The 72,089-nt window shown below is 40.9% G+C and overlaps 1 long non-coding RNA gene across 1 annotated transcript; it reads right to left on the reverse strand.

Annotated features, from left to right (window-relative positions):
* Positions 1-21,081: 21,081 nt before the first annotated feature.
* Positions 21,082-31,595, reverse strand: LOC141567678 (uncharacterized). Its single transcript, XR_012490502.2, has 4 exons — positions 31,488-31,595; positions 30,858-31,050; positions 30,627-30,745; positions 21,082-23,599 (listed from the first exon to the last, which is right to left on the reverse strand). It is a non-coding gene; the product is annotated as an uncharacterized LOC141567678 (long non-coding RNA).
* Between the last annotated feature and the right edge of the window lie 40,494 nt (positions 31,596-72,089).

Here is a 72,089-nt window from a genome sequence, read left to right on the forward strand (position 1 = left end):
TCAGTGGGAGAAGAACAAGAAAAATGGGGAGAGGGATTTGCAATGGAAAAGACTAAACAGAACAAAAACAAAAACAAACAATAAACAAGAGAAAGTAGCAGGAGGAAGGGGGAGAAATGGGCCTGAGCAGTGGGGGTATGTGTGCAAATTTTGAAAAGAGTGGAAAATAAGAAACAGGACGTGAGATTATGGAGCTGTTGCATAGTGTGAGAGATGGTAAATGAGATACGCCAAGGAAAGTGGCTGAATTCATTATTTTTTGCTGCATAATAAGTTATTCCAAAATGTAGCAGCTCAAAACAATATTTATTATCTCACTGCTTCTGTGGGTCAGGAATTGGGGAGAAAGAAGCTTAGCTGAGTTATTCTGGCTCACGGTCTCATGAGGGTGCAGTTAAGATGTCAAGTGACAGGGCCAGTGTTTAAAGGTCTGTAAACTCCAGTGCCATGACTTAAGTCCCTATGTATATTGCATCACATTGGGCTCAAATGGGCCCAAACTCATTTTTAAGTGTTACAAAATCACAGGGCTGACTTCTCACCAATTCAGTGTTCCAGCTAAGACATTTTAAAACCTATGTTGCCTAATCTCCCTTCATGGGCTAGAAAGAAATCCAGGATCTCAAACTCATCCTGAACTCATGGTGGCCATTGTCTTTCTTCAACCTCAGATGGAATCAGTGGAAAATTCCTAGAACATCTTAGGTTTTGGAAGTGAAGTCTAATTTGTTCCCACACACAACCCAAAGAAAGACATCCTGATCACCACCTTTCTCTTTGTCAGTCATTACAGTAGTCGGCAAGACCATTTGCCCCACAGACGTGAAATAACACCCCCTTGGTATGTCACTGTCATGTGAACATTCCTCAGTATCGTGAGGTTTGGTCCTGAAAAGCAGTTGTCTCTGCTGCCCATGCTGTTTTAGGCTTCAGGAAGGACACATGTCTTTTAAAAAAATGTTTGTTATTTATAATTAAGAAAAGTACACAACAATGCAATAGAAAACAGAAGGGGAAATTATTTACAACCCAGTGCTCTGAGAAAATGATGATTCTTATGATACACTCATCAGACATCCCCTTGGGCCATTGTATTCTGGCCGTTTGTTAGGTCCTTGCTTGGGCTCCAGATGTTGAAGGCTTTAGCTCTCAGGATTTTCTGTGTTGCCACTGAAACCTGGCCTGTCTGCAGCTGTGACTCTGTCTTGGCTCAATTCAGAATGTCTAAGAGCTTTATGTTCTTCTCCCATCAGCCCTGCTGGAGGGCTCTGTGATGACAGGTAAATTTGTCATGTGTTCCATTGTTCTAGCACAGGCTTGTTTCTTGGTATAATGGATTGTGTTATTGTTTGCAATAATCTTCTTCCTCTCTATGAGGACATTATACATCCACACTTTGTGCCACGTGACTTCCAGGAGTGATTCCAGTAAGTGGAATATATTTATTCCAGGAGATATTCCAGTAGGTGGAATGTATTATCGGACTTGGCTATGTGACTTGCTTTGGCCAATGCAATGTGAGTGGACATGCTGTGTCCAAGCAGAAGCTTTCAATGAGATTACATAGTTTGGCTTAGCCTCTTGCTTTCTTGCCTTCTGCCATAAGGTCAGCATGTTCCAGATGGTGGCTGCTACTTCATCCTGAGTTCTGGAGTGAGAAGACATGTGGAGTAGAGCTGAGTTGAGATACAACTGACCTGTAAATCTGAGCAAAAGAAATCAACCTCGTTGTTTTAAGTCACTGAGATTTTTGGAGTTGTTTGTTACAGCAAAATACTAATACACTGGTTCTCTAGGTAAGCTGGGAAGAGTCGGTCTTCTGGATCAAACATTCCTCACTGGAGGTATCTAAACTACTTCCAGCTCTTCCCCAAACAGAGGCATAACATCACTCTGTTAGGATTCAAATTGGCATGAACTTTCATCATGTCGATGGAAAGCAATATGACATGGGGATTGCGTAGGAACCCTGCATCCTAAGTTCTGCTCTGCCACTCACCTGTGTGTGACCTCGGACCATTTGCTTAACCTCTTTGTTCCTTATTTGTCTCATTTTGGTAAAAAAGACTAGAGCTTACCATGGAGTTTCGATGTAAAGAATAAATGAAAGGTAGCTATGAAGTTTGTGGATTTTGCACTTCTACGCATTGACTGACTCTATCTGTCCAGGCTGCTATAAGAGAAGTTCACAGAATGCAAAGAACTTCTAGAACTGGAACGGGAGGCTCATTGCTGCTGGAGCTCTTGCTGCCCGTCTCTCATCCTCTCTGGTTTCTGATTGGCTTTATTTTCTCTTCTTGAAGATTAACTTTTTCCAAGACCCAGGAGTCAAAGGGCCTTCCTTGCTGTCTCCATTAACACAATCCAGGGAAGAACTCTGATGGCCCCGACTTGGGTCATGTTTCCATCCCTAAGTCAATCTCTCTGTCCAAGGGGTAGTCCCAGGCAGCTGTGCCTAGATTCACCTACCCTGTGGCCAAGGGTGGAGGCAGGGTTCACTGCTAGAAATGTGTAGAAGGCGTATCAAGACAGTAGCACCATAACCAAAGTTACCATACAAAGACCAATGTGTGATTACTGTCAGTTGGATGTGGATTGTGGTAATTGTTGGCAGCCTGAAAAGCACACAGCCTTGGCAACTGTATGACCCTCAGGAAATTTCTTAACCTCTATAAACCTTGATTTCCTCCTATAAAAATAGGGATAATAATTTCTCTCTCATAGGTTTGTTGTGATTAAATGAGATAACATATGAAAGCATATGGAACATGCTCAAAAAATACTAGTTATTATTCCCCAAGTCCTGTTACACTTGCAATGGGGCTGCCTAGGATAATGCCTTCCCTCCTTTCCCTGATGTCCCCATTTCTTACTTCGCAATGAGAAACACAGCTCTCCAGTGGAGCCAAGTGCCTCCATCAGTTGCTCACTTCATTTTCTCTCTGGAGGCAAGCCATGTAGGAAAGCTGATTATCATACGGGAGTGTCCTGAGAACGAGACTGGAATATACCAAAGAATTTGGGTGATTTTAAGAAGAGTTTCTCCGCTAGGATGCCTGAAACACTTTCACTTACAATGTCAGTGATTCTTACCCTACTTGACTTAATGAACCCTTCTGAGAATCTGATTGAAACTATGAACACTCTTCTTTGAAAGGTGCATGCACAGTGTACATGCAATTTCTGGAGGTTCATGAAACTCTAGGAAGCTCAGTCATGGGACCCCAGATTCAGAGCCCCCATACTAGATGGGGAATCTTGCCAAGGAAACTCTGATACCTCTTAACTTGGATGGTCCTTATATAGGTACCGCCAACTTTCTCCACTACCCTCTTTTCCAGGCACCCACATCTGACCAACCCTCCGCTTAGGGGACAGTGAAGTCTTGTCAGTCACAGGGCTGTTTTGTCTCTTCAGATGGATCCTTTACTTTTATTTTGATGGATGATATGTGGATTTCAAAGTCTTTCTCTCCAGGGGTATTCTTATTTCAATATTCTTGAGGGCTATCAGAATTCTTTTGCTTGTAATAAATGGAAAATCCATGTTCAAAATGGCTTAGGCAAAAAGAGGGCATGGCTTACAGAACTAAAAAGTCCAAGCCATGCCTGACATCAGCCACAGCTGCATCTAGGGGCTCCAGTGTCGCCATAGGAACTTCTTCCATGCACAAACTGTCTTTGGTTGGGGTCCATTCCTAGGTAGTGCTTTCCTCGCAGTGGCAGCATGGCTGCCAGCAGTTCCAGGCTTACACATCTTATTCACTCTCAGAAATGTAAACAAGCCCATTGCAAACCAGCTTCCCGTGGGAAAAGAGCAAACCTAAGACTATATCCGTTTCCAGTCTCCAACCAGAAAATACTCATTCACTCATCCTGTTCTGTTTGAGGTGGTGTGCTGGTTAGAGCGGACAGATTGAGACATGACTTGTAGGATACATGTGAAACAGTAAAATATGTGGCGTCATAGAATTGGGGAATAAGTGTAATGGGAGCTCAAAGGAAGGAATTGTCAATTCTGCCTGTGAAGTTTACAGAAGTCCTTTCTAAATAGGGGATGTTTGAGCTTGGTCTTAAAGCATAAGAAAAAATTAGCTAGGTAGAGAACAGGGAGAAGGGCATTCTAAGCAGAGGAAAACAGCATATGCAAAGGTGTGGGGGCTCAAAAAAGCAAAGAATATCCAGGAATCAGTGAAAATTTCATGTAGCTGGAGGTCAGTGCTTGAGTTGGAGTGTTGAGAGAGAAGATGAAATGGGACAAAGTGGCAAGGAATACAAGACCTTTTTTTTTTTTTTATCATGATAAGGAGTCTTGGTTTTACTGAGGGGCAAGGGATGGGGTATTGAAGAGATTCAAGTCCCTGATATAACCAGATGGAAGATTTGAGAAAGATTGCCCTGACTACCACATGGGAGACGGGCTGGAGGAGAAAGGCCTCGAGGCAGTAGGCATCTTCCAGGAGAAAAAGGATGAAGGCCTGAACTGAAGCAGATGGAGGAGAAATGGATTTGCAAGCTCTTTAGGAGGTAGAATTGATAGACGTGGAGACCGGATGGGTGGGGGATGAACAATGGAAGGGCCTAGGGTAATTCCCAGGTTTCTTCATTGGGAAAATGGCTGAACGAGGGTGGCCTACACTGAGACAGGGAACATGGGAGAGGCACAGGTTGAGGGGTGAGGGCAGTCTTAAACATGTGAGTGCCCTTGGGACATCAGGTTGCTGCTGTCCACATGCCAGCTGGGTCCCTACATCTGGAGCTCTGGGAGAGGTGGGCTTTAAGGGGCAGACATGAAGCTGATGGGTGTGGGTGGTGGTGGAAGCAATAATAACCTAGATAGGGCATCACCACTAGAAAGAAAATGCCCCCATGGTTATTATTAATGTTATTGTTTTCTTCTGTCCTTGCACATTCGCTTCACACTTTCAAGTTCTGGGGGAAGGAGAGTCCAATTGGCCAGTTGGGTCATGGGTCTACTCCTTGGCTTGGGGAGGGCAGGAGACTTTGATTCTCAGCCACCAAAGATGGCACAGTGTGGGCAAGGTAATTTTGCCAGAAGAAATCAAGCTGGCGTTAGCCGTTAAAAGGGGGGAATAAAATGCCATGTGACCCCCAAATGACTGATGTGCACTTATAACTCCACTGCTTATTTCAGTCTCAGTTTTCCTCCTAGTGGTTGCTGTTGAGAGGCTAAGAGAGTTATTTCATCTAAAGCCCTGGCATCTTCCATCTGCATCACAGCACTTGCTTTTTATGGTGGTTTATTTTTTTTTTATACCAATAGTTAATCCAAAACATAGTTCTTTAGGCATGGAGCCAAACTATCTCATAGGAAATATTTCAGAAAGGAGGCGTTTCCCCAAGCACTTGGTTACTTCATGTCTCAGGGTATAAGTAACTGTGATGACATCAATCACTCCTGACCAGATGTGGATAAAGGCGAGTTGGCCAGTGCCTGGAGCTGGAGCCATCAACTGGCGCCTCCTACAAAGCAGCTTCCTCACCAGTGGAGAAACTAACGTTTATATTGAGCACCCACCATGTTCGCAGCACTTTCACACATGTTCTTTTATTTAATCCTCACCTTGACCTTCAGATGTAGATGGCATTTCTTCCATCTTAAAAACAAGAAAGATGAGAGACTTGTCCAAGGACACGGAGTAGAGAGTGGCAGAGCTGAGCTGACCACCGGAGCCCATCAATCTACTAGCCAGAGGCAGAGGCAGATGCTAGGAGGCCGACTGGACCAGGAAGGGGTGTGTGTGTGTGTGTGTGTGTGTGTGTGTGTGTGCGCGCGCGCACACACACACACGCAGGTAACCAGGTGGGCCTCCCTGTGGCCTGGAGGGACCTGGAGGGGACATTAGCTGGAGAGGCAAGGGTCCCAGAGCAGGAGGATCTAGTTGTCTTCCAGGGAGAAGGGAGCCTGCTCTGTGGTGGAAGATCCCATAGCGGGATTAATAGACTGAACTCTGATCTTTTCGGAGAAGGCTGCCTCAGGAGTCTGCGAAGGATTCCCCCTTTCCCAGGGAAGCCTGACCGGATGAAACTGACAGCTTTCCGCATGGCGGAGAAGGAAGCAGTGGCGGGTTCCCAGTTAGTTTGCTCCTGAGTCTGAGTCTCAGCGAGGCACCGAGCTGTCTCAACAGTAGCTTTGGCAGCAAACAGATCGACCCAACAAAAGTAGGTCAGCATGCAGGACAGGCTTTTTCCATGGCCCAGCAGCGCTTCCTTCTTCTCCCCAGCCCTAGGCCCTCCATTTCTCATCGTGTCCTCTCTCCCTCTGCTCCCCTGCCTTTCCCCAGTTCCCTGCTCTTCTCTGCTCTTCCTGCCTCTGCGCTGCCTTGTCTGGTCTCCCTGTGCTTCCCCTTCTCTCATCCCTCCTCCTGCTCTCTCCTCTGTTCTCTCCGTCTGACACCCTCCCCTCCTTCCTCTCCCCTTTAACAGCTTGGCATAGTCACTTCTGGTATCAGTAGTTAATAATATAATCCATCTATTGTCTTTTCAAAGAGACGAGGTGCTTGCTTTTAAAGAGAAAAAAAATCCCACCGCTCAGAAATAACCATCATTAACACTGGATGAACCCTGCTCCCACTCTATTTTTATGTATATATACACATTCTTAATTATGTATTGTATTATGTATACATATACAGTTAGAGGATAGCTATAAATATTTTGTAAAAATGAGATGCGGTTTTAATTAAAATATTCAATTCAATAATTTACTTTTATTTGAATTCAGTACAAGAAAAGAAATTATAGTGAAATGGAAAGAATTGTTGAATTTTAAATTTAACGTCTTTACCATGAGAGATATAGTAAAATATTCCTTTAAGAAGGGAGAAAAGGAGGGTGACAGAAGGAGGGGGCAAGCAGGGAGAGGGGGGAAGGAGGGAGAGAGAAAGAGAGAGAGAGAGAGAGAGAGAGAGGGAATGAGAATTAAGTGGTTGGAAATTTTAAAAAGCTACATGTCTCAGGTTTTAGCTAGTATAATTAATTCTTGCTAAGAAAGATGAGAGCATTAACATTTATGTGTTTCCTCCTAACACTTATCCATTTCTTTTCTGATTTTTAAAAGTTACACTGATTATTTTTAATTTTCCAGGTTTATAACGTTCATATTCAGTTATATAATATATTTCCCATAGTTTTTTTTTTTTTTTTTTTTACTGTGGGTTTTATATTTAAATAAACTCAATGTTCATCACCAACCCTTTTTTCCATTTCTTTTACATTCTTGAATTATTTATTTAAGGTCATCTCTCAATTGTCTGGATTTCACTTTGAAGTCATTGTTTTAAGAATGACTTATGTATGGGTCCTGTATTGCTTGAACAGCATCATTGGCTAGATATAATATTCTTAAGATATACTTTCTTTCATTTAGAACTTTGTAGACATTATTCCATTGTCTTCTGGCATTGAGCACTACTATAGAATTGTTTGAGGAAAGCTACATTTTTCCCCCCTTGTAGGTATTTATTTCTTTTCCTGGATGTTGGAAGAATTTTTTTTCTTTGTCTTCATTTTTCTTTCCCCCTCCCTCTATTTATATACCTAAAGAAGTGATCACCATAAGTCCAGCAACCATCTGACACTGTGCCATGCTATCACAATATTATTGATTATAGTCCCTATGCCATATATTACATCAGGTGTGATTAGACATTTATATAATTTAAGAAGTGATAACCCTAACTAGGCTAGTACTCACCTGGCACTCTACCAGATATTACCATATTATTGATTATATTCCCTATACTTTACTTTATATCCCATTGACTATTTTGTAACTTCCAATTAGTATTTCTTAAACCCTTCACCTTTTTCACCCTTCCCCCAACCCCATCCCATCTATCACCCTGATAGATCTAGTACCCATTTGACACCATACATAGTTATTACAATATTATTGACTATATTCCTATGCTATACCCTACATCCCCATGACTACTGTGTAACAACCAATTTGTACTTCTTAATCCCTTCCCCCTTTTAAGCCCCCAACCCTCTTCCCATCTGGCAACCAGTAAAATGTTCTCTGTATGAATTTGTTTCCGTTTTGTTTGCTTATTTTTTTCTTAAGATCCCATTTATAAGTGAAATCATATGACACTTGTCTTTCGATGTCTGACTTAGTACACTCCGCACATGTTGTCGCAGATGGCAAGATTTCATTCTTTCTAATGGCTGAGTAATATACCATTGTGTATATGTACCATCTTTTCTTTATCCATTTATTCATTCAGGGACACCCAGGTTGCCTGCATAGCTTGACTATTGTAAATAATGCTGCAATGAACGTATGGATGAACACATCCCCTTGAAAAAGAGTTTTGTTTCTTCGGATAAATACCCAGATGTAGGATTACTGGGTCCTTCTTTGTCTTGTTATAGCCTTTTTTTAAAGTCTATTTTGTTTGGTATAAGTATTGCTACCCCAGCTTTTTTTTTCTTCCATTTTCATGAAATAACTTTTTCCATCCCTTTACTTCGAGTCTGTATGTGTCTTTTGATCTGAAGTAACTTTCTTGTAGGCAGCAAATGTATGGGTCTTGTTTTCTTATCTATTCAGCCACCCTATGTCTTTGGATTGGAGCATTTAATTCATTTGCATTTGAAGTAGTTGTTGATAGATATGTAGTTATTGCCATTTTATTCCTCATATTTTTGATTTTTTTTTTTCTTTTTTTCATCTTAAAGAAGTCCCTTTAAGATTCCTTATAATTCTGGTTTGGTGGTGATGAACTCCTTTAGCTTATCCTTGTCTGGGAAACTCTGCATCTGTCCTTCGATTCTAAATGATAGCTTTGCTGGGTAGAATAATCTTGGTTGTAGGTCCTTGCTTTTTATCACTTTGAGCATTTCCTGCCAATCCCTTCTGGCCTGCAAAGTTTCTGTTGAGAAACTTTGGGAGCTCCCTTGTAGGTAACTAACTGCTTTTCTTTTGCTGCTTTTATGATTCTTTCTTTGTCTTTAATCTTTGGCATTTTAATTATGATATATTTTGGTATTGACCTCTTTGGGTTCATCATATTTGGGACTCTCTGTGCTTCCTGGGCTTGCATATCCATTTCCTTTTCCAGATTAGGGAAGTTTTCCATCATTATTTCTTTAAATATGTTTTCAATTACTTGCTCTCTCTCTCCTCCTTCTGGTAACCCTATGATGCGAATGTTGGTATGCTTGATATTATCCCAGAGCCCCCTGAAACTGTCCTCATATTTTTGGATCCTTTTTTCTTTGTGCTGTTCTGTTTGGGTGTTTTCTGCTACTTTATCTTCTAAATCACTGATTCGATTCTCTGCTTCATCTAATATACTGTTGATTACCTGTAATGTATTCTTTATTTCAGTCATCGTATTTTTTATTTCTGACTGGTTTATTTAAAAAATGTTTTCTATCTCCATATTTATGTTTCCTATCTCTTTGCTGAAGTTCTCCCTGAGATCATTGAACATCCTTGTAACCAGTGTTTTGAAATCTGCATCTGATAGTTTGCTTGTCTCCATTTTGTTTACTTCTTTTTCTGGGGCTTTTTTCTGTTCTTTTATTTGGGACATGTTTCTTTGTCTTCCCGTTTTGGCTGCCTCCCAGTGTTTGTTTCTATATATTAGGTAGGGCTGCTGTGTCTCTCATTCTTAGTAGAATGGCCTTATGTAGTAGGTGTCCTATGAGGCCTAGTGGCACAATCTCCCTACCATGTTTCCCTGAAAATAAGACCTCGCCAGGCAATCAACTCTAATGCATCTTTTGGAGCAAAAATTAGTATACAACCTGGTCTTATAGTGAAATAAGACTGGGTCTGATATTAATTTTTGTTCCAAAGACACATTAAAGCTGATTGTCTGGCTAGGTCTTATTTTCGGGGAAACACGGTAGTCACTAGAGCCAGGTGCTACTGGTGTGTTCCTTGTGTGGGTTGTGTGTCCTCCTGTTATAGTTGAGACTTGGTTGCTGTTTGCATGTCAATGAGAGGAATTAACCCTCGGACTCATTGGTTGTGAGGACTGGCTGTGACTACAGTGGAGGAGCTGTGATGCAGGGGCTGAACCTATGGAGCAAGATTCACTTTAGCAGGGCTCTGGTGCTTGATCAATGTGTCCTTTGGGTGTGTTATCCTTGGAGGCGACTGGGTGATGCTCCAGCTTGTTTCGAAGCTGTCCACTGGGCATACCAGCCCCAGGGCCACCTGGGAGGGGACCCACTATAGGCCAAGTTCAGCTACAGCCCTGTGCCCTGCCCAGGACCACATGGTATAAGCCACAAAGGAATCCATAGATAGCTGCCACCGGCACTGTGCTTGGAGGTGCCTTTAGAGGCCAAGCCATGAACCAAGGCCAGCTGCCACTAGTGCCAGTCTTGGTGCTGCTCAGCCAGAGGTATGGGACATGCTGAAGTCAGATGCTGTTTGTTTGGGTTTTGTGAACCTTTCAGAGACTTTATGAAAGTCTGCAGCAAGAGCCAAGGCAGGCGGTTTGAATGAAAAAGCCACTGGATGTGCCCAAAAGTTGGGTGGGTGTGGTCTTAGGGAATCACTAGGGTGGGGCAGGTGAAAGGTGATAGCCAGTTTGATGGAGATTCAGAAATGGCATCTTCCTGTGTCTCCACATAGGGAGGGCAGAAGGGCTCCACAAAGAAACAATAGCTTTCGTTAGCAACTTCTGGGAGAAAGCTGCCTCTCTAGCCCTCATCCTGAATCCAGATACTTCAGTTCCTCCTTGTATGTCCTTGTTGCCTTTCGAGCTGCTGCCCCAGTGCTGGATCTCAGAGTGAGTGAGTTTGTTAGCAAGTAAGTCTGTGAACTGGCCCTCCAAGAGTAGTGCCTCCGAGTGTAGCTGCCCTCCATCCCACTTAGCCACAATCTCTGCTGTTTTTCACAATCAGGAATTATGGGGACTTCTCTCCCAGCACTGGAAACCTGGGCTGGGAGCCTTGTGTGGTGCTGGCACCCTTTGCTCCTCCGAGGAGAGGGGGGAACATCTGCAGCTGACATATCCCTCCTAATATTTAACAGTCACATGCCGGTGTTGAACCAGCCTGTTCCACATCTCTGCCCCTCCTACCAGTCTTGAGGTGGCTTCTTCTGTTGTCTGTAGTTGTGGGGCTTTGGTTCAGCAAAACTTCAGGTGATTCTCAGTGATGGTTGTTTTGTAGTTTAATTGTAGTTTTGATGTGGTCATGGGGGAAGACCAGCGTTTACCTACTCTGCCATCTTGACCAGAAAATCTCTCCTCTTTTTTGAGTCATACTTTCTTAGTTGAGTTCTTTGTTTTATATTCCCTCCCTCCCTCCATCCCTCCCTCCCTCCCACCCTCTCTGCCTCCCTCCCTCCCTACTTTCCATCTGTCATATTTTTTTGCAGTAAGTCTGCATAGTTTCTGTGACATTTCTTTTCATTCTGCTTACGCTGGGGCAGTTCTGACTAGACATTCTATTTGCAATTATATAGCATGAATGACTTCTTGACTCTCTTCCTACCCTATCTGAAACCAGATTGTTTCCTCTCCAAGCTATATATTGAGGACTAGGTTTTTGTGTTCCGTCCACTTATCTGTGGCCTAGGGGAATGATGGAGAGCAATCAGTCTGGAAAAAAATGCTTTCTGTTAGAATTACCTGGACTCTTTTCTGTCTACTAAATTGTGCCAAACATCCTGGATCAATGTTCAGCTCCACTCATTTGGGGGGTGTATACCCATTTCCTTGGGGCATTGGGATATCCTCGTGTTTTGTTTTCCATTCAGCATATAGGTTTGGAGCCTGCCTTTCTATTTTCTTACTTTTGTTTGTTTCCTGCTCTCTCTCTATTAATTCCCAGCAGTCCTTTCCCCTGTTTTAATATCAGAAGACTAAAAGATAAGCATTGGGGATTAACTAAAACTTTTCTGGATTTCGTTGATTTATAGGTACAATTTCTGGGGGATGAGGGTAGCTTGAGAGCTATGCCATGTTGTACTTTTTGCTTTGATCCAAAATTTCTTCTTTTCTTAATTGATCTCTCATTTGCTTATCCTTTTGATCTTCTTTGGTTGCTATTAATCTATTTTGCTTATTGTGTTAGATGTTAGGGTTGGGAAATTTCAAGATTCAATTTCAATCACATTCTTAACTTGTTAACCTGGAATTTCTGAAGCTGTGATCTTCTGTCCATGACACCCAATTGCCCAAAGGCCCACCACTTTGATTAAAAAAAAATCCTCCCTGGTCCTTGTCCATATTCATTCATTTGATTTTTCATTCACTCATTCAACAACATTTATGTCCAAGACACTGTGATAATTACACTATTTTATCACTGTTGTTTCTATATACTGTATGCCCCCATATCAAATTTATCCAATTAGTTTAACTGAATTGAGAGTATTGTCGTATCATGTAAAAACTACCCCCAAAATAGAAAATTCAACAAACCCTTTTTAAGTTGTTAAAAGGTAGCTAGGGGAATAAATTTTTATAAACATATTGTTTTTTCCATTTTAAAAACACTTCCAGCAAAGTTCACTTTAAACCAGCTCATAAACACACACACACACACACACACACACACACACACACACACAAAACAAACAAACCTGAAGTTGTTTAAAATCTTGTTATTGTTCCTTATTAATCTTCCAACTTCCTGTTAAACCATTAAGTTTTTGCTATTTCCTGGTAATTGCAACATTTTGTTTATATGTACAGTACATTATAATTTCTAACATGTTTTCACTTACTTTTTTTTTTAACTTTACACATTTTATTTACCTCAATTTACAAATTAAGGAACCAAAGCTTAGAAGGTGCTATCTTGAAATATATGGGATGTTCTTGTTTATACAGAATAAAATTTAGTTCTTGCTTATGGTGAAAAACCATTGTACATATAATTTTGTATCCTTTTTTTTAGCCTAAGACTACATTATTAATAGTTTTTAATTCTCCTCAGTGTTCCAGATGTCATTTTTAGTGGATATGTCATAATTCACAATGCAATTCTCTAGTACTGGACATTGTTAATAGTTTCTAGTTATTATTTCCTGTAATAGCTGAGAAAGTAGTAAACATGTTTGTGACATATAGCTCTTTGCTTTATTGAGTTATTTCCTTAGGATAAGTTTCCAGGGATAAAATTATCGGGAATGTTTTATAACATGTATTGCTTTCCAAAGAGGTCATCTTAATTTATAACGGCACCAACAATGAATGGGGTTCTAGTTTCACTCCAATTTGGTCCACATTACCTGTTGTTTATTTTGTGAAATTTTGCTAAATTGGGTAGGTCTAAAATGATACGTTAAGGTTGCTTTAAGGTGCATTAAAATTTAATAGCAGGGACTTTTTCTCCTTAAGCTTTTTTACCATGTGTATTGGCCCATATAAATGATCTATTTATATCTTTTACCCATCAATCTATTGGGTCTTGAAGTGTCCATATAAATCTGAGTTACCTGAAGGCTTAACATATTTAATCTAAATATTTTCCTCTTCACACTTAAATTAAAAAAAAAATTAAGGTAAAATTTACATATAGCAAAACCCAACCCTTTTAGGGATTTTGACAAATGCATACAGTTGTGTCATCACCACTACAATGAAGAACAGGTCTGTTACCCGCCCCCCCCCCCCCCAAGTCCCCTCATGGGCCTTTGTAGTGAACCTCTTCTCCCAACTCCAGACCCTGGTAACCACCAATCTGTTTTTTTGCTCCACAGTTTTGCCTTTTCCAGAAAATCATATAAATGAAACATGCACTGTGTAGCCTCTGAATCTGGCTGCTTTCCCTTAGCATAACACATTTGCAGTTCCTCATGTTGTGTTACTTCTCATTGCTGAGTTGTATTCCATTGTACGACTGTAGCACAGTTTGTCTATCCCCACTTCTGTTTAACCCTTGTATTTTTAGTTTTGTGACATCTCCCTCTCTAAAAGTTTTGACTCGTAAACATTTAAGTCTATCAGCCAATCTTTCCCTTTGCAATTGCATCTGTTGAGAAGATTTTACTTAAGCAATTTTTTTTGTGTCTAGGGGAATGCTAAAAAGCATAATCCATACATTCGTCCATTCTCCTTTCATAGACTGGCTGACATTTGTCAACACGTCCTTTTCTACCACAATGCACCAGATTCTGGGCAGCTTGGATAAAGAGGCACAATCCTGAGAGCTCTCTCGCTGTGAGCTCTCCATTTTAATGGAATTTTAATCATTAGTGGTAGCAATGAAAATGCTGAAAATGAAACATGTTCTCCTGGAGACAAGGGTGAACCCTGGCACGGCAGGGATGCAGCACCACTGAGAAGGGTAAAGAAGCCAGGTGGCACCTCACTGGTTCAGCTGTCTTGGCACACTGAGAGTAAACATTACTTTAAATTCAAGGAAGTGGTTTGTTTTTATATTGGTTGACTACTCAAGTCATCAAACATTCTCCTTGGCAACTTCTTAAAGCAGCTGATAGATTCTTTCCAATTCCTGGTCCAGGCCAATATCAGGACTGAGTTTGCATAGCTTCCTTGGAGATGTGTGGGAGAAGTAGAATGCTCATGGGACCTGATTAGTGTAAGAACCCTTGTACCCTGTGCGAAGGGGAGTATGTGACAAAGAATCCGGGGATTTCCAAATCTCTGGTCACAGCCAGCGATACATGAGACACTCTCTTCTGTTTCCCTTGGTGGATGCCTTGCTCAACAGGAACAGCGTCCTTGAGGCCCCTGGACCAATGGCTGGTGTCGCCATTAGACTATAACCTCCATGAAGGCAAGGGCGGTGTCGGGTTTTGTTACTCTCGTATGCTTAGAACATAGTGCTTGATAAGTATTTTATTAAATGGAAGGATGGGATGGATGTATGGATGATGGATGATGGATGATAGGTGGGTGGATGGATGACCTGATCAACTAAAACTTTCTGGTCCATTTCCTAAAGACACAAAGGCATATATCACATAAATCCATCCAGGAGGCTGACCATGTTCCCCTCCTGGTGCAGAGGGAATTGAGTTAGGAAGGCACACCTTGAGCTGGGGTGGAGGAGCCACCAATAAGCTTTAGGCTGTAGCATTCAAAATGCCAAAGCTCTGGATGAAAAGTAAACCCACCCCGTTCTGTGGGGGGTTCGGAAATGTCCAGATTCTGCACGAGGAGTTAAAGCCACAGGTTATGGAGGGTCTACCTATGGTTCACTTTGACCATGAAGGCTAGAAAGGCAGGGCTCAGTCTGATAGGGGATCTCTGCCAGATTCAGGGAGAGGGGAGATTCAAAGAAGCAGACACAAGACAGCTACTGGGCACAAGAAGGTGCCACTAATGGGCTGTTATTTGAGTAAAACACTGTCAAATCTTATGAGCCGGTTTCCTGTGCCTTGATGGCCACTTTTCACGTCTTTAGCCTTCCTTTCTTCCTTGTAAGATGCCTTGTAGCCACCACCAGGAGCTGACTCTTCAGCCAGCTGTGGATAATGGGGGTTGTCCTCATGGGTTGTTATTCTCAGCCTAACCTGAGTCGCACTAACTCAGCAGTGTGACCTCCTGAGTCCCAAAAGAATGCAAGACCTGGTGACATGGGTTCTGTCTCTGAGTCCCTTGGATAAGGAGATGGGGGGCATATCCTTGGGTTGGCAGATGGCGAGTATAAGACCCCAAACAGCTATATGAATCTGCTGCTTAGTTTCTGTTTGTTTATTTGGAATATTGATGCTGTGTAGACAAAACAACAAGTTTAGCTTTTTGTCTTTGTAACCATTTGCTCTAGAATTAGGGAAGGACCAGGGTCCAAAACCCAGTATCCAAGCAGAGAAACAGCTAACTACCAATTAGGAGAAGTTTGATAGGGAGAAGTTTGACAGGGACAGATACTATGCAGGGAACCTGAAAACCATCCATCCACAAATGCCAGAAACACAACCTGTGCGTACGTTCACCCCAGCTGGAGATCCCACAGAAACTGAGAGCTCCGTATCTCAAACATCGAACTCATCCCCTTCCCTAGTGTCCTCTCTCTTAGTGACTAATCCCATGGATAGATCTACTTGTTTATGTGGAAACCCATCAGGCACCTTCACCTTCTCTCTTCCCCTCACCCCCATATGCAGTTACTCACCAAGTCCTGATCATTCTATCTCCTAAATGTCTCTCCAGCCTGTCCCTTCTCTCCTTCTCCTCTCTACTGTCCGCCAGCATCTCTAGCCAGGGCTGGTGAGTGAAGGATTCTCCTAACTGGTCTCCCTGCCTTCGGTATCACCTCCCCTCCTTACCCCTCATCCAATCACACCATGGGCTGCAGACACTCTGCATTCTCTCAGGGTAAAGGTGCTTCACACAATCTCGCCTTGGTGAGTTACTCTGGCTTTATTTTTATTTTTTTAAATGTTATTGGGGAATATTGGGGGACAGTGTGTTTCTCCAAGGCCCATCAGCTCCAAGTCGTTGTCCTTCAATCTAGTTGTGGAGGGTGCAGCTCAGCTCCAAGTCCAGTCACCGTTTTTCAATCTTAGTTTCAGGGGGCACAGCCCACCATCCCATGTGGGAATCGAACAGGTAACCCTGTTGTTCAGAGCTCTCACTCTAACCAACTGAGCTATCCGGCTGCCCCTATTCTGGCGTTATGTACTGGCTTTCCCTTCCTTGCAATCTAGGCTCCAGCCATATGAACTTTTTATGATCTATCTATCTATTTATTTTGAGATCTTTCTTTCTTTCTTTCTTTCTTTCTTTCTTTCTTTCTTTCTTTCTTTCTTTCTCTCTCTCTCTCTCTCTCTCTCTCTCTCTCTCTCTCTCTCTTTCTCCTTCCTTCCTTCCTTCCTTCCTTCCTTCCTTCCTTCCTTCCTTCCTTCCTTCCTTCCTTCCTTCCTTCCTTCCTTCCTTCCTTCCTTCCTTCCTTCCTTCCTTCCTTTCTTTCTTTCTTTCTTTCTTTCTTTCTTTCTTTCTTTCTTTCTTTCCCATATGAACCTTTTAGTTCCTCCAATGTGTGGGCCACTCTCTGCATGTCCCCTCCAACCCAGCCCCCACACCTTATTCCCATTTCCTGGCTAATTCCTATCTATTCATTAAGTCTAGTTATATATCTGTCCTTGGTCCGTAGGGTTGGAGGCCTTCCCCAACCTGGCAGAGTTGGGGGTCTTCTCATGTGTCCCTATAGTGCCCTCTATATTTCCCATCATGGCAGTATCAGGCTGTATCATAATTGCCTGTTCATTGTTGTAGCTTCATTGCCAAGTACAGAGCCTGGCACATAGTAGCTGCTTAATAAATGCTTTGTAATGAATGAATGAACAAAAACAAGAGAGAGATTGGGTTGGTACCAAATGAGCACATTAAGACCTCATAGGTTACTAGTATGTATCAATGAGAAATTATGACTTTCCGGGTAATGATAGTGGTTATTTCTACTCCCATCCCTCCAGCCCCTTCTTTGCCATCCCTTCTCTACCCCCTCCTCCTCCTCCTTTGTCTTTGGGCTTATGGATTTTCTAAACTTTCTACAATGCCTATTTATTCAAAATATATTCCCATTGCCTAGCACAGTGCCTGGCACACAGTATTCACCCAATAGAGATGTGTGAAATGGACAAATACCTCAGAGAGGTCGGCTGAGAGCTGGGTTCTAGGGCTGGCCTAGAGCCCCAGATGACTACATTTCCAATGAGTGCCTGCGTTTAGTTACCCTTTGCTCTCCTCTAGTGTTGCAAATACTGATTGCGTACTTCAGCCTTGACCCCTCTGTGCTAAAGGGCATTACAGAAGCACTGGAGTTCCTCGTCGAGGGCGGAGGGCATTAAGCGGGAAACAACGCCCCCTAGCGGCCACTGTGCTGGTGGCCGTGACAGATCCCAAAAGGAAGACCGGTCTGGGAAGAAGAGTTTAGAGGTTCAGCTGCCCCTTCCCATGTGGAGATTCACTGAGAATCCCATTCGTTCATTCATCCGTTCATTTTCCAGTTCCACCCTTGGAGAGTCTGGGTTTTATTGGTATAAGTGAAGGGTGTTTTTGATTACAATTGGCAATATAGGGAAAGACCCTGTCACACAAATGTGCTTATAAAGGACTGTTGTGTCATGTATAAATGTTGCAATTATTAAAAACGTGACTTATGGATAGCTATCATTAGGTGAATTGACTTAGAGCAGCTGTGACTTACCTTTGGTTTATAACTTCCATTAATAAAAATTACACCCTGACCTCATTGCTAAGTCTTCTCCTTATAATACACTCCTCTCTGGCCCAGTGGCCTCTTTGCTAGTTTTCAAACCCATGCAGAATGTCCCTGTCTAAAGGCCTTTGTGCTTGTTCTCTGCCTCAGGTACTCTCGCCAAGGCTTTTCACAGCTCACCTCCTCATCTCCTTCAGATGTTTGCTTAAAAAATATCTCCATGAGGCTTTCTCTGACCATCCTATTGAAAATTGCAATTTCCTGCCAACACGGCCTCCATCCTCTCTCCAAAAAACCGGCTCCTTTCAATGTCATGTAGTAATAATTATTATTCTCCACGAATTGTCTGACTGCTTCCGCCAGACTTTAAACTCTAGGAGGACAGAAATTTTTGTTTGCTCTCTTCACTGCTGGATCCCTAGCTCCTAGTGCAGTGCCTGGGGCATAGTACATGCTCAATAAATACTATTAAATGAATGAACAAAGAACTTGATGAATAACCACTCTTTATCCTGAGCATTTAACAAATAGTTTTGATAATCAACACCAGCAGCCTATGAGATATTTTTCTTTTTATGTCTGTTTTATAGAAGAGGACATTGGGAATGGGGAGGTCAAATAGTTTGCCTGGGGGAACACAGCTACTACCTGGCAGAGTTTGGAATAGAGAGCAAATGTGTTTGACCTCAAGATCAATGTGCTGTTCAGTCCTGCTTTCTCTCCTGTTGATTCAAACACCCTAGAGACCCAGCTCTACTCCTTGGCCAGGTGAGGATAGGTAGGGTCATAGAGGAACAGCTATACAATTCCAAGGTCAGGAACTATGGTCTGGGCAGAAAGCATCAGAGAGGCTGGCTGTTTAGCCCAAGGGAGCCTGTGCAAGGTTTGGGTGAGATACCAATGGATTATTCTCTATGTCATCCCACAGAGTCTGCAAACCAGAAGAAATGGACAGGAATTTCAGGCTAGCCCTGCCTGTAGCAGCCTGGCCTGCAGGAGTTGGGAAGAACAATCCCCCCAAGATTACACACTGATCAAATTTCCCCCAAACACTTTGTTCCTGAAATAGTAGAATTCAAGGAATTCCACGTCTCATATTGACAATCATGATTATAGGCTATATGATGATAAACCTGGGAAGTCTGTTTGAATATAAGACTTTCTCTCTCTCTCTCTCTCTCTCTCTCTCTCTCACATAATACAAGACATTTTAAATGAAGTGCCTGCTGTATGACTGCCCCATGCCAGGTCTCAGGGGGGATTCAAAAGGAGAGGTCAAAGGATTTTGGTCTAAGGCAGTGAGGTTCCTTCTAATAGCCTGGAAATAAGCTAGAGCGAGACCTGAGCTCTGAATGGGGCTCTTCAGGCACCTGGGCCTGAGCAAGGGTGTGGAATGGTACAGATCTGTGGTTCTCAAAGGGTGGTCCCCGGACCAGCAGCATCAGTATTACCTGGAACTTGTTAGAAACCCTCTCCCCTCTCCAGTGTTGGTCTGGGGCCTGGCAACCTGTGTTTCAAAAGCTGTCCAGGTGGTCCTGAAGTTTGAGAACCACTGTTATATATGTTAATGCAAAGGCTTTGGTGACCTTCTGGTTCCTTCAATTGTATTTTTACTCCCGTGGCTGTGCTATAGGATCTAGAATCAGATTTGGGTTTGAATGCAAGGGTAGTTTATTTCTCTGCACCTCATTTTCCTCACCTGTAAAATGAGGAAAAAGAATACCTGTTTTCTAGGATTATTATGTTTATAGATGAGACAATGTGTGTGAAGTTCCTGGCACACAGTAGGTATTCAATACTTTCCTTTGCCTCCTGCCTCCCTCTTCCATTAGACTGGACTTTTGTTGTTGCTGTTGTTATTAGGAGCAACAGAAACCAATTCATAGTAGCTTAAGGAAAAATAAACACTCGCTGGGTTCAAGGAGTTCCTCAAAGACGTGTGCATGTTTACCGCTTCCGGTTTCTCTCATCCCACTCATCCTTGTAGCCACCCTCATCAGGTGTTTGTACTCTCCTCCACTGAGAGTGTACCTCTCCGGCCTCCCAGTGACCTCCTTGAGGCTAAATCCAATGGTCCTTTCTGAGCCCTTATCTGACCTGCCCTCTCAGTATTTGACACGTTGGTCATTCTCCTTGGCATGCTTTCTTCTCTCTGCTTCAGGGACAAGCTCCTCTCCTGATCCTCCTCCCATTTCTGGACAGCCTGTCTTCTTTGCTGAGTGTCAGTCATTCTTTAGCTCTCTAAAGGTGGAAGTCCCCCAGGTCTCAGGCCTCGGACCTCTTCCTTCTTCTGTCTATAGTCTTCCTGGGTCATCTCACCCACCTTCGTAGTTCTAACCCATCCATGAGCTGCTGATAACTTCCCAATTTATATCCCCAGCCTTGCCTGCCGCTCTGAACTCCACTCTGGAATACCCACCCGTCTTTGGAGTGTCTCCACTTAGATGTCCAGTAGATTTCTCCAACGTAGCCTGTCCCAGCAGAGCTCCGGATATCTCCCATGCACACCAAACCCTCCCCGGCCACAGTTTTCCCGTCTTGATTAACGGCAGGACCATCATTATGTAACTCAGGCTGAAAACCCTTGGTTCGTTCTTGATCCGATCCTTCTCTTGTATCCCACACCGTCAGCAGAAAGTCCTGCTGGTGCGATTTCTGGATCAATCCAGAACCGGTTCTCACCACTCCGTGTAGGTCACTAGGGCCTGGATTTTGGCAGTGGCCTCCGAAAGGGCTATGCCTGCATTCCCCCTATGGGTAATTTCCACACAGCGAACAGAGAAACCCTGTTAACATGTAAATCAGATCATGTGACTCCCCGTCCCACATCCTCCAATACACGTGTTTCCCATTGCTTCTGTATATTAGTGTCCTAGAGCTGCAGTAACCAACGGCCACAAACGGGGTGGCTGAAAACAACAGAATTTTATTCTCTTACAATTCTGGTGTCGGCAGGGCTGTGCTCCCTCTGAAGGCTCCGAGGGAAAAACTGTCTCATGCATCTATCCTAGCTTCTGGTGATTCCGGCAATCCTTGGTGTCTCTTGTCTGTGGCTGCCTTATTCCAATGTCTGCCTCCATCTTCACTAGCCATCCTTCTGTGTATCTCTTCTCATCTTATAAGGATCCCAGTCATTGGATTCTGGGCCCACCCTAATCCAGTATGGCCTCATGTCAACTAATTACATTTGCAAATACCCTATTTCTCTAAATGTGGTCATATTCTGAGGTTCTGAGTGGACACGAAATTTGGAGGGGGGCACTATTCACTCTAGTACACTCTCTAGCCTTGTATCCTGCTACTCTGCCCGTCTTTGGCTTCATCCAAAGTGTCCTCCTGGCTCCTTGAAGATGCTAGGCTTAATGTCACCTCAGGACCTTTGCATTTTGCTGACTCACTCAGGATTTTACTAATATGTTACCTTCTTGGTGAGACCTTCCCGTCAAATTTCATGTCCCTTTTTTCAGCTTTGTATTTTCCTCTTTAGCATTTATCACTTCCTAACATACTACATATTTCACTTGTTTTCTTTGTTGTCTATATATGCCAGTAGAATGGAAGCTCCATGAAGGTAGGTTTTTTTGTTTTGTTCACTTTTCTATTTTCAGCACCCACAACAGTGCCTGGTACATAATAGGTGCTCAATAAAACTTTGTTGCAGATTTTTTTGAATTAATTAACTGAATAGTCTGGAAGTGGGACAAATTCAGCTACCGTATGGAAATTGTCATTTACATTTAAATATAAACACTGTTCATTTCTATCTTTTGGCTTTGCCTTTCTTTCTGTTGGCTTCATTTTCAGGTAGGTTTTTCTCCTATTTTGGGGCAATGGCTACCAATAACTCTAGGTTTACATCTTACCAGCTGGATAAGAATCTTAGTCAGCTATTGCTACAATAATGCTGCATAAGAAAACACCCCCAAACTCAGTGGCTTAGCACAATAGCCATTTATTTTTCTGGATCACAGGTCTGCTGGTTGGCTGAGACCACTCTGCTCCTTGTTGGGGATTGCCTGGGTTTGGGTCTAGGTCACTGTTTGGACTCGGGTCTATTCCATATAATTCATTAGTTCATGTAACTGGGAAGTCTGGGTGTTTCAGGCAAGGTTGCATCTTGAGGGTCACGAGATATTGCAGAGCTCGCTCTCTCTGTCTCTGTCTCTCTCTCTCTCTCCCTTTCCCTCCTTGGATTCTCTTCAAATATTGGCTTAATTAGGCAGTCAGGCAACCTACTGAGAGCCTATGGCTCCTTATTCCAGCCTGACAACCTCAGTGGGGAAGAGAATTCCTTGTCCCATGGCCAGATACTAATTCAGGAGAAATTCCTAAGTGGTCCTTTTTGGGTCTCAAGCCCATTGCTGGACCAATCACTGTTCCTAGAAAACAGGGTAGTGTATTAGTTTCCTATTGCTGCTATAACAAACTATCACAAACTTAGTGGTTTACAACAGTTATTGTCCTACGGCTCTGTCATTTAAAAGTCTGACACAGGTCCCACTGGGCTAAAATCAAGGTGTCAGCAGGCCTATATTCCTTCTGGAGGCGGTAGTGGAGAATCTGTTTCCTGGCTTTTTCTAGCTTCTAGATGCTGTACACATTCCTTGGCTTGTAGCCTCCTTTTGTCTTCAAAGCCAGCCACAAAGCATCTTCCCAACCGTGCTTCCATTCCCATATCTCATTCTCTGACTGCCTATCTCTTCTATTTTGAAGAACACGTATGAATACATTGCACCCATCTGGATAATTCAGGATACTCTCCCTATCTTAAGGTCAGCGAATTTGCAACCCTAATGCCATCTGCAACCTTAATTCCTCCTAACCACGTAAAGTAACATATTCACAGGTTACAAGGATTGGGATATGGACAATTTTGGAAGGCCTACCACAGGTAGAAAATATGGTTGGCCCAACCTGGTTCACATGGTACCTTCAGTAGGTAAGGAGGGCAGGGCTCCATGATTGACACACTCACAAGCCCCTCACGGGATGAAGGCAGAACAGTTACCCAAAGGAATAGTGAGTGGCAAGGCAAGGGGATCATGTGTCTACTTCATGTTCCTTCTGGGAGTCTAGGCAAGCTCTAGCAAGAATCGGTTGATGCTACACAAGACTCTCCTATGCCCTGTTGAAGCTGATTTCGATTAATAGACTTCCGATTGCAAAGTGGAAGTGCCCCATCTAATGGTTACTTTTATGTGTCACCTGTTTCTCTGGAGAGCCCTAACTAATACACATATGTGTAATAGAAAGAGCGCTGGGCGGAGAGTCAGGAGCCCTAGTCCGGCTTCTGTCATTTGCTAGAAATGATTTTGAAGGCTCTGTCCAGCATAGGCATTCTAGAATCTTTTGGCCTCACTTGGCTGGCACTGGGGAGAAACCATCCCAGAGGGTGGAGTCAGCCTGGGAAACTTCTGACTGGCTTTTCACTTAGGGGCAGCAGATTTACCGGAGTTGGAGGTAGTCCTCACCTGTTACAAAAGGGAGTGATGTGTCAGACTCCATCACAGCAGTGCCTTTTACCTGTTGCATGCAAGAGGCAAACAAAATGACATGGATGTCGGCTGGGAGCCCAGTCTTCCCGGGGCTTTGAAGAAGAGACAGACACGTCAGCGTCCCCAGAATTCTACTGTGGTCTGATCTGCACCAGAGAGGGAGAGAGAGGCTCCCAGCTCCAAGACAATCTGTGTCCCCAGCCTCATCTGCCCAGGCAGGCACATGAGAGCCTTGGCTGATGATACTGCTTAGATGTGGAAACAGCTGGGTAGTGAATTCCAGGCCCCGGGGACCTCAGAGCACAGGTAGACACTGCCTGCAATGGACTGCATGTTTGTGTCTGCCCCAAATCCCTACATTGAAACCCTTATCCCAATGTAATGATATTTGTAGGTGACACATTTGGGAAGTGATTAGATTGTGAGGGTAGAGACCTCATGAATGGGACTAGTGCCCTTAGAAGAGGAGGCCAGAGAGCTAACTCATTCTCTTTCCACTATGTGGGATAAGGAGAAGACAGCCATCTGTGAACCAGGAAGCGAGTCCTCACAAGACACTGGATCTGCCAGCACCTTCATCTTGGACTTCCAGCCTCCAGAACTGTGAGAAGTAAAGCGTTTGTTGTTTAAGGCACCCAGTCTATGGTATATTTGTTATAGCAGCCCAAGTGGACTAAGAAAATGCCCTTCAGAGTTTTCCAGAGCCTGTAGGCAGACTGACTTACATACTAATCGATACAGGGCAACCTCAGCTCCCCATTTCTGAAGTTTGGAGTTGGTCAGAGTCCAAAAATTAGAATTTATGTATAGCTGTGTTAACATTACTGCCCCTCCCCTCTTTTGTCTAAACCCTGGAGGAAGAATAATCATGGAAATTAGAAGGAGCATGGACTATTTCTGAGAGAGTGAAACTAGGTACCACAGTCCACTTGGGTTATTTATAGAGAGAAGAGTTTAGCTAGAGCTCTCAAAAAAGTGGTCGATAGAATATTACCTTCCAGATGACAAACAAACAAGATCTATGCCAGCCTGAGGACATTCTCAAGCTTCTGGGTGGCTCACAAAGGGAAATTGTATCTGGTAAATCTTGGGAAAACAAAACTAGGCTAACAGGGTTGAGACCAAAGGCTAGTTAGAAAGGTGGCTGACCAACAGATCTTCTATATCTCGAAATCTTGTCCTGAATTTTATTTATCTTATTAAGGATTATTTTGCTGTTTTGATAAAAAAATTAAGAGCTTGTAATGATCTTTTTGAAACATTTCTGTTCCTTTATTTCTCCTCCCTCTCACCCTAACAATCTCCTTTCTCTATTTGCTGTGGCCTGTGGCCTTGCTATTGTTGCATGGACACAGTAGTTTAATTACATGTATGTCCACTTAATGCACATCAAGTAAATACCACCTCAAACAAGGGCAGCGGATATAATCTACAAGACTAGAAACTGTTTTGCTTCGTTGCTTTAATTTCTTTTTCTTTATTTAATGGAATAGAAAATTCAGTGTAAAAGTGTACTGAGACCATCTCTGTAGGTTGTGTAAACCAGGATTTCCCAAGTGCCATAATATATAAATCACCTGGGTCACTCAGTAAAATACAGATGCCTGGGTTTTACTTCTAGAGATTCTACTTTAGTGGATCACGGGTGAGGCCTGGGGATCTGTGTCGTTCAAACCCTCCTTTGGGTGAATTGGCTGTGTGCTGCTAGGCTTGGGATTTATGGTTTATATGGTTTACTGTCGTCTAGGCAGCACATCCACTTGAGACAGCATAAAGGGATATCACAGGACGAGGAGCCAGGAGGGGAACCACAGCATCTTGGGCTTTAGCTTCATGGAGCCACATTCGTAAAATGTCAGGAATGTCCCAGATGGAGACTGGCAACGTGGGAAGGGGAACAGTGGATGGAAGAGGAGTTCCATTTGGGAGGTGATGAGGGCCTATGGGTCGTCCAGGTGGAGATGACCAATGGGCAGGTGCAGACATGACTCTGAGCTTCCAGAGTCTGGAGCTCACAGATGATGATGTGTGATGAAGTGAGAGGCAGGATGGGATCAGCCCAAGTGTGTAAGGAACTGACAGAAGTGGAGGCAAGATGCAGGTGAAGTTCCACATCTCAGATTTAAGAGGTAGAGGAGAAGTCGCCAGGGAAGGCAGAGACACATGGACTGAGAATAAGATGTCCTGAGTGACCTTCCAAGGGCAAGTTTCCGAAGCTTCCAGGGAGAAGAAACCAGATTCAGAGCTATCACGTGCACATGCGTGCAGGTCACTTGTTTACGAAAGTTAGTGAGGTCAGGAAGGAAGAAATACTGTGGTATTTTTGGGGAGTTGAAAGAAGGTTGTTTTAGTTTTGGGCTCAATGTATTCACAAGAGTCCTTACCAGAGAAAGAGGAAGGCAGGGGAGGAATAGTCAGAGAAGGAGATGTGACGATGGAAGTTGCCAAGAACCAACGAATGCCTGTGGCCTTCAAAATTTGGAAGAGACAAGGGTTCCAGGAGCCTCCAGAAGGAGCCAGAGCTGCTGACACTTTGATTCTAGTTCCATGCAACTCAGTTTGGACTTCTGACCTCTAGAATTTAAGAGAATAAACCAGGGCTTTTTTAAGCCAGTAAGTTTGTTGTCATTTGTTACAGCAGCAACAGGAAATGAATTCAGTATGGGAGCCCTGGTGGTGCAGTCCATAGAAGTCAGCTTTTGGGGGCATCCAGCAGGACAGAGAGGGTGAAGAATGGAGTGGAAGGGGCAAATGGAATAAGAACAGATATCAACATTGAGAAATCTGATTGCTCTGGAAAGCTGTATTCCCTCTGCTGATCGTTAGTATGAAGCGCAGAGGGACTAGTGGAGGAGGAAGATATTTTAAAGTGTGAAGGGGGATACTAGTGCAAAATACCAAGGGGATGTCCTTGATTTTGAGTATAGTCAGATGAGGTGGGGCCAAAGCTGGGGAGAAGCTACAATGAAAAGCCAAGGTAAGTCTTGGTGAAGGGATCCCCTGTGCCCATCGAGAGGGAATTCTTAGCCTCAGTCCTCCATGGTAGCTCCTGGTTTTTCTTTGGACTTCACTTTTTCCCCATGTCAGTCCAGGGATGGGCATATCTAGGCCTACACCAGGCAGCCTAGCTCTGTCCTTCTGTCCAAATGATTGATTGATGGATGAGCATGTGACCCAAGTTGGTCCAATCAGAGGAAAGCCCAGGATTTGCCCAGGAGTTACCTGGAAGAGAATTTTTCTCTTTTCTATTGTACTTGAACCTGGGAGGATAAGAAGGCAGAGTTGTCTCCAACACGGTGGAAAAAAAAGATGGAGAGAAGCTGGTGACATTGCTCAAGTCCCAGAACCCAGTCATGGCCTCAGTCTGCTACAGCCCTGATCTTTTCTGTTTCATGTCAGTGAATTTCCCTTTTGGCTTAACAAGTTTGAGTCATCTCTAATTGAAATGCTGCCCCCCTGACACCAGGCCCGTGCTTGGGATCAACCCTGACCCTCGTTTGGCCATTGTGCATTGAACATTTGTTCTCCTGTGGCTTCCACACCTATGTAATTTATCAAAGAGCACTGTAGACAAGGCAACAGGTCATTAACAGGTATTCTGAGTGGAGAAAACTGTCCCTAAAATAGGATACTCTGTGCTCTTCCATTTGAAATGGCTTCACTGTCAAGTCACAAAGGGAGCTTTTGTCCCCTACATTTGCAGTTATGTAAAATTGCAACAATTTCCCTTTTAGGGGATGAATAATATAAAACTAGCCCCTGTCAGAAACCAGTGTGCTAGATAAATGTAACCTCATAAGAGAAGGATTTTACTTAGAATTGTACCAAATTAACAAGCATTTTATAGCCCTGTATTCTTTGCATTTTCATATATATCATCTGATGAAATGAACCCATGTTAAAACCACCCCAAGAGATGGGTATTATAATGCCCATTTTATGGATCTGGAAATTGAAGCTCAACGAGGTTAAACCAGGTCGCCCAAGTTCTCTAGCTAATGAGGGTTAGACATGGAATTAAAACCTGGGTCTCTGTGATTTCAGAATCCCATGTAGTTCATACCACATTGTGCTGGCAGAATGAGAAAGTTTGTGGCAGTGTTAGGTGGATTTGGGCTTGGAGTCCATTCTATACTCTTTGCTGCCAAGGCAATCTCCATGACTTCCTTGGACCATTGAATAAAGAAGAATCAGCATGTCCTTAATAGAAAGCAGTGTCAAGAGTTAAGAGGTTATCTACCAACCTGGTCTTCCTCCCTCATCTTTTTCCAAGCCCTCTTAATTTTGCTTCTCAAACAGCCCTCTATTTCACTTCATCTCCAAGCCCCCATCTTCATATGCCTGGACCACAGCTATCACTTCCTCACAGGTTTCTTTGTTTCCACTCTTGTTAACTCCAACCCATTCTCCAAATTGCATGGGAGTGATAGACACACAAATTACTATGTCCTTTCTCAACTTAAGAATGAATCCATCTTCTCTTGGGATATAAAACATCTTACAAAGGCTTTGGGGGCCATACTTGTTCTGGCCTCTCTGACCCCTCTGGCCCCATAACTCACATCTTCCCTCCTCATCTCTGAGCTTCAGCCACACTGGCCCTCTCCCAGCTCCTTTCAGTGTCATGATCGCGTTAGTCCCACAGCCTGTTCCTCACCTGGGATGCTCTAACCAGTCCTCTCCTCTATCTTCCACATACGACCCCCTTTCACCTAGTTTATCTTGCCCACCCTTTCGTCTCAGCCTTCTTTGTTCATACAGAGGAGTCCTCCAATTATCTGTCATGATAGCACCTTCTTCATTTCTTTTCTTTGTAGCACTTACCACAGTTTGTAATGATATGTGTGTATAGTCATTAATCACTCTCATCTCAGCTAGACTGTAAGCTCCCTGAGATCAGGGAATGTGTTTGTTGGCTACTTCTAGTGGATGCTGGTTGCCTGCTTTTCCCATTTCCTTAACCCTCTTCCCCTTCCTAAGATCATTCCTGCTTTCCTTTGTGGAATCAACTCAACTCTGTTGTGGAACAAATATGACAAAAAAAGTTTGAGGGGCAGCTGAGAATGTAATCTCATTCTTGCTATAATGATTGGTAGTTGGAAGAGAGAAATACAGCTATGGGCTAGTCCACATATGTCATTTACCCGGCCACATTTTGTTTGTCCTTTCATTGGGCAACTTTGGACCATTACAGGATGACTGGGAGAGTATCTCTGATCTGCCTGAAGCCATCTTGCTACTATGAAGGTAGCTTGCCTGAGGACAAATATGAAGCTGACATTCAGAAGAAGGGAGAGCTGAAAGCATTGCAGAGAAACCGAGGCAGAGGGGATTCTTACCAGTGAGGTTACATTCAAGATAATGCCCCAGTTCAAAGCCTTCTCCAGTTAGTTCAGGTCATTTCGAGGATGGAAATGTTTGTTATAGATACTGGACCAAGGTGCTCTTGTTTTTTTCTCTTTGGTTGCCCAGTCCTCATGTGACTCCTGACTACTGTTATTGCTAGAGTCCTGGTGGGATATTTATTCACTCTTTCCTGCATCGTCACCTTTGCCTCATCACGGGTAGAGGGTATTTCCCCAACCCTTGACCACATGGCTTGCTTTGGCCAGTGGTACATGTGTAGAAGTGACCATTGGGGTCTCACACATTTCCACTTGCTCTCTTGCCCTTCTGCCATTGCCGTGAGACGGATATGCCCTGGCTGACCAAGTGGTGCAAGGAAGATGAGAAATACATGAAGCAGAGGTGCCTCCGGGGAGTCCAGCCTCCAGCAGCCAACCCCTACCTGACTTTTAGACACATAGTGATAATAGATAATTGTTTGCGATAATAAACAATTGTATGGGGGTATTGAGGTGATTTGTTGTACAACACAGCTAACTGATACAATCTTGTATGAAAATTCTGTCCCACTGAGCATAGCCATTTGTGCTGGCCTCCGTCTGTGGCCAACTGTGTGTAACCATCCTTTTTGCTGGCTCTCTACCACATTGTCACGTGGACCCCATAGTAGGACTGCTTATGCTCAGCTCCTCAGTCTTTCTGAAACGCAGCTCCTTCAACTTTTGGCCATTTCCCCTTCTGTGTAGCCTCAAAACCATCTCCTAAGACTGGGTAAAGAGACAGTACTTTTACCGTCCTATCCATCAGCCTGCTCTTCCCAGTCCCCAAACCTCAAATCCCATGATCCTCTTTCCTAAAAATAAATAAAAAGCAACAGAAGCACCCTTGCGTTGACAGGCATGCAAACTCAAGCAAACACCTGTCTGCAGGCCTCAGTCGCCGGTTCAGTTTGACAGACTGCTAGGCTTTGTGTGATGGATTGGCTCTTCTTGGAGAAGATGAGATTAGACAAGCAAAAGATTTATTGAGGGACTTGCCTGTGAAAGGCATGATGGGGCAGGAGGCAGGAAGAGGCTGGACGAGATTTCGGATTAGATTCAAGTCTGACACCTGTGTAAGGAGCGTGGGAAGGAAGGAGGATTGGGTAGGACGAGCCTCAGACCGCAGCACACGTCTAAGAATATGTTGGTCAGGCCGAAAGGGAGCCCTCCAGCTCAAGTCACCACTTAGCGTGGTCTCACGTCCTGTGGGAAAGGGCTGGCACTGTTCTATGCTGTGTGCAGTCCTTGGGTAGCATAACCTGTGTGGGGGAAGCACAGCCTCCGTGTAAATGTGGTGCCTCCAGATGGGTGGCACCTGGGGCTGTCAGTCACCTTTATCCTTCAGCAGGCATTCTGAGCAATGCATTTCCATGGCTGCTCTACTCTTGATCCCAGATTGGCACTCACCTGCTATGGCCTGGATAGAAAGACGTATTTAAAGTGTTTAGAGAATGGGGGTGGTTGGGAGGTGGCGGGGAGGAGAAATCAGATCTCTCCAAGGAGAGAGTTTGACCTTTTTAGAAGACATTCACATGGAGCAGACATATGGAATACCTGACTCAGAGACAGGTACCCAAGACAAAGTTTCTGTCTTTATGTAAATCTAGAACACTAACCAGATGGCTTTGGAGCAGGTGGCAGGTCTTGTGGTTGTTCACGAGAATGCTGTTGATTGTCAAAGGGCACATGGTAGGTAGCAAGACTGGAAATATGGGAATCACTTCTGTACTTCCCCCTTCAAAGCAAAGAAGAAGTTACACAAAATCGTCTACAGCCCGAGTCCAGGCACAGGAGAGAAAGTTCAGGGTCAGAATGGTCATTCATTCAACAAATACTGATTTCAATACCTTCTGAGCTCAAGCATGTGAGCCTGGTGTTAGGGGATTTCTCCAGACAGCTTCCATTTCCCCTTCAGACCCACTCTTCACCCTTCCCCATCTGGCTCCAGCTCCAGGAGGCCTACTTGTGTGGGCAGCATCAGGCTCCTGTGGCCTTTGGTTTTTGGCTGGGCTTGGCCAACAGGTGGTCCTGGCGGCAGATCTGGAGGAGGGGGAAAAGTGGAATCAGGTGCTTCTTCCTCTGGCTTCCTTCGCCACTGCCCACTCCCCCACCCCCCGAGTGGTAACCTCACTTCTCCATGACTGGCAATCACTGTTGCTCCCAAAGGGGCTGATTCAACACAGCTCTCTCCTTTATGGCTTCCCTAATGACCCCTCCCTCCCTCTCCCTTCAAGCCTAGAGTGCAAGTTCTGGGTTATTGCCCCTATACCCGCCCCTTTGTGTAAATAAATCCTCCTCCGCTTGTCCTGTTCAGATGTGTCATTAGTCTCTTGTGAGGTCTAGGAGTGATACAGGAACAATAACAAGACAGACTTGGTCTGTCTGGGGCAACAACAGACATTGTCTTAATCAGCTCTGGCTGCCATAACAAAATATCATAGACTGGGTAACTTGAACAACAGATATTTATTTCTTACAGTTTTGGAGGCTGGAAGTCCACAATCAAGATTCAGTTTCTGGTGAGAGGTCTCTTCCTGGTTTGCAGACATCCACTTTCTGACTGTGTCCTAATGTGGCAGGAGGAGAGAGAGAGAGAGAGAGAGAGAGAGAGAGAGAGAGAGAGAGAGAGAATGTGAGAATGTTCTGGTCTCTCTTCCTTCTTTTATTAGGATACTCATCATGGGAACCCTACCCTCATGACCTCATCTAACCCTGATTACCTTCCAAAAATCCATCTTCAGATACCATCACATCGGGGGCCAGGGCTTCCACATATGAATTGGGGCAGAGAGCAATTTAGCTCATAGCAGGCACCAAACAAATAATTCCACAAACATTTAAAATTATTACAGTAACGTACAATGGAAAAGTACTTGGTGCCCCTCGTCTGAGGTCAGGTGGGGGGTCAGAAAGGGCTCTCTTGAGGAGGTGACGTGTCTCATGTGCTCTGTGCTAGGCACAGAAGGGAAGTTTCAGGCAGAGCAATAGCACACGCGAAAGGCTGAGCTGGGAAGGAACTGGGGTGTTCCAGGAACTGAGAGAAGCACAGAGGTGGTGGGCGGCAGTCTAGTGATGGCAGTGGGGAGAGTGGCAGAAAGGAGGGGGCCTCTCTGGGTGGGGTCCATGGGGGGGCCTTCTTGCGGGAGATGGGTAAGGCATCTGCCTGGGAAGAGAAGCTCAACCTCCAAGTCCCTTTGTCCTGGCCTGTCAATGGCATATGCCATCTCCTTCCCTGTCCCACCTCCTTGAGTCCTGGGATTCCAGGGTCCATTGAAGTTATTTTTCAATTCAAGTTTGGTCAGTTCCTCTCTCTCTCTCTCTCTCTCTCTCTCCCTTCCTCTCTCTTTCTCTAAAGAAAATTGGCTCCAAAGAGTTCTCCAGCCCAACGTCATCTGCTGACCTTGAGAAGGACATGGGGTCAGAAGCCCCTGACTGAGCCAAGAGAAAAGCCCCCGGGTGCAAAATGCTGAGCAAAGGCTGGGGTGTTGCTGTGTCCTCTTTTCATCTCCTTTTGGAGTGCAGGGTGGATGGGAGGATTAACTCCTTGTGATCTGAGTGGCAAGAGGGTCCAAACGGCTCAGAGGCAGAGCCAGCCTAATGTGCAGAGAGCTGGTTATGAAAGGTTCCCAGATGCCAGGGCACGCAAGACAGAGTACACTTGGCAGGACACTGTGGAATCTCCTTTATTGGATCCATTATCTGAATTAGGAACAATTTGAAATTATGACCATGAGATAGAAATAAAAGATAAGAGTGTTTGCAGTCGTCCTCACCCCTGCTTGTCTGTGTTGTGGGCATTATGGGGGCCTGTCCTACCGTTCCTCATGTTTCAGATCATTTAATTAAATTTAATTAGTTCTTCTGGATCCCAGAAAAGGAAGGGAGCCAGCATTTACTCTGTGCTTGGCACTGCATTAAGTATTTTGATCCTGGAAACCACACACAGCAGTTCAGTTTCTCATTCAGTCTTCTCAGCAGACCTACAGTCAGATTGGTGCACAAAAGTTGCGGTTTAAAAGGTTAAAAATAATTGTAAAACCGCAGTTACTTTTGTACCAATCTAATAGAAGGTATTTTTATCCACATTCTGTGGGTGGGGATATGCTGAAGCTCAGAAAGATTAGATAACCTAACTGTAGTCCCTTAGAATTACATATCCATCTCTCCATCTGTCCATCCATTTACCTATTCATCTAGCCATCTGTCTAGCCACTCATCCATCCATCCATCCATTCACCGTGTGATCAGCAATACTTACCGATCACGTTTCCTATGCTCTCCACTGGGTACTGGGAAGGAGACACTTGGTCTTCTGCCCTTATGGAGCTCACAGTCTAGTGGGTGGGTGCTCAGACCTCCCCAGACCCTTTGGGTGGGATGTCTCAAAGACCTTTTCCATAGCGCTATTCCAATGTCCCCTACACAATCTAGGTCTGGACGTGGGTGTCTGGAAAAATGTAGGGCTTTTCAGTGGCACATGAGCTACCCTCAGCTCTCAAAGAGAATAACGTGTTTTGGGTGGGCAACTGATTGAGACGTGTCCTAGAATGTGGGACTTTTAGTGCTAAAACCAGAGAGTCCTGGGCACACTTGGATGGTGGGTCACTATAGTTCAGTGGTTCTTAATAGGGAGATGATTTTGCTCCACCGAACCCTGGGACATGTGGCAATATCTGGAGACATGTTCAGTCAACACACCTGCGGTGGAGAGCTGCTCCTGGCATCTAGTGGGTAGAGGTCAAGAATGCTGCTCAACGTCCTACAGTGCACAGGGCAGTCCCCTTCACAAAGAATCATCTGGTCTAAAATGTCAATGTGCTCCAGGTATCAGGGATAGGCTGAAAGGCTGCGGAGTTACGAACACCAGGAGCAGCAGTCAGCCAATGGTGGGTGGGAGTTGTTGGGTACCAGCTTCTTTGCCTTGATGTGTGAAAACTCTGACGCATGTTCTATGTGGTCTCCCCGACTTTCCCAGTGGAATCAAACCCCTGAGTTGCCCATGGTAGTAGCCTGCTCAGTAACACACTCTTTCAGTGGCTGTCTTCCATTCTCTGACTCCTTCCCTTGCTCGGTGACTGACTGATACTCCCCCAAAACTACAAGCATTCAAGTTCTTAACTCAAAGTCTGCTTCCAATAGGACCCAATTATCTTTATTAGTAATAATTTTCTACTAATTATCTTTATTAGTAGAAAATGAAACACTCCCAATCTTATTAAAAAGATAAGTGGGTTGGCCACTCAGAAACTCCACCTCCCCATTTCTGTCCCTTAAACTCAATTCCAGCATCCAGCTGTGTAGCCAAATCCAGATGTGTGAGTGGGAGGCCACGTGAGGCCAAGCAGCCTGTTTATGCAGAAGCTGCTGCTGCACGGCCCTCTCTGGGCGGCCTCAGGTACACACTGATGTACCCAAAGGGACGTGGGGTGGTGGTGTTGAAGCGAGACACGGAAAGGGAAGTAGAAGTCAGGTAGGCGGGGCTTCCTCTGATCTGGCCTCACTGACAGAAGTCACTCAGGTCTGTTGGCCTGGTGATTGCACATTGAGCCTTTGTACCCCCAGTTAGCATGAGTTAGTAGACTGGGGAGGGTAGGATTCCAGGTTCTGGAGTCAGACCAAGAGGGACTTGAAACCTGGAGTTGGCATTTACTAGCTCTTTGACCTTGGATGACTTACTAAGTCCCTTGCCTCATGTGATTGTCATGGAAATTAAATGATAAAATTCAAATGGAATGGTAGGCATTGTGCTTGGCATGCGATATAGTATACATGTAAGAATTATAATATTGGTGTGTGTGTGTCCACACCTAAAAAATATATATGGTATATCTGGATATATATATATATATATATATGTATATATATGTATATAGATATATATATATAATACATATACATATCTTCATATATATAATTTTTCAGTTTTCAGGGTTTCGTAGAGTCTACAAAATGTGGCCAGCTCATGTTCCAAAAGTAAATATCTGCAGAGAGATAAGGTTCATGAATGCAGGATGAAGACCAGTTTTCTTCAAGGGTAAAGGGGGTTAAATATATGGTGATGGAAGGAGAATTGACTCTGGGTGGTGAACACACAATGTGATAAATAGATGATGTATCACAGAATTGTACACTTGAAACCTATGTAATTTTACTAGCCATTGTCAACCTGATACATTTCAATTAAAAAAAAGATTAAAAAAAAGACCTGTTTTCTTAAAAAAAATTGTTTTAATAAGTAATTTTCAAATCTACACAAAAGTATAAAGAAAAAATAATATAATGGACCCCCAAACAGCCATCCCCCACCTTTAGCAATTACCAGCATCTCACCAACCTTGTTTATCCATCCTCCCACACTTTTTTCCCTGGAGTATTTCGAAGCACACTCCAGGCACCGAGTCATTGCAGCTGTCATCTTCAGTCTGCATGGTAAGCATTAAGCCTCATGCCTCTTCAGTCAGGGCTGGAGACACCATTAGGACGGGTGCCAGCCCTGGGCCACACGGTCTGGACGGTTCCTTCCCGCAGCCCTGGGGACCACTTCCTTGTACTCCACATGTGTGCTCTTTCCTCCCAGGCCATTGTTTGGAGTGATGGTTTTGAGGTCGTATTTCCTTTATACCCAGGTTCCTGCTGCCTGCTTCTCTAGACTTAGCCGGTGTCATTCATGTTGAGTGCCTGTCTCGACTTGGGGAAGACGCTGCTGCCTCCACATTTCACAATAAGTATCTTTTGAAATGGCCTGGTGGTGTTCAGGCTCATTTCTCATTTCCAAGGAGGTTTTTTGGCTGATTTGCTTCCCGGTGACTGGCAGGGTAATACAGGATCATAGCCTTTCCTATTGTCTCCCTCCAGGAGGCTGGGGAGAGCTGTGACTTCAAGTGCCACAGGCTGCTTCTGTCGGAGGCATGTACCCCAGTTACCGCCTGTTTTCCTCTGCCTGCCTGGGGCTGATGATTGCCAGCCAGTAAGTCAGGTTCATCTTGGAGGTTCTTCAGTGGGGTGCATTTTCACAGGAAATCAATGTGTAAGTCCTCCCAGGGCAAGGTGAATTAGGGCTCCCTGCCCACTGGGCTCTGAATGCCCTCGCTGGAGTGTGCAGACACCCCACAAAGGCACGGTTTCATAGAGACCCTGAACTCCACTGAATGCGAAGACTATATGAGGAGTGGAGTTGTGGTGAGAATTCTCTCTTGACTCGGAGGCCCCAAGCTGCAAAGGCTGGTTATTCGAAACTCTCCCTAGATCCTAGGTACTCTTACTTTGTGAAGCCCCTTTTTACATTATGTCAATGATAATTAAATGCACCCCCCCCTCCCAGATGAAATGCAATTCATGTATAAATGTCGAGTCGCAGATGACTGGAGGCATGGAACAGATTCTTTTCTAGAGCCTTCCGTGAGCATGACCCTGTTTTTGCAACCAGTGAAAACGAAGAGGCCTAGGAAATGATGGTTCTTAACTTTTGACTCTCCCACCATGCTTAATTCACTATACAAAATCACGAAGGGCCTGAAGAAGTCACCTAAATTTTTCAGTTATACTTTTCTGGGGCTTAGGGAGGAATATATTGCCCAGGTGTGGATTTTTGTCATGTTAAAAAAAACCAAGCTTGTAATTGCAGGTAATTCACTACAGCAGCCAAAGGAATTTGACCTGCTTTCTACTGTTTCCCCAAAAATAAGACTTACTCCGAAAATAAGCCCCGGTTAAGATCTCAGTCAGACGGACACATTTAGTATGTTATGACAATGTTCCAGAAGAAGATGACAGGACCGTATCTGAATAAATGTAGATTATTGTACATGAAAAAATAAGATCCCCTGAAAATATGCCCTAATGCGCCTTTTGGAGCAAAAATTAATATAAGATCCAGTCTTATTTTCAGGGAAATATGGTATAAGACCCGGTCCTATTTTTGGGGAAATATAGTAGATGTCCTAAGAAAGTTGTTCAGTCTTTAGATGTGAATGGAATCATTTTAGAGCAACCAAGTTAACTCTGCTTGCTGATCGATGATGCTTCAAAGCCCCTATCCCACTCGTTCTCAGAAGTCAGTCAGTAAGAAAATAAAAGTGCTGTAAATGAGAAGGGCCTGGGGAGCATAGTTAGCTGGAGGCTCAGCCTTCTCCACTCTGAGATTCATCATCAGCTTGTCCTGGGGCCGACAGTTTGATTCTGACTGTGGCCCCTTGTTATGAGCTGAACTGCATCCCCCCCCAAATTCATCTGATGAAGTCCTAACCCCCAGAACCTCAAAATGTGACTGTGTTCAAAGATAGGGTCTTTAAAGATGTGATTAAGTTAAAAACGAGGCCATTCGGGTGGGCCCAAATCCAATCTGACTGCTGTCCTTATAAGAAGAAGAAATTAGGACATAGATGCACATAGAGGGAAGGCCATGTGAAGGCACGGGGAGAAGATGTTCATCTATAAGCAAGGAGAGAGGCTTCAGGAGAAACCAACCCTGCCAATACCTCGATCTTGGACTTCCAGCCTCCAGGACTGTGAGAAAATACATTTCTGTTGTGTAAGGTGTCCAGTCTGTGGTACTTTGTTATGGCAGCTCTAGAAACCAATACAGCCTTAGTTCTGATAATGGACTTCTCTGGCTCATTCTTTTCCTCTAGGACACCCGCTACCCTGCCCCCCTCACAGCCCAATCTTTCTCATTCCCAGCCCAGGAGCTGGTGTCTGAACTCCATCTGTGATTGTGGCTTGGTTCTCTGCATACACTTTTCTGAAGCCAGCTCACAAGATTTATGAATATCATGGCCCCGGATTCCTTGTTCACATGCTGGTGTGGGTTTTGCTTGCCCATCATCCTTCTTTTGGAAAACCCTCTTTCTCCCATTCCATGTGTTTCTTGTAGAACCATCAGTCATAGCATCTGCCCATCTGGCTCACTACATGAAGCATTATTCTTGACCAAGAAACTTTTTTTTTTTTTTTTTTTGGCTGGGTACAGTGAACTTTATTGATGGTGCATGACAAGGTAGGGCTCCCTCAGCCCCTCCCCTTCTTTAGGGGATCTGGGATGGAAACTGGAGGTCAGGAAATTCTCAGTGTGTTGGGGGATCAATTTGGGAAAAGGACTCCCCAGTAGCTGAGGGCCTCTCTTCCTTTTGCTGGGACTTGTCAATGACTCTGGGTTTCTGTCAGTTACGTGTAATTTTGACATTGGTCTGACTGGTGCTGGAAAACTTCTTGGTCCTCTTTTTGACGATCTGGGGCTTCATGTGTGGTCTGAGGGCAGCCATGATACCAAGTAGGAGATGAGTGCCACCTCTATAGGCAGCACAGAAGAAGAGAGGTTGACCAAGAAACATTTTAAAGGGAAAATTGAACGGTTTTAGTGGTCAGCTGGATATGGGGAGAGAGAGGAGATGATGTTGGTATTGATATTAATCCCAGGAGATGCCTCTGGCTTGGGTATACAGGTAGATGGTGGTGAGATTGGAGGAACATGTAAGGAAGAGCCAGTTTGGGAGAAAATGATGAGCTTTCGCTTTCAACAGGTGAGACGTGAGCTAATAAAAGTGATGTTTTGGGAAGCCTGGCTTAGGATTAAAGGGGAGAGTCTGGAGGTCGAGACACCAGAGAAGAAATAAAAACTGATCCTGGTGTGTGTGTGGGAGACAAATTATGTTATTAACCAATCACTCTGCATTCTAAGGATTGTGTCAATGCCCAGTTCAGCTGAGCACGGTTTTCAAAGGTGGGCCTGGAGCTATGTTGGGGAGTGGAAACTGGGGAGAGTCCATTCTTTTACAAGACAGAGGAAGGGAATTTGAAGTTCTCAGGGATAATCGAGAAGGGAGTGGGTGAGAGAGAAAGATGAACGGACGAAGGCAGAAGGAGGCAAGAAGAACCAGGCATCTATCTCAGCCTAGGGCTGGGGGCTCGGGGTGTCCACATGCAGTAAAGTGACCAGTGAAGAGTTCCTGATGATGGAGAGGCACAGGAATTCTAAGAACAAGCTATCCAATGTTTATTTTAAGTTCTTTGCGTTGCTCCATCCCACCTAAACTTTCATTTGTGTCTCCCAAGCACACAAACTTCTTAGCACAGTTTGATTTGGTTTTCAAAAGGAAATCAGGAAAGGGTCCAAGTGTAGATATTTTCAGCAAATTGAGAGCATCCAGGATGTGATGCGATGCACACACTGCGGAGGCTTCAGTTGACAGATGGGTTTTGCTACTGTTCATTATCTGCCTTAGGTCTGAACTCACCAGCCGGTTACAAAGCCACCTTCCAGACTCCTGCTTTCCACCGCACACTGGAGGTGCTCAGCAAAATTTGTTGATTGACTGATTGCCTCAGAAAGGTTGTCCCAGAAGAAGTCTTTGAATGACCCACCTTCCAGTTCTGCCTGGCCTTGAGAATGCTGCACAGATGTTGGCATTAACCTTGGCCTTAAACCACTATCCAAAGATAGTGCAGAATTGCCCATTGCCACTTTCAGGTCACAGTAAGGGAACTGGCTACACTTAAAGAGGCAAGGTTCACTCAGCAACTTCAAAAACATTTTTTTTTTCCAGCCAAGTTTCTGTTCTGCTAGCAGTTCTTGCTTGTGACCTAGAAGCAGCCAGTGCCCCAGGGAATGATGCTGTCTAAACTTCCTCCCATTTACTGGCCTCCCCTCCCCCTCCCATCACCACTGGGCATTTGTGCTTCCCAGCAGCCTTTGCAGACCAGTGGTTCCTGCACCCCTCCTCCAGCTACAGCCCTGCTAGGAACCCTCATCCTATCGGATGCAGGCCTGCAGCTGGACGGCAGCCAATCGCAGCCACGAATGTTGGCACCAGGCTTAAATCCACACTGGCCTCCCTCCTGCCTGCAGTGGGTCCAGTCTGGTCTTCCTGCTCTAACTTCTCTCTCTGCTTTGGCCAAGGCATGTGTGCAGAGTTTCTTTGTCCAAATCACACACGAACAGCTGGGATTTGTGTTACTTCATTCATGCACTCTGAGCTTTGTGGATATGTACTCTGGAAATGTTGTCTGTAAATTAATTTTTCTTTTGCACATTGGTTTGTTTGATCCATTAACGTATGTATCCCCCTCTTACTTGAAGAAATGTCAGAGCCCTCTTTTCCTTGTCTTTGAATGGAAGTGACTACTTGTCTGGTTGCCCAGATGTGGCTGGGAGCAGGGCCAAGAAAATCCCCTCTTATACACACCGCTCAATGCCCACACCCATCCTGAATCCTCTAAAAAAACAGCAACAATAAAACCTGACTCACCTTTATCGCTGTCATTCACTCATTTACAAGAATATTGAAATCTACTGTGTGCTATGGACTGTACTGGGTGCTAAGGGCACAGTGCTGAAGAAAACAACGATGGCTCTGCCCTCCTGGAGCTTGGAGTCTAGTGGGGGATATAAATAAGTAAACAATTTATTTCACTGATGTAATAGGAAAAGATGGGAACACCTAATCCAGCCTTGGAAATTCAGGACAAGTTTCAGGAAGAAACGCCACATGCATGGGGCCTATAAAATGTTGACAGTCAGGGAGGACTGGTTGATGTTGACATTAACCTTGGCCTTAAGCCACGCCGTGCATCTATCATATAGGCAAATGCCATAACAGCACCAGACATAAGGAAACAGGGAAAGACATTGACTCTGGTTTTTCCATTTTTCGGTTTAAAATATCTTCATTGGCAGCCTCTAAAAATGAAATTGTAGTGAATTGCTTGTTAGTTTTTCACTTGTGGAGTCTGTACTTTGTAGAGTCAAACTTTTGACTTCGTAGAATCAAGCCTTGTTCAGCATCCTTATTACCCTGTGGTAAATCTCCATTTAGGACCTCCCCGGGTCAGCCTCACTCCTAAGCCTTTCTGGACGCTGATCATAAACTTCCCATTGGCTGAGTGCCTTAAAAATATGTGCTCACAGTAGGCAGACAGGGAAGAGAGCACCTATTAGTTATACATATATATTATATATATATGAAACCAAATATATACACACATCATATATATGAAACTATATATATGTGTGTGTGTATATATATGTGTGTATATATGTATATATATATGTGTGTGTATATATATGTATATATATATATGTGTGTGTGTGTATATATATGTATGACCAAGTCAGGCAGTAACTTTGGAAAATTTAGTTAAATTTGGAATTATTTCAGTTGAATAATAGTAGATAACATTTATTGAGTGCTTACTATGTGCCAGGGGCTACGTGTTGGATACGTATGACCTCATTTTGTCCTCATAACCACCCTGGGAAGTAGGCACTATGAGCTCTCGAGTGCAGAGATGAGGAGAATGAGGCACAGTCAGGTTGAGTAACTTGCCTCGTGTCTCAGGTCAGTGGCCAGGCAGGGGTGAGAACTCAGGGCACCTTACTTTGGAGCTCCTGGCCATGTTGACTCTCAAAAGTACTGCTTGCTCTTTGGTTTTTCATACATAGAAGTGAGCTCCCTTCTATGTTGCTCATTTGATTCTTTCAGATTCAGAGGTGGGAATCTGATCTAAAGAAGAGAGAATGGAGAGAGAGAGAGAGAGAGAGAGAGAGAGAGAGAGAGAGAGAGAGAGAGAATGAACTGGCATGTCACAGCTGCCTTGACTCATGCACAAGGCTGCAGACTCATTCTTACAGCTACTACACTCCCTTAGGGTCACTCAGTGGCTGGGTGGGAGCTGAAATGCAGCTCCGCTTCCCTTGTCAAGCCCAAAGGGAGCATCCTTTTCCAATTTTGCGAAGGTGCCTCAAGGCCTGTTCCCTTGCACACCAGCGTGGCAGCAACGTCCCCTCCCTCTCAGCAGTACTGCTCTGTCTTGCCTGACCTCAGGAGCAAAGCCAGTTCTTCAGAGCCCGTTTTTTGCCTCCGAATCTGTCTCACGTAGATTTGAGACTTTGCAGGGCCAAGCTGGTTCTCCTTGCCCCATATCCCGGAGCTGTGGTCATGCCCCACCCCATCCTCACGTTTCACCTGCCAGAATCTGACACCAGGAGGAGGTTTCAGGTTTCTGACTTTCCTAGGAGAGGGATTCCAATGAAAGCAGAGCATTAAGAAAGAAGGAAGAACAGGGAAAGGGAAGAAGAGAGAGGAAGAAATAGTGTGGGTGATGGATTGCCCATTTGAGATCACTAATTGAAGCCTTAGGAGAAAGGGTTTCACATCTCAGGCTAGATATGATGTTTACCCTCTCGGTAGGAGATAAGTCGGACTAATGGGATCAGCAGACATTTACAAATAGATACAGAGCATTGGGTTTTCAATTTCCCCCAAGTTACCTGTAAGAAATACTAAATGACAGATATGAAACCAACTAAATATATCCTTGGAACACTTCTCTTTCTGGCCAGATGAGAAATAAGTACCATTTGTTTCTTTTCAAAAGATTCGCATGTTCCCACAATACAGGGATCCGCCTGTGGGTTTGTGCCTGTGTGTCGTTAGGGGTGCTGCTTCTAGGTGCCAATGCTGCCATGTTATTGTGTGTGTCTACCTGTGTGCATGCATGTGGGGCTCTCTGCCTGCATTAATAAAGCACGATGTCTCCGTTGCTTTGGAAACAGCATTCTTGCCCTGGCACAGCTGGGGACAAGGGGGCGTGGCAGGCTGTGACATGATTCTGTGTGGCTTGTGATTCTCTCAGGGATGTGGAGGCTCTCGGGCCGGCGTTTCCTTTTCTTTAGTCCGTGAGTACACATTGTTGATGTGGGATAACAAGTGCAGGAAGGTCTCTTTCAAGGAAGTTATGAAACCCTCATGTGAAGGCAGATCTGGAAAATTAAGCCAATGGGCTGTGTAGGTGTGCTCTTGGATCCCTGTTTCCTACTTGCTGAAGAATGGCACCAATTGCTCCCATCAGTGAGCTCTCTTCCAGAGAAGGCAGGTACTGGGCATCGTGGTCTTGTTTTGTGGCCACAGGGGGACACAATTTAGGGCATTCTAGGAAGCATCTATGTTTATTTTATATAATGAAATGTTAGCAGCCACGTTGTGCTTTAGGGTACAGAGGATTTTTGTGATTCCTGCTGGGCAAGTGACACAAATCAGTGTGGAAATACCTGGTTAGAGGGACGGCCTTGTGAGAAAGCTTATAAATACAAATGGAGATTTATACAGTGTGTGCTGATACACTTTTTCATAAGGTGCTTATTCTCATACTTTAATAAATAATGACATAAAATCATTTACGAAATCTAGGAGCTAGACAGTGAAGATCCAGGGATGAAAGAGCCAGTCCATGCTCCGAAGGAGCTCACAGAGAGTGGAGAAAGTGTTTCATTCAAGAGACAATTTCAACAAAGTGTGATTTGTGTGAAAAAAGAAGTACCAGGTGTGGTGGAGCACGTACCAGGGAGGGCAGACCCAGCAGCCGTGGTAGCAGGGTCGCAAGCTCTCCCTGCTGCTCCCCAAACCGGTACTGTATTCACATGGCCTGGGAACTTGTGGTTCCTGACCGATGAGTCGCTTGAGAGAAGAATGGTAACAAGTACAGGAATGTCAGTGTCAGTGTTACTCGGGGAAAAAACAAAACATCTCACTCCAGCAGGCGCTGTTGGATTGTAATCTGACGGGTAAAACCACGGACTGCAAATTGGCACGGCTCTTAGTGAATATTAACGCCACTTCGCAAGTGACCACCGAACGGGAGTGAGAACATGGGTGCTAATGATCACGACAAGAACAGCTGTCGTGTATCTGCGCTGCAGAATGGCAGGCCCTGTGCGGAGAACTGTGTTTCCCTCGTCTCATTTAGTCCCCACTCATCCTGGACCCCACTACTTAGTTGAGAAAAATGCACCTCAACCACTTTTATAGGTGGTAAAGCTTCAGGTCTTTATGCCTCGAAGGCTTGAGCTGTTTCCATGGCCCCACACCCACGTGGACAGACACACAGTCTATGTACATATAGTTGGAATGGGCCTCTTAGTGTGGTCAAAATCAATGCTATCTCATTCTTCCTCTTCCCACTCCTTGTGCCATGTGATGGGACAAGTTCTTCTCTCACCCCTGGTAGAAGCTAAAACAGTTCTATAGCTTTTCCAGCCACTCTCAGATAATAATAATAACACATAATATCCTGTTAACTTTGTGTACTGAAGGGCTCTCATTTCAGTCATCAGTGTGTTTCATCTGTTGTAAGGGTCCAAACTGCAGACCTCCCTAACAGCCAAACTTCTGCCCTGCCCTCCCCCAGCTGGAGAGGCTGAGTAGTCAGCTTCACCCTATTTCTGCCTTCTGCCTCTCCCAGCTTGGTAAGCAGTTTCTGATGCCTCTGGGGTCCAAATGATGGTGGGAGGAAGGGGAAGGGGCTGCAAAAGGTCTTACCTGTCAGGTCCTGTCTTGAACTTGCTGCCGTATAAGGTCGCATGAAGAAAATACCATTTTAGCTCAGAAAATGGCGGATTTGTTTATTTTTGGAGGAAAGGGATCACTGGGAAATAATAATGTTTAAAACTAACTGAGCCCCTTTCTCTGTTCTGTGTAAACACATACACAACCAGAGGTGGCTACAATCACTTTTTCTCATTTTATTGTTAGGAAAACTGACACTCTAAGAGATGAGTAATTTGTTAAGGTCAGAGAGCTTGTTAAATGGGAGACCGGGTTTTGAGCCCAGAGAGTTTGACTTTAGAACCTGGTCTCTTAATCGCTCTGCTATCTGAAGTTGGATGTCTATCAGGAGTGGAATTTATTATTCCTTACCAAATTGACAATTTGCCTTCTTTCTTATTCTAGGAAATATTACCAGACCAGATAGTATTTCCTTTTAATAGCTGGTATTGAAGCAAATCTAATGAAAATGTGTAGTCCGCCCCCCAAAAAAAACACTCTTTGAAATTGGATGATGTGTAAAGAATTAGGAAAACAAAACAAATCTCAAGAGAACTAATCTGTATTACTAGAAACTATCTCAAGAGAATTATTTCTTGCACTGTATGATACTTGGGAGCATATTTTATATGGTTGAATTTGTACCCGGAAATAGTTTGTTGTAAGAAATAAGGCACTCTCCCCACAACTTGAGGCCTGTAGGTAGAGAAGACTGTATCACTGATAATGGTTTTCACATGTAAAGCTGTCATCTCCGTTGTTGCAATTTGTCCCTTTCTCAATGCTTTAGTTGAGTCGGTACTCACAGAAACATTGAAACACGTTTTATATATTATTATTACCGAAAGTATTTTTAGTTCATGATATTGGCGTATTTTGGGTGGAAGTGGGTATTTTGTAGTACATGCCTTGCATATATCAATCTTCACCTTTTTGTCCAAGCCATTCCCTCTGCATAGTCTATCCTCACTGTCTTTACTTGTTGAACTTTTACTTATTATGCAAAACCCACACAGATTGTCACCTCTTCATGAAAGCCTTCCTAATTGCCATAACCAGATGGCTGTCTGCCTCCATTGGACCATAGAGAGTTTTATAATATGCCTTTGCAACATTTTATCTTACGTGAGAGTTGCCTATCTTTGTGTTATTGTCCTAATTGGAGAGTTCTCAGTAGGTAACATATAGTCTAGCTCTATGGTCCATGGGCCAAATCCATCCCATTACCTGTTTTTATACAGCCCTTGGGATAAGAATGGTTTTTATATTTTTAAACCATTGGAAAAGAGTCAAAAGAATATTTTATGACATGTGAAAATGATATAAAATTCAGATTTCATTGTCCATAATTAAAGTTTTATTGGAACATAGCCATGCTCATTTGTTTATGTATTGTCTGTGGCTGCTTTTGCACTAATACAGCAGAGTTGAGTAGTTGCGATACAGACCATCTGGCCTGCAAAGCCTGAAATATTTTCTGTCTTTACAGAAAATGTTTGTTGACTTCTGCTCTAGAGCAGGTATTCTCAAATTTTAATGTGTATCAGAATAACCTGGAGGGCTTGTTAAAACAAATTGTTGGGGTTGTCGGGTGGCTCAGTTGGTTAGAGCACCAGCTCTCAACAACAAGGTTGCTGGTTCAATTCCCACACGGGATGGTGGGTTACGCCCCCTGCAACTAAGATTGAAAACGGCGACTGGACTTGGAGCTGAGCTGTGCCCTCCACAACTAGATTGAAGGACAATGACTTAGAGCTGATGGGCCCTGGAGAAACACACTGTTCCCCAATACTCCCCAATAAAATTAAAAACAAACCAACAAACCAACCAACAAACAAAAATAGCACAGATTGTTGAATTCCATCCCTATTGTTTCTGATTCAGAAGATCTGAGGTGGGTCCTGAGAATTTGCATTTCTAACAAGTTCCCAAGTTCCCAGGTGGTTCTGCTGTTGCCAGTTGGTACCCACACTTTGAGAACCACTGGCCTAGAGGTAAAGAATGGTCTTTAAGATTTCTAGTCTCAGTGGAGTAGGTAACTCTGTGCTTGTTTTCTCTCATGACCACATCAAAATTACAACTAAACTACAGGACAACCATCATTGAGAATCCCTTGAAGTCTGGCTGAACCAATTCCTACAACTAAGGACATATAGAAGAAGCCGCCTCAAAACTGGTAGGGGGGCAGAGACATGGAATGGGCTGGTCCCACACCCATATGTGATTATCAAAAATCTGCAGGGATATCTCGGCTGCAGAGGTCCTGCCTAAGGAGCAAGGGGTCCCAGCACCACCTCAGGCTCCCCAGCCCAGGATTCTAGAGCCAGGGAGAGAAGTCTTCATAACTTCTGGCTGTGACAAACAGTTGAGATTGTGGCTGGGTGAAATGGATGTTATCTGGAGAGCCAGACACTCCTCTTAAAGGGCCCAAGCATAGACTTACTCACTAATGGACTCACTTGCTCTGAGCTCCAGCACCGGGCCAGCAGCTCAAAAGATGCCATGGACATAGGAGGAGGAACTGAGTTATCTGGTTTCAGGGCAAAGGCTGGAGGGGCAGCTTTTTCCCAGACAGAAATGCTGGCAGAATCCATTGTTTCTTTGTTGAGCTCTCCCCCTTCCTGGCACGCAGACACAGGTGGCTGCCATATCTGAGTCGCCATCAACCTAGCTAACACTGTTCACCAGCCCCACCCTGGTGATTCCCTGAGACCCTGCCCCACCCAACTTTTGGGCATACCCAGACCACTTTCAGTGGCTTTTCCATACAAATGGCCTGTCTTTGCTCATGTTGTGGACTTTCTTAACATCTGTCAAAGGTTCACAAAACCCCAAACAAGCATCATTTGGCCTCAGTGTGCCCCGTACCTCTTGCTGAGCAGTCCCAAACCTGGCACTAGTGGCAGTCAGCTGTGATTCATGGCCTTGCCTCTTGAGGCACCTCGAAGCCCAGTGTAGGTGGCAGCCATACGCAGATTGCTTTGTGGTTCATGTCAGGTGGCCCTGGGAGGACACAGGCTGCAGCTAAACTTGGCCTGTGGTGTGGCCCCTCCCAGGAGGCCCTGGGGCTGGCATGCCCAGTGGCTAGCTTTTGACTGAGCTGGAACAGCACCTGGCCACCTCCAAGGATGACACACCCAAAAGGCAGACTGGGCAGACACCAGAGCTCAGCTAAAGTGAATCCTGCTATGTAGGTTCAGCCCCTGCAGCACAGCTCCTCCACTGTAGTCACAGCCAGTCCTCATAAAAAATCAGCCTGAGAATCAATCCTTCCTATTGGTATATAAACAGTAACCAAGGCTCAACTACAATAGGAGGGCACATACAGCCCACACAAGGGACACACCTGGAACACCCGGCTCAGGTGACCAGGGAGACTAGGCCCCACAGGACACCTACTATGTAAGGCCACTCTACTAAGACCAGGAGACATAGCAGCTCTAGCTAATGCATAGAAACAAACAGAGAGAGGCAGCCAAATAGGGAGACAAAGGCATGTCCCAAATCAAAGAACATAACAAAGTTCCAGAAAAACAACTAAACAAAATGGAGATAGCAATCTACCAGATGCAGAGTTCAAAACACTGGTTATAAGGATGCTTAATGAACTTAGGATAAAAATAGATGAACTCAGTGAGAATTTTAACAAAGAGATAAGAAACATAAAAATGGAGATAGAAAACATAAAAAAGAACCAGTCAAAAATTAAGAATACAATAACTGAAATAAAGAATACATTAGAGGGGGTCGGCCCGGTGGCTCAGGCGGTTAGAGCTCCATGCTCCTAACTCCGAAGGCTGCCGGTTCAATTCCCACATGGGCCAGGACAACAACTTGAAGCTGAACGGCACCCTCCACAACTAAGATTGAAAGGACAACAATTTGACTTGGAAAAAAAGTCCTGGAAGTACACACTGTTCCCCAATAAAGTCCTGTTCCCCTTCCCCAATAAAATCTTTTTTTAAAAAAGGAGAATACATTAGAGGGAATCAATAGTAGATTAGATGAAGCAGAGAATTGAATCAGTTATTTAGAAGACAAGGTAGCAGAAAACTTCCAATCAGAACAGAAAAAAGAAAAAGGAATACAAAACAATGAGGATAGTTTAAGGAGATTCTAGGACAACATCAAGCATACCAACATTCACATCATAAGGGTACCAGAAGAAGAGAGAGAGCAAGGAATTCAAAACCTATTTAGAGAAATAATGATGAAAAATTCCCTAACCTGGCAAAGGAAATAGACATACAAGCCCAGGAAATGTGGAGAATTTCAAAGATGAATTTGAAGATGAACCCAGAGAGGACCATACCAAGACACATCATAATTAAAATGCCAAAGGTTAAAGACCAAGAAAGAATCTTGAAAGCAGTAAGAGAAAAGCAGTTAGTTACCTACAAGGGAGCTCCCATAAGACTATCAGTTGATTTCTCAACAGAAACTTTCCAGGCCAGCAGGGATTGGCAGGAAATATTCAAAGTGATGAAAAGCTAGAACCTACAACCAATATTATTCTACCCAGCAATGCTATCATTTAGAATCGATGGACAGATAAAAAACTTCCCAGACAAGAGAAAGCTAAAGGAGTTCCTCACCACCAAACCAGTATTACAAGGAATCTTAAAAGGGACTTCTTTAAGATGAAAAAAAAAAAAAGATAAAAAATATGAATAATAAAATGGCAATAGCTATATACCTATCAACAATTACTTTAAATGTAAACAAATTAAATGCTCCACTGAAAAGATAGGGTGGCTGAATGGATAAGAAAACAAGACCCTTACATATGCTGCCTACAAGAGACTCACTTCAGATCAAAAGACACACACAGACTTGAAGTAAAGGGATGGAAAAAGTTACTTCATAAAAATGGAAACAAACAAACAAAAAGCTGGGGTAGCAATACTTTTACCAGACAAATAGACTTTAAAACAAAGGCTATAACAAGAGACAAAGATGGACCCAGCAATCCCACTTTTGAGTATTTATCCAAAGAAACCCAAAATGCTATTTTGAGGGGATTCATGCATCCATATGTTCATTTCAGCATTGTTTATAATGGGCAAGATGTAGAGGCAGCCTGGGTATCCATCGATGGATGAATGGATAAAGAATAGGTAGTACATATACTTGTATACAATGGAATATTGCTTGGTCATGGAAGGGAATGGATTCTCGTCATCTGTGGTGTCATAGATGGACCCAGCAGGTACTATGCTGAGTGAAGTATGTCGGACAGAGAAAGAAAGATGCAATGTGATTTCACATATATATGGAATCTAAAGAACAAAATAAACAAATAAAACAGAAACAAACTCATAGATACAGAGAACATTTTGATGTTTGTCAAATGAAAGGGGGGCTCGGGGGTGGATGAAAAAGGGGAAGGGATTAAGAAGTACAAATTGGTTGTTACAAAGTAGTTATGGTGATGTAGGGTATAGTGTAAGGAATATAGTCAATAATTTTGTAATAACTATGTATGGTGTCAGATGGGTACTAGATTTATCAGGTGATAGATGTGAGGGGGTTTGGGGGAGAGTAAAAAACGTGAAGGGATACAAATACAAATCAATAACACTCCTTTCCCAATCTATTACCCCTTTGACATCATATATATTTGTTACTACTAATAATAAAAAATAAATAAAAATAATTGAAAAAGAACATAGACAACAGATAAAAATACAAATTGATAGTTGTGAAATAGTCATGGGGATGTACGGCATAGAGAATATAGTCAATAATATGGTAATAATTATGTACAGTGCCAGGTGGGTACCAGACTAGTCAGGGGGAATCACTTCTTAAATTATATAAATGTCTAATCTCTATGTTGTACACCTGAAATTAACATAAAATAATATTGAATGTCAACTGTAATTGAAAAATTCAAAAGGGGGGAAAATGGTTAGAGAGGAAATAAGAGGTTCAAATTTCTAGGTATAAAACAAGTCATGGGGATATAACGTACAGTGTAGGGAATATAGTCTATAATATTGTGATAGTGTGGTATGGTGTTAGATGGTTGCTGAACCTATCATGATGTTCACTTCTTTATGTATATAATTGTCTAATAACTATGCTGTACACCTGAAAGTAATATAATATTGTATATTAACTATATTTTAATAACTTTAAAAAACTAATGAAAAGAAAAAAAAGCTTACCCACTATATGATTCCATTTATATGGAATTCTGGAAATGTCAAAGCTATAAGGAGAAAGAATAGATCAGTGGTTGCTAGAGACCAGAGGTGAAAGGAGTGTTTATTTACAAAGCGTACCATAAAGGAACATTTTGGGATGAGAAAACTTCAATATCCCGATTGTAGTGATGGATTTTGAGGTCCTATACATTTGTCAAAATTCGCAAACTGTTCTCCAAAAAACAATAAATGTTACTGTCTGTAAATTTTTAAAAATTTAAACAGTAAAAGGAAAATGTTAACAATAGTCTACTCTGGTAGTAGTATTGCAGGTTTTATTTCCTTTATTCTACTGTTCTGTGGTTTTACCAATGCATGTATGATATTTACAGTTTGAAATTTTTTTTATTAAAAAATGGCTGTAAAAATTAAATTAAAAAGGTATCAGAATTGTCAAAAAAAAGTGTCTTTGAAATCACAGATATGTCTTTAATTTGTTATTTATCAAGCAGTTGACCTCTCCGAATCCTACTTCTTCATCTGTAAAATGAGGCTGATGACAACCTGGTCAGGTTGGTTGAAGATTCAGGAGATGAAGTCTATGAATGTTCCTGAACACGTAGCAGGCATTCAATACCTGGCCATTTCTTTCTGTCTCTCCCTTCCTCCTTCCTTTTGTTCTCTTTCCCTTCTGAGAAGGAACTATAGATACTTATTTTCTCGCTGATTCTGAATTGCCTTTCCTCATGAGGCTATTTGGGAATTTTATTGCAGTGTACAATTCAGGATATATTTCCCTCCAATATTGGTGCTTGTCATGTAATCCAAGCAAGACAAGCTGGGAAAAGCATTCTTACCCAATGTACTTGAGCACATACTGTGTATAAGATCCTGTACTGAGAAAGAAAATTAAGATCAAGGGCTGAAAAGGAGGTTGTTTGTCTACCTCTCAGAAGATTTCATGATAAAGGCCAAGACCAGGGGTTAAAAAATTAATGGTTGTCCTTTAGTCAATTATAATCACATCGTTTTGTTTTTTTCCCCAGAAAGAATGATAAAGGGCAAGTGCTTTAGAAACAAAACCATACTGAAATCTTTAAGAAACCAGATATGAGTTCATTCAAAAGAAATACAGATGATTTGAAAGGAGCATTTTATTCCTGAGCCTGGTTTTAAAACCACAATTAAATTAAGCACACAAAAATACTAAGTTTTCCCTAGGATTTTTTTTTCCTTTAAAATTTAGCCATTCCTGCTTTATGAAATTGTTATGAGTATCAAACTAGATTAATTAATGTAATTGTATTTGAATATTATACAGTACTATTTAAATGCAAGGGAAATCAGGTTTATCACATTAAGTCACAATCTAATTAGAGGAGAAAGTGCAATTTATTGGATGAATAGCAGCGAGTACAGAGAATTAGGTAGATATTGGAGGACCCCACTTCTTCCCATCTTAGCCCCTGGGAATCTATATACCTTAATTTACCTGTTAAGCCAATTATGGAGAAGGCCTTTTAACCTCTGTGCTCTCAAATTTCTTACCTTCTTTCTCTATGTGTGGCAGAACATGAAAGATAAAGAATTAACCTCACAGTTTCCCTTCACACAAGGCACAAAACCTTAGTTGTTTACTCCCCCCTTAGCCCTAGTTAGAAAGAAGTACTTTTTCACTTTACCTTTACGTTTTTGCTTTAGTACCCCTCTCCCATTAGCTCTTTGACTTCTTCAGCTGTGGGTGCATTTGCAAATTTTGTTTGTTAGTAAGCTCCTTCTACTGAGGAAAAAATGTTTTTAGGCAGTGGTGTGCTTGCAAATGTTTAACAACAGGCTCTCTGGGAAAACGTATGCATATATATATATATATATATATATATATATATATATATATATATATATATACACGTATATATATATATATATATACGTATATATATATGTACAGGTTAATTATCAATATTACTGATATAAAGAATATGTAGCACACAATTTACAAATAATGGTAAAATACACAGTCCTCTATTGTAAATTCCATATAGCTGATTGTTTTTCATGAGATGCTTTTGCTGATTTGTGTAGAATTCTTGTATCCATAGCCAACCTATGGTTGCAATTGACCAGCAAGTGTAGTTCCAACATAAATGTGGGTTGATATTTTCCTTTATGTTGACCAGTAAGATGAAAGACCTATGTAGGGATGTTTGTCCATGATGTGAACACCTCCTTTGCTGAATTGGATAACAGTTTTTGAATACTGGAAGAATATTTCCTTATTTTTTGTGTGTGCGATTATGACTGTGGACACAATACACATTTTATTCTAATCTGCATTATTAACATATTTCTCTGTGACTTTCTTACGCCTACATGACCAACAAAACAGTAACGCAAGCCCTGATTTGTGGCATTTGCCAATTTCTGTGCTGTAAATACTATTGCTATATACTTAGGTTACTCCATTGAATTGGATTTATGCCATTTTCCATCAGTGTGGACCTTCAGATGGGGTATTCCTTGGCTCCCCCTGGATTGCCCTCACTTCCAGTCTTTGCCCTCTACTTTGGGAATCTCAGTTATATTTTCAATGTTCACTATATATTCCTTGCTAATTTTACTTCTTTTTGCTTATTTCTTTCAACTTCAGGGTTTAGACTTTTGGATATCTGTCTTGCAGCTATCATTCTTGGGGGGTTTCTCATGTTTTTGAATATTGTAGAGACTTTTGAACATTGTATAGAGGAAGAAAATGAAAAGTAGTCATAATCCAGTTTCTCAAGATTTTGATGTAGTTCTCTCGGTTGGTTATTTGATGCACTCCCAGATACAATCTTATTCTTTCTTTCTTCCATCAAATTAGAACCATAGTATCCATTCATTTTAATTTTTTTAAATCAAAAGTATGATATATATGTGGAAAAGTGCACAATCCAATGAATTATCATTAAGTGAAAATGCCCATGTAACCATCACCCAGCTCAAATAATGAAATGTTACCAGCTCTTCTGACGCCCCTTCCTTAAGCCTCCTGCAGATTTGTACCCTTTCCCTTTTCTCCAAAGTTAAAGGCTATCCTACTATCATAAATTAATTTTGCCTATTAGTAGGCTTCTGCTATACTTAAAAACATATGAAATGTAGTCTTTTGTGTATGGTTGCTTTTTCTTAGCATTAGGTTTGTGAGAATTGTCCCTGTTGTTGTGTGTAGAAGTAAATTATGCATTTGCACTGAGGATTTTTTTTCCATTCTATGAATCTATCATAGTTTATTTATGTACTCTACTTTTGATGAATGTTTAAATTGTTTCCAGTTTGGGCCTATTTCAAATAATGCTGTTGTGCACATTCTTTTAATGTACTTTTTAGTATAAATGTACCTTCATTTACATGGGATAATTGCTAGGAGTGAAGTTTCTCGTCACACGTCATACATGCCTCCAACTTTAGGAGATGATGCTGATCATTTGCTTGTAGACTCTCATCGGTGGTATAGGACACTTCCTGTTACTTCACATTCTCACCAACACTTGGCATTGTACTTTTGTTTTTAAACTTTTTTTTAACACTTAACATCACATTGTGAACATTTTCATGGGTTATTAATGTTATTTGTTTTATTACTTTTAATAGCTGTACAGTTTACTGGATAGAGCGGGGGTCAGCACTTTTTCTATAAAGGGCCAGAAAGTAAATATTTTCAGCTTTGCAGGCCACATAGTCTCTGTTGAGTAGTTACTCAACTATGCCATTGCAGCACAAAGGCAGCCATCAACAACATGTACATGAATGAGTATGGGTGGTTGTGTCTCAATAAAACTTTATTTATAAAAACAAGTTATAGTCCAGGTTTGGCCCATGGAAAATAATTTGCCAACCTCTGGTATTTATTCAATTCCCTAATTATAATACTACTTTGAAAACTTGTTTTTAAACAGGAAAAAGATACTGAAATCCGTGACAAACATCTATTTCTTGAATACCTACTATGAACCAAATACTGTGCTTTTGGGAATCTGGATACACATCACTTATAGATGAGTTCTTTATGGATCTTACATTTTTAGTTGGGGTAGACAATTATTACTCCTCACTCAAAAAAAAAGAAAAAAAAGAAGAATCTTAATGGAAATTCAATATGCAAGATAGATAAAAGCAGAACTGTTTGACTTAGACATATAGAACTCAGATCATAGCTTGAAAACCATGACCTAACTATTAATTGTAGGGTGTTGACAGTTTCTAGTTATCATGCCACTGCTTTGAATTTCTTTGTACATAAATCTTTGTAGCACATTATTTGCTACAGTACATTTCTAGTGGAGCATTTATGAGGTCAAAGGCTATGACTACTTTGGAGGGTCTCGCTCCATTTTGCCAAAACATATTTCAGTTTGTGCTACCATGAGCACTATTATATGAGTTGTAGTTCACCTTTGCCAACATCGGTATTGCCAATTGAAAAACATTTGCAAATTTGATAGGTGGAAAATATTACCTTCTTTTAATTTGAATTTCTTTGATTAATTGAGTGCTGAACTTTTTTTTCATAGTTATTAGTCATTTGCATTTTTTCCTCTGAATTGGTGAGAATATGACTTTTGAGCATAATTTAAGTAGAGTTTTGAAAAGAGATCAACAAATAGTTTTTCCTCTCAGAAACCAGACTTTGAAGTAGAATAAGGTGATGGTCAAAAAAGCAGATTCTGTAGAACTCTCCTGGGTAGTGTTTTATTCTGGACATACTACAATTCTTTTTGTTTCTTTCTTTTTTTTTTTTTTTTTTTTTTTTTAGTTTTGGGTGTACAAAACAATGTAATAGTTAGATATTTACACCCCTCACAAAGTGATAACCACCCTCCCCTAATCTACCAGCCCTCTGACATTGTACATAGCTGTTACAGTTCCATTGACACTGTTCCCTACGCTGTACTCCACATCCTGTGACTATATATATATATATATATATATATATATATATATATATATAAAATTATAGTTGACATTCATTATTATTCAGCTTCAGCTACAGGTGCAGTTGTCAGGCATCTACACCGTCCATGAAGTGGTCTCCCTAATGAGACAAGTGCCCATCTGACACCCTACAAAATCTTTACATTATTGATTATATCCCCCAAACTGTCTTTCGTATCCGTGTGGCAATATTGTGGCTACCAGTTTGTGCTTTCTAATCCCCTCACCTTCTTCCTCTTCCCCAGGTCCCCTCTATCTAGCAACCATCAGTTTTTTCTCTGTATCTCTGAGACTGGTTAGTCTGCTCATTTATTCTGTTCTTTAGATTCCACATATGAGATCATATGGTAGTTGTCTTTCTCCTTACTATTCTTAATTTGATAAAATAGTATTATTTTTTCAAGTGTTTAAAAACACTATTTGAAATTTTACAGGTAAAGATTTAAGTGTGAGGGAGAAACAGCGTGGTATCAGCAGAAGGGGAAAAATTAAAACTAGGTGTAAAGAACTGGTTTCTGGGTATGTGCTATGGACTGAATATTTGTGTGCCCCCCAGAATCACATGCTGAAGGCTAAATCCCCCCAAATTCATATGCTGAAGCCTAAAATCCCCAATGTGATGGTATTTGGAGGTGGAACATTTGGGAGGTAATTAGGTTGTGAGGGTAGAACCTTCATGAATAAGATTAGTGTCCTTTTAAGAGCAGATAGAAGAGAGATGATCTCTCTCTGCTCTCCACCAACTGAAGATTCATGGTGAAGATGACTGTCTGCAAAGAAGGAAGAATGCCCTCACCAGGCAGTGGATCTGCCTGAACCTTAACCTTGGGCTTCCTAGCTGCCATAACTGTATAAAATCAATTTTTGTTGTTTAAGCCATCCAGTTTATGGAGTTCTGTCATAGCAGCTTAAACTGACTGAGAAATCTGAATTAGTGGTCTCCAGAGAAACAGAATTTATATCTATCTATCTCCTATCTATCTATCTATCTATCTATCTATCTATCTATCTATCTATCTATCTATCTATCGGTACCTATATATAGATATCTATATCTATTTATCTATCTATCTATCACCTTATAAAAATCTCTCTCCATATATATCTTTCTAGATTTATATAGATTTATTATAAGGTATTATTTATAATAAAAAAGCTAAAAAAGAGATTTATTATAATATATTAGCTCACATGATTATGGAAGCTGAGAAGTTCTACGGTCTGCCATCTGCAAGATGGAAACCCAGGAAAGTGGGTGGCCTCCTTCGAAGGCCTGAGAGCCAGAGAGCTGATGGTGTAGATCCCAGTCGGGATCTGAAGGCCTAAGAACTGGGAGGGAGCACCTCGGGCAAGAGAAGATCAATGTTTCATTCGGTTCAGCATCCAAACAGAGTGAATTCAACCTTCCTCCACCTTTTTGTTCTAGTCAGGCCCTTACTGGATTGGATGATGCTCATCCACATTGGGGAGGCCCAGCTGCTTTCTTACAGTCTCTGCAGGTGCTCACTCTCCACCTGAGCCACTCCGCCTGTTTCATTCCTTCTCCCCTTCAGAGTTCTCAAGGGAAGCCTCACCTGAGCCCTGAGGTTAGATCAGAGCTCCTGTTCTGTGAATCCCTTGACCCTGGACTTCTCTGGCATAATCACAAAGGTAATTAAATAACTGATTGTGCAATTCAACCTTTGATGTCTGCCTTACAGTTGCCATGTCAAATAAGGTAGAGATAAATGGAAGGTAGAACCAGAGCAGTTTTATTTGCTGCATACCACACCTCACACCATCCCTGTTAGATAACATCCCAGGCCAAACATTGAGGGAGAGAGAGAGAGGGAAGAAGGAGGAAGACGGGGATGGGTGGGAGAAGGAGAGAAGGAAGGAGAGGGAGGCAGGAAGAGAAGGAGAGAGAGAGAGAGAGAGAGAGAGAGAGAGAGAGAGAGAGAGAGAGAGAGAGAGAGAGAGAGAATATGAGAAAGACTATTAGAGACAATGACTTATGTATATATTTATTTTTCAGATGAATCTCTCTCCTCTCATTGATTCTGACCCTGATGGAGAAAATGTTATCAGAGGTGGCAGGATAAATGGTCTTGTTATTGCTACCTTTGCCCTTTTTCTGAGAAATCCCTTCCACCTTCTTGTGAGCTTCTGGCTCTCTGTCTTCTGCCCTGAAATGCAGAAGAAGCTGGGTTTGAAAGCTCCTAGTGCTTTATTAGCTCCCCACCCACTATTTCCAAAAGGTGAGCAGGAAAGCACCTAAAGTTTACTATCCCCAAGGGAAAGGTAAAAAGCAAAAGATTAAAAAAATGCAAGGTGGAAAGAGAAATTTACCTAATCCTGGAGTTCTGTGACTAGACCCCTGCTACCTAACTGGAGAATATTTTCCCAGTTTCACTAAAGTTATTATCACATATCATTAGACCACAGCTGGGGTGTATCACCCCTGAGTCTGGGAATCTCTTGGGATCTTGTTCACTGCTCTGTTCTTGCTACGTGACATTAGTCTAGCTCATAAATTTGTACATGGTAAACATCTGTTAAATATATAAAGGCAGTAAACTCTTTAATCCATTTAGAATCCATTTTAATGTATGCTATGATTTAGAGAACTAGCTTTATTTTTCCCCACAGGATGATCAGTCTGTAACTTCAATGGCTAATGTTAAATCATTTATCCTTTTTCCTATTGACTGAAAACACTACATTCATTATACAGTAAAATCATATCTATACTTGGTGCTGTTTTCTATTCTGTTTATGAATTGGGTGTTGGTTTATCCCATTACCATCACCCTTTTAAAAATTGTTTTTGATTTATGTTTTTTTCAATGGCCAATAGAAAATTTACTTATTTTTGTAGAAAGGTCTTACTTTCACAGATTGTACAAGAAGATAGTACTTGAATATTTTTAAAGCTCAGAGCCAAAAAAAATCACAGAATATGAAAATATTACATTCTGTTAACACACTTTAATTCATTTATATAGGCAGCTAGTCATTTTATTTCAAATTGCAGCATTCTATTTTAAAAATAAAAAATATGGAATATATTTAAAGTACATTCTACTGAAGGGGCCTGTTTACTAGGTTAAAGCAACATTTAGCATTTTGTAGCAATGTCCTTTTCTTTCTTTGGACAACTGTGAATGAGCTAGAAGAAGCTGAATTTTTGGTCTTCTGGAAGGAAGTAAAATAAATTATTAAAAAAAATTGTAGAGCATATTATGCATTTCCTCATTACTAATTTTCAAAATCTTCTTGGCTATTCTTACTCACTTACTACTCCAGATAAACCTTAAAATTATTGTGTCAAATTCTGACAGGGAAATCATGCTGATATTTTGACTAGAGCTGAATTACATTTAAAACTTAATTTCGGAATTTTTGTATCTTTGCAATATTGAATATTTTCATCCAGGAACATGATATGCTTTTTAAATTTTTACTCAGTTGTCTTTGATGTCCCTTAATAAATTTTTTAGCTTGATATGAATCCTGCATCTCCTTCCCTTCATCCTTTCCTCTTCTTCTCTTCCTTTCTTCCTTTCTTCCTTCCTTCTCTTCTTTTTCCTCCCTTCCTCCCTCCCTCCCTCCTTCTCTTCCTCCCTCCCTCCCTCCCTCCATCCCTCCCTCCCTCGCTCCCTCCTTCCTTCCTTCTCTCGTTCCTTTCTCTCTCCATCTCTCCCTTCCTTGCTTCTTTCCCTTTCTCTCTTGTCTCTATTGCGAATGACTGTTTTTTCCCTATTAACTTGTCAAGACTAGTTATTCATTTAAAACATAATTATTGAGCACTTGTATAATGCCAGTCTTATTCCAAGTAATTCAAGTCATTGACTTTATTTATTGTGGTAAAATACAGTGTTTTTTAAATAATAGGTATGCTGCTACTTGATGTCTTACCATTTGATATTGATATACTTTACTAAATTATGAAGTATATTTCAATTTCTATTTTGTTGGAGGATTTTTTAAAGGTGATATCTTTATTTATTTATTTATTTATTTATTTATTTATTTATTTATTTATTTAATTAGTTTCAGGTGTATGAAGCAACATACCATAATAGTTAGACGTTTACACAACCCCATCTACTACCCCTCTGACATCATAGATTTTTTAATAATCAGGTGGATGCTGTATTTTATAAAATGCTTTTCTATCTTCATTGAAATGGATAAAGTTTTTACTATTTAGTCCTATTGATATGGATCCATCTCTGCATTCTTAAACTTCATATTGTTGTGGCTACGGATTTTTTATATGCTGCTTTGTTAGGCTTGTGTAAGTGTTATTTAGATTTTTGTGACTATACTTAGAAGTGATATTTCTGAACGAGAAATTTTAGTTTTCATTCTTAAAGTTTTCTTTTTGTATTCTCTCTCTCTCTCTCTCTCTCTCTCTCTCTCTCTCTCCCCCCCCTTTTGTTCTTATTAAACTTGCTAAATTTTATCCTGTGTTTAATTGGCCATCTCAAAGAACTAGTTCTCAGATATATCAGTTCTACTATATTTTCTAGTGTATTAATTTCTCCTTTTTTGTAATTATTTATTTCTTTTCCAATAGGTTTATAGCTTCCTGTGTTAAATGTTTATTTTTATTATTTCTTATTTAATAATAGAAGCATTTAAGACTATGAATGTGCCTCTTACTACAGCTTTGACTTCATTCTGTGAAATGTGTAATTTATTGTTGGAGCAATTTTCTAAATTATATCAATATATAGATTTTATTTCCAACATGACCCAAGAACTATTTTGTAAGGAATTTAAAACTTTGCTGGTGATAAAATAGTGAGAGCACATGACCTGTACAAGTTCTATTTTTGAAAAAAATTTGAGATTTTCTTTGTTGACAAATAGGTAATGGGTATAGATGTTATAAATAGTTGTCCACTTATTTTATTTAAAAAACTCAAATGTTTTAGCCTACTTTTTTGTCATTTCTTCCTTGAAATTTTTATAGCAATTGCTATATTTTGTTGCCAATACATAAAGGGTCTTTACTGTTGTGTGTTTATTGGTTCTACCTTTACCAGTCAGTTTCATGTCACGTGAGGGAAGTGTTCCAGAAGAATTTGTAAATCCAAAACTGATTTTCCCATTGGAATGAATGTAAAATGTGTGTGACAGGGTGTTCCTGGTGTGCATAAATCTTCAACTTCTACACTATATTTTTGCTTTGATTATTCTTTATATTTCAGCATTCTTCTGATATTTTTTTCAAAGGGCATAGTATATCAGGGGTATTTTTTACCCTTCTTATAATGTTGTATCATATCTGATTTCTCTTTTAAAGTTATTGATTTGGGTTTACCATTTCAGCAATAGCAATTGTAATTATTTAACCAACATTCTTATAAATATATAAATAGTTTCCATTTTATGTTCAAAATTACCCTTTACTATAAACTATTATTTTTACTGTATACTATAGTAAAATAATAGTAATCCACCAAAATAATAAATATCCACCAAAATCATCTGCAAAATTCTAACGTTTAATAACAATATGGGTGCCAGGATAATGACAAAAGATAGTGGGTATATTTGTTTTCTGCAAATGTGGTGCCCTCATGTGGTAACATCAATCAGTATCATTAACATCATCACCATTATCATTGTCATAACAAATGCTATATAATACTTACGTAAGCCAGACTGTGTTCTAAGTGCTTTAAATACATTAACTCATTTAATACTCCTAACATCATATAAGGTCATTATTATTATTATCCCCAATTTATAGATGAAGGACCAAGGCACAGAGAGGTAAAGCAACTTGTCAAATGTTACACAGCTTGTAAATGGCAGAATTTAAACCCAGACACCTGGCTCTGCAGTCCAAATTTGTAACTCTCATGCTATCCTATATCTCCACAGTTTATCATTCACTTGGTTGGAAAGCTGTGTAATTTTGCTATGTTTTTCAAGTTTTAAAAATGGTGGGCTTTGCATTATTTCAAATTTTGCACAGAAAGTACAGTTTTCTTAAGATGTTTGTATATATCCCACTATTTAATTTACTTAATTCAAAATCACACAAAATGTAATTATACAGTTTTCCTAAATTGTATTACAGAAAGTTTGCATGAGTTTATATCTATATTACAATTTTATTACCATAATTTAAAATAAATCTTTGTCAACAAAGGGAAATGTAAAATCACCTATTGTATTAATTTGCATCTTTTATTGAATTAAAAATTAATTGATTGACCTTTAGTGTCTCTTCTCTAGACTTTCTGCTTATGTTAATTTTTCTTCTGGGGATTTAGTAGTTTGTTATTTGATTTCTGAAAAGTCTTTCTATTTTAAAGATATCAAGTAATCCTTCAAATATGAAGCACTTGACAAAATAGTGCAGTTGCATTTTTGCATGAGTTTGAATTGTATTTGTTATAATTTCTTGTTTGTCTTTACCTCTGATTTTTCTTTCTGAGTTTTTATTTGGTTAGTAGAAAATTTGCATTTTTATATTATCAAGTCAGTTGCTGTTTTCCTTTATAATTTATTACATAGGCATTCCTTCTCCCTCAAGAAGTTGATAAATATTTAATAATATTGATTCCACTTTTTTATGATACAATTTTGTTTTATTTAACCCTTTGTTTGAGCTGGAATTTCTGTCTGTGTATGGTGAGAGGAAAAATTCTTAATTGCAAGTGAATCTTTATACTCCCCTTGCAGTTGTTAGCCTGTTGTGTTAACACAATTTATTAAAATCTCTGTCTCTGGTTTTGGATATACATTAAATTTAATTATGTACACAATAGATTATGTTTCTCAATGACTGGTTTTGTTCCACTGATTCCCTTTATCTGTTCTCCTATAGCATCACACTGTTTACTACACCCTGAGATAGCTGTTAGGGCTAGTCTGCCTCCCCTGGTGTTATTATTTGACAGCCTTATCTATTAAAGCTTCCTGTTTCATTTTAAAAAACAAATTGCAGAGACTTTTAGAGCATGGGCTGTGGAACTAGACTTCTCAAGTTCATATCCTGCTTAAAACCTTGGGCAGGTTGCTTCAGTTTCCTCATTTGCGAATAATAGTGGTATCTTCTATAAGCATAATAGTAACATATTCTTCATGTGCTGTGATGAGGATTAATGGAGTTAAAACACATACCAGAATAGAGTAAATTCTAAATTAATACTAGTTATTATCACAATTTTGTCAAGTTCAAAACTCATCCCACTGGGATTATTGATTGGAATCATATTTTTTAAAAACATTTTTTAAATTAGTTTCAGGTGCACAAAACAATGTCATAGTTAGATATTTATCATTTATATCCCTCACACAGTGACAACCCCCCTCCCCCCAACTGCTACCTCGCTGACATCGCATATGGCCATTACATTTCCACTGTCTCTATTCGTAATGCTGTACTCCGCTTCTTGTAAATATATATATATATATATATATATATATATATATATAATTGTAGTTGACATTGGAATCATATTAAATCAAACCTATGTGTTGGTTGAGAAAGACTGATAACTTCCTCTTCAGGAAGATAATTTAGTTTACTTTATTCAAGTCATATTGTACATTTTATCAATGAAAAATTGTAGTTTCACCCACATGTAGTGTTCCAGTTGGATTCTTCATTAACTAGAGAATTTGAAATCCAGTTTGAGAGGGGGGAATTCAGACAATTGCAAACCCGCCAGATGGGACCATTGAACTAAATACTCCTCACCAGTCTCTTGAAAGGATGAAACCATTTACTGAGTGGGGTAGATAAAAAGGGTAGAAGTAGCATCAACCACTCCTCTCCCAAATAAGAGGGTCTTGACCCTAAGGCAAGACACTCTTTGATTAGGATGTTCTTCCTGGGGCAAGCTGCGGCTGGCAGCTTTGGCAAAGTGGACTAGGCTCTCCCTCCAGGTACCACCAACAGGCTTGTTGATTTCAAAGTCAAGGGTTGAGCACCTGCACTTCCGTCTTCTGACCTGGCTCAGGTCCCAGACCTTGTTAGAACTACACCTCTGTTCCATGAAAACCCTCAACTCTCCAGTCTTCCTTGAGCTTGTTACATCAGAAAGAGGCATTAACTTGTACAGACTGTTTACTCCCGGTATCCACTTATTAGGGGCACTTGTTAACTCATAACCTTTTATTTTACTCAGCTAGTCAAAGTTTGACACATTAGAAACTCCAGCATTCTTACATTTAGGTTTTCCAGACCAGCACAATGTGGTTTACTTTTGCTTTCTTATCAAACACGTGCTGTTCATGAACAAATTTTGAACTTGCTGTCCTTTTCTTATCTCTCGAGGCTAGATAACTAGAAACAGAACTTATTTGATAAATATTTGTTGTTTGCATTATATGCCATCCATAGTTTTCATTTAAATGTTTTAAAGACATTGTAATTCTTTTGCTATTATGAATGGGATTACTTTGTAACATGCTTTCTAATTATTACTAATATTAAAAGGAAAGTTATGATTTTTTTGAACACATATGTCTTAGCAGCCACTTTACTCTTTTCCTTTTCCTTTCATAACTCCTATTGAGTGACTCAAGTTTTCCGTATTATCATTCCCCTTCTCCTTCTCTGGTTTAGAAACTATATATTCTTTCTCTATTCTTTTAGTGTCTTCCTTAAATTTTTAATGACATATATGACTTACAGTTTGAAGTTAATGAGTATCTCTGTCCTCTTTCCAAACATACGATGACCTCAAAATGCTTTAACTCGCTTTTCAACATAGTTTTGGAAGTCCTAGCCAGACCAATCAAGCAAGAAAAATAAATGAAAGGCATCCAAATTGGGAATGAAGAAATTAAATTGTCATTTTTGGCAGATGACATGATGCTATATATAGAAAAACCTAAAGACCACCAAAAAGCTATTAGAAACAATAAAGTTGCCGGTTATAAAATCAACTTACAAAAGTCCATTGCATTCCTATATATTAAAAATGAAATCTCAGAAAAAGAAATTAAAAAAGCAATTCCTTTTGCAATTGCAATAAAAAGAATAAAATATTTAGGAATAAACTTAACCACGGATGTAAAAGACCTATATACTGAAATCTCTAAGACATTTTTAAAAGAAATTGAAGAAGACAAAGAAATGGAAAGACATTCCGTGTTCATGGATTGGAAGAATCAACATAGTTAAAATGGCCATATTGCCCAAAGCAACCTACAGATTTAATGCAATCCCCATCAAAATCCCAATGGCATTTTTTAAAGAAATAGAACAAAAAAATCAGATTTGTATGGAACCACAAAAGACCCCAAATGGCCAAAGCAATCCTAAGGAAGAAGAACAGTGCTGGAGGTATCACACTCCCTGACTTCAGCTTGTATTACAGGGCAACAATAAACAAAACAGTATGATATTGGCACAAAAACAGACACACAGACCAATGGGAGAGAATTGAGAACCTAGAAATAAACCCACATAAATATGGACAGATAATTTTTGACAAAGAAGCCAAAAATATACAATGGAGAAAAGACAGCCTCTTCAATAAATGGTGCTGGGAGAATTAATTGGAAAGCCATGTGCAAAAGAATGAAACTGGACTGCTATCTGTCACCATGTACCAAAATTAACTCAAAATGGATCAAAGACCTAAACATAAGACCTGAAACAATAAAGTGCATAGAAGAAAACATAGGTACTACACTTACAGACCTTGGGTTCAAAGAGCATTTTATGAATTTGACTCCAAAGGCAAGGAAAGTAAAAGCTAAAATAAATGAATGGGACTATATCAAACTAAGAAGCTCTGCACAGCAAAAGAAACCATTGACAAAATAAAAAGGCAACCAACCAAATGGGAGAAGACTTTAGCAAACAACGCCTCCGATAAGGGGCTAATATCCAAAATATATAAGGAACTCGTACAACTCAACAACAAAAAAACAAACAATCCAATTTAAAAATGGGCAGAGGACCTGAAGAGAAATTTCTCCGAAGAGGACATACAAATGGCCAATGGATGTATGAAAAAATGCTCTACATCACTAATCATCAGAGGAATGCAAATAAAAACTGCAATGAGATATCACCTCACCCCAGTTAGAATTGCTATCATCAAGACAAATACTAACCAGTGTTGGAGAGGCTGTGGAGAAAAAGGAACCCTCATACACTGTTGGTGGGAATGCATATTGGTGCAGCCACTATGGAATTACCAAAGCAGGAATTACCAAAGCAGTGTGGAGATTCCTCAGAAAATTAAGAATAGAATTACCATATAACCCAGAGCAATCCCTCTCCTAGGTATCTACCCCAAAAATCTGAAAACATTTATCCATAAAGACATATGTACTCCAATGTTCATTGCAGCTTTATTTACAGTGGCCAAGACGTGGAAACAACCAAAGTGTCCTTCGATAGATAATTGGATAAAGAATTTGTGGTATATATACACAACGGAATACTATTCTGCCATAAGAAAAGATGAAATAGTACCATTTGTAACAGCATGGGTGGATCTTGAGATTATAATGCTAAGCGAAATAAGTCAGACAGAAAAAGTAGAGAACCATATGGTTTCACTGATATGTGGTATATAAAACTGAAAACAACAAAAGAACAAGACAAACAAATGAGAAACAGAAACTCATAGACACAGACAATAGTTTAGTGGTTACCAGAGGGTAAGGGAGGAGTGGAGTGGTAGATGAGGGCAAAGGGGATCCAATATATGGTTATGGAAGGAGATCTGACTCTGGGTGGTGAACACACAATGGGACTTATAGATGATGTAATACAGAATTATACACCTGAAATCTATGTAACTTTACTAACAATTGTCACCCAAAAAAACTTTAATGACAAAAATGCTTTAACTCTGATTTCCCCGCCATCTTCCATATTTTTATTATTTAGTGGTTCCATCTTAATTTTTTAATATTTTCTTTTGAAATAATGATAGATTCATAGGAAGTGGCAAAGATAGTACAAAGGTCCCTATATCTTCCATCCTGTTCCCTCTAAAAGTTACATTTTATGTAACTATAGTGCAATATTAAAACCAGGATGTTGACATTGGTACCATGTCTGTTTACAGTTCTATGTCATTTTATACATGTGTAGATTTGTGTGACCACCACTGACAATCAAGAGGCAGGACTGATCCACCATCATAAAGACCTCCGTTGTGACATTCCTTTATAGTCTCACCCTCCCCCCTGCTCTCCCATCATCTGCAGCTCCTGGCAACCACTAATCTGTTCTCCATCTCAATAACTGTGTCATTTCAAGAATGTCATATAAATGGGATCATACAGTATGTGACCTTTTGAGATTGGCTCTTTTCAGAGAGCATACTGTCCTTGAGATCTATCCAAGTTGAGTCTGTTCCTTTTTATTGCTAACTAGTATACCATAATTTTGTTTTATCAACATTTGTTGTTATTATTATTGCTCTTAGATTTATTGATGTTTACCAGTTTCTCTACTTAATATTACTTCGTGAATCACTGTACTTCCTTCTGAGTTTAATTTCTTATTTCCTAAATGGGCTATAACCTTTAGTAATTCTTTCAGTGAAGGTTTGTTAGTGCTAATTTTTTTTTCATCTCTGTTTAACCAAAATTATCCTTTCCCCCTTACTTTGAATGGTAGTTTGGGTCGATTGATATTTCTAGATTAAAATTTGTTTTTCCACAAATCTTTGAAGCTATCATACCCTTATCTTCTTATTTCTGTTGTTGTTGTTGAGAAGTCCCCTATCAATCTAATTATTATTCATTTGCAGCTAATCCTGTGGACCCTTCTCTGCTGTATATCCATTCTCCTGCTCCCGCCATAGCTTTTAAGATTTTCTTGTTGGCTTTTGACTTCACAGTTTTGCCACAATGTTTTTAATTGTGGGTTTGTTTGTTTATTTATTTATTTATTTTAAGAGTGTTTTTCCAGGACCCATCAGCTTCAAGTCAAGTAGTTGTTTCAATCTAGTTGTGGAGGGTGCAGCTCACACTGGCCCATGCGGGGGTCGAACTGGCAACCTTGGTGTTAGGAGCATCGCGCTCTAACCAACTGAGCTAACAGGCCACCTCCAATTATGGATTTATTTTTATTTTCCCCATTCTCGTCTCAGAAGAAATTTCCCAACTAAAGATTCATGACTTTCTTTAAAGCATGGGAAGTTCTTAGCCGACATACCTCCAGTGTTCTTCCCTATCTTCTTGTTCTAAAGTTGGAATTTTTGAAGAACACTACATACAGTAAAAGTCACCTTATTTGGACATACCGTTTGGTGAATTTTGACATAGTCAGGTAACCATCACTACAATTATTAATATAATATAAAATGTAGAAAAGTTCCCTTGTCTCCTTTAGAGTTGATCCCCTATTTTCACCCCAGCCCCTGACAACCATTTATTTAATTTATGTCTCTAGTGTTGCCTTTTACAGATCGTCATGTGAATGGAATCACACAGTTTATAATCTTTGTGTCTGGCTTTTTTCACTCAGCATAAGGCACTTGAGGTTTGTTGATATTGTTGCATGTATGCAGAGTTTCCTTCCTTCTTATTCTCAAGTAGTATTTCATTGTAAGGTTATACCACGATTTATTTATGTTTTGACCATTAATGGACATTTACGTTGTTTCCTGGGTTGGGTGATTATGAATAAGGTTGCTCTAAACATTCATGTACAGGTCTTTGAGGGACATAAGTTTTCTTTTTTGTGGGTAAATATCTAGAATTGGCATTGTTGGGCCACATGGTAATGGTATGTGTAACTTGATAAGGAACTGTCAAACTGTTTTTCAAAGTGGCTGTAGCATTTTGCATTCCCACCATATATGTATAGAGATCTATTTGCTCCATATCTTCACCAGCATTTAGTAATGACAATTTTTCTAAAAATATTTGTCATTCTAATAGGAGTATGTTGATACTTCATTGAGGTTTTAATTTGCATTTCCCAAAAGACCAATTATATCAAGCAGCTTTTCATGTGCCTATTTTGCTATATTTATATCTTCTTCGGTAAGTATTTGTTCAAATATTTTGTTTAATTCTTAAATTAAACTTTAAAAATTATTGTATTTTGAGTGTTCTTTAAATGCTCTGAATATAAGTCTTTGTAGGTATGTGGTTTACAATTATTGTCTCCCAGTTTGTGGCTAATCATTTTCTTTTTTAAACAGTGTCTTTTGAGAAGCAGACGTTTTTAATTTGGTGAAGTCTACCTTTTTTCTTTCTTTCATGGCCTGTACTTTTTGTGTCCCATGTGAGAAATCTTGTCCTTCCCATGATCACAACGATTTTCTGTAATGATTTCTTCTAGAAGTTTTACAGTTTAGATTTTACATTTAAGTAATGATGTAATTTTTGTGTATATTGTGAGATAAGTGTTAAAGTTTCTTTCCCTGTTTCCCACAAATTTTGATTTCTATTCAGTTCAAAGCACTTTAAATTTCCATTCAGTTCAAAGCACTTTAAAATTTCCTTTATTTCTTCTTTGAGCCATGGATTACTTTTGAAGTATCTTATTTAGTTTTCACATACTTGGGGGACTTCCCATAGGTCTTTCTGTTATGGATGTTTTTCCCTTTTTCTTTTAAAATTAGCTTCAGGTATACAAAACAATGTAATAGTTAGACATTTACACCCCTCATAAAGTGATAATTCTCTTCCCCCAATCTACTACCCCTCTGCACTCTTAAGTATCTATCTAGAGAAATCCAAGACGCTAATTCGAAAAAATATATGCACCCCTATGTTTATTGCAGCGTTATTCACAATAGCCAAGATATGGAAACAACTGAAATGCCCATCGGTAGATGACTGGATTAAGAAACTGTGGTACATTTATACAATGGAGTATTATTCAGCCATAAAGAAGAATGAAATCTTACCATTTGCAATGATATGGATGGACCTAGAGAACATTATACTAAGTGAAATAAGTCAGACAGAGGAAGACAAACACCATATGATCTCACTTATATGTGGAATCTAAAGAATAGAATAAATGAACAAACTAATCAGATACAGTCTCAGAGATATAGAGATACAACTGAGGGTTGCTAGATGGAAGGGGGGTGAGGATGAGGGAGAAGGTGAGAGGATTAGAAAGCACAAATTGTTATGGATTTTTAATATAATTCCTTTGTTGTCAGAGAACATTTTTTTAAATTAAATTTATTGGGGTGACATTGGTTAGCAAAATTATATAGGTTTCAAGTGTACAATTCTATAATACATCATCTATATATTGCATTGGTTATTCACCACCCAAAGTCAAATCTCCTCTGTCACCATATATTTGACCACCTTTACCCTCTTCTACCTTCCCCCTCTCCTTTTTCCCTCTGGTAACCATTTTTTTTATGACATGAATATTTTAAATTACTTGAAACTTATTTCAGGCTCAGAATATGACCTATTTTGATAAATGTTCCATGTGCATTTAAAAAGAATGTGCAATCTTGCTGTTTTTTCAATAAATTTCAATTACATCAAGTTGATTTATTTTGTTCAAATTATCTATGTATTTACTTATTTGCTCTTTGTTCTATAAATTATTGAGATGGGTTTTGAAATAAATTCATGTTGTGGATTTGTCTGTTTCTCCTTATAGTTCAATCAGTTTTTGCTTCATGAATTTGAAGATCAGTTATTAGATACATAATATTTAGGATTGTCATGTACTCTTCATGAATTGACCTGTTTGTCATTATGAAATTATTTCATTCATCCTTGGTAATATTCTTGACTCTGAAATCTACTTTTTCTGATTTTAATATATCTACCCCTGATGTCTTTTGGTTAGTGTTAGTACCCTTTACTTTTACTTATTTGTGTCTTTATATTTGAAGTGCTTTTCTTGTAGACATGAAACAGTTAAGTATTGATTTTTTAAAAAAATCCAATCTGATAATCTATGCCTTTTAATTGTGGTATCCAAGCAATTTACATTTATTGTGATTATTAATATGGTTAAGTTTAAATCTATAATTTTGCTATTTCTTTTCTTTGTCCCATCTCTGTTTTGTCCTCTCCCCCGTTTTTCCTTCTGCCTTCTCTTGGATTAATTGAAAAAATATTTGTGATTCCATTTTGTTCCTTTGTTGGCTTATCATACAAAACTTTTTGTTTTGTTATTTCAGTGGTTGCTTTAGGATTTATAGCATATATATATATATATATATATATATATATATATATATATATATATATATATATATTTAACATATCACAGTTTACTGTCAGGTGATATTTTACCACTTTACATATGAAAAATTTACAATAGTATACTTCCATTTCTTTCCTTCCAACCCTCATGCTATGGTGTCATACATTTTACTTTTACATACGATATAAACCCCATTCTACACTGTCACATTTTATATAATCAATAATGCCTTTTAAAAAACAGCTGTAGTTAGGTATAACTTACGCATTATAAGCATACAATTTAATGATTCTTAGTAAATTTATAGACATGTGCAATCATCACCATAATCCATTTCTACCACCCCACAAAGTTCCCTCATGGCTAGTTACAGTTAATCCCCATTCCCAAATTCAGCCCCAGGCATTACCTCAAAACCCATTGATGCCAGACTCAAATTTTCACACATCCAACTAATCTGTTTTCTGTCTCTATATATTATATTCTTGGGAATTTTACATGTGTTCCTTTGTGTCTAGCTTCTTTCACTTAACATAATGCTTTTGAGCTCCATCCATGTTGTTCCATGGATCATTAGATTTTTTACTTTTATTGCTGAGTAATATTCCATTGTGTGGATGTGTATAGTTTGTTTTTTCATTTGTCCATTGAAGAATATTTAGGTTGTTTCAATTTTAGGCTATTCTAAGTAAAGCTTCTATGAACATTCATGTTAAGATTTTTGTGTGAACATAAGTTTTCATTTGTCTAGGATAAATACCCAGGAGTGTGGTTGTTCAATTGTTTAACTTTATAAGAAACTGTTATACTTTTTTCCAGGGTGGCTCTCCCATTTTATATCCCAACCAGCAATGTATGAGATTGCTCCACATCTTTTCTAATACTTGGTATTGTCAGCATTAATTTTAACCCTTCTATTGGGTGTACAATGGTATCTCATTGTAGCTTTAATTTGTTTTTCCCTAATGGCTAGAGAAGTTGAACATCTTTTTACTTGCTATTTGTAAACCCTTTTTTATGAAGTTTCTATTCAAATCTTTGCACATATTCTGGTTCTATCTTTTTGTTTTGTTTTCTTACTGTTGAATTTAGAGAACTCTTAATATATTCTAGATACACATACTTTCTAGAACGTGTGATTTGCAAATGTTTTCTCACAGTCTGTAACTTGTATTTTCATTCTTTTCACAGTCTTTCATAGAACAAAAGGTTTAAATTTTGATGATATTCAACTTACCAAATTATTTTTAGTGGATCATTCTTTTGGTGGCATGTCTAAGAACTCTTTGCATAACTCTGAGTCATAAAGATTTTCTCTAATGTTTTCTTCTAAAAATGTTATAGTTTTACATTTGTTATATAAATGACCCAAAGATGGATTATGTGTATTGGCCCTTAGGTTATTTCTTCACTGCAGGCTGAGACTCATTACCTCAGACCCATTGATGCCAGACTCAAATTTTTACACATTTAATTATTTAAAAAATAGCCCAAACAAGCATATTTAGAGCCTGCCTG

The sequence above is a fragment of the Rhinolophus sinicus genome, chromosome 8 (assembly GCF_057876585.1).
Source record: "Rhinolophus sinicus isolate RSI-liver-muscle chromosome 8, RSI-T2T, whole genome shotgun sequence".
NCBI classification, from domain to species: domain Eukaryota; kingdom Metazoa; phylum Chordata; class Mammalia; order Chiroptera; family Rhinolophidae; genus Rhinolophus; species Rhinolophus sinicus.